The sequence below is a fragment of the Haliotis rufescens genome, unplaced genomic scaffold, assembly GCF_023055435.1.
Source record: "Haliotis rufescens isolate VD_foot unplaced genomic scaffold, xgHalRufe1.0.p SCAF_17, whole genome shotgun sequence".
In the NCBI taxonomy this organism is placed as follows: domain Eukaryota; kingdom Metazoa; phylum Mollusca; class Gastropoda; order Lepetellida; family Haliotidae; genus Haliotis; species Haliotis rufescens.
This window is the reverse complement of record NW_025963857.1, coordinates 8,670,826-8,732,653: the sequence shown is the minus strand read 5'-3', so window position 1 is coordinate 8,732,653 and position 61,828 is coordinate 8,670,826. Positions and strand designations below refer to the sequence as shown.

The following is a 61,828-nucleotide window of genomic DNA, read 5'->3' as shown; positions in this document are numbered from 1 at the left end:
ACAGTTGTACTTACACTCTGTAGTTGGTGGTACGTCTCAGGGACATAGCAACTGTTGTTTACCTGCACTACTGGGATTGCAATACAAGGACTCACCATTTAGCCAGTGTTGCAAAGTAGCCTAGGGCTTTATCACGATGTTTTTAATCAAAGCAGGTCAAGTGTGTTTTGATGAGAATTATTTCTTTGAATATCTTTAACAGCAATTTCCATATTATTCTTTCACCTCTTTCCAACAACACTTAGCAGGTTTAGTAAACACTGTCACACAAACAGGAAAAATGTATGGAGAAATGGAGTCTCGTCATTTCGGTACCTGAGGGGGTCAGGGATAATCTCAGAGATGCACCAGGGAGGAATTAAAATAAACTTTGAGATAAATTTGGGATGATTAATGATAACTTTGAGATAAACTTTGGAGGACTTGTGATAATTTTGAGATAACCTTGGGAAAAATTGAGCATATTACCACCTTTTCTTGTGTGTAAAACACTGGTTTGGTTGTTCATTTCGAGGGGGAAATGTTTCTTTTTATTCAAGTGAGCCCAATAGAACAGTCAAATTGTTATTGTAAATGTTGAGATAAAAGGTACAGGACAATTATTTCCTTCTTCATCGGCATCTTTCTCTTATTAGATGGTTAGAAAATATGATAGACTTGTCTAAGAAGCCTGACACAATATATCAGTAATTCACATGCTTTTCTGCTGATTCAACTGCGACATTAAGATAGGATACACGTTTATAGAGAAATGCATCATTAACACCAACTCACATGTTCGGTGTATCAAGATGTACTCAAGTTCAAGATATTTTTTGTGTAGATATATATATAGAAGTCAGTCTGGCTTGCCGATGCAATACAGTGAGATACATGTAGTCCCAGATAACATGGCTGATCTGTTCCTGGTTGTCTGTGCAAATGTCTTTGTATTTGCTTCACTGTATCATCTGAAACCTTTCATCATCACTGACCACAGATATACACATGGAAATAAGTTAAGCACCACTCTCCATATATTTTGATGTGAGTATAGGCCAGCTTAGAGGCTGATATTCGACCACAAGTCGGCAGCAAATCTCAAAAAACATTCTCGTGGAATTAGGATTTTCCCAATTAATGTTGATCATGTTCATACAGTTGAAAGTGATATTATGGCTTTGTAGAAGTAACTGGGGGCACAGGTGGCCCAGGTGGCCCAGTCATCTAAGGTGCAGCAATTCGCTGTGCAGAGTTGCGTCCCTTGGGCACGCCAGAAACCTGTGATTGTGGGTTCGAATCCCGGTTCGCCCCGATTATTTTTCTAGGTTTGTCAGCACCATACCCATGCTCGTGGGTTTCACCGAAGTGGTAAACGTCTGAAACCTGCATCACTTCGTGCTTACCTCCCACATTAAGCTGACACGCCGCGATATAGCTGGAATACTGTTAAAAGCGGCGTTAAACCCAACTCACTCACTTACTGTAGAGGTGACTTGTATTTCACTGATAACAGGACCAATAGAGCGAAAGAGTCATTGTTGCCCTGGATACAATGTTGTAATGCCTCTTAATTTTCGAAAAACAACTTTGAGATATTCACAATGTTGCACAATATTGACGTTGTTCCCGATTTGCCTTTCAAGGACACTTAGTTTGGAATTCAGTTAAATCCCTGGAGTACCGGTAATCGGTTTTGTGTATCATTGAGTTATCAGTGATAATCGGAATTTAAACAGAGTTGAATATTTGAAATAGAGTGAAGTCTTTGGGACCATTGACAGTATGTTGTAGTTTGAGATGAGTACACATTTCAGGCCATAGAGCTGATAAAACTGAGTGGATTAACAAGGTTCACTGACCTGCTTGGATTAGTGAGTTGTTGGTCTGGCCAGGTTATCACAGTGCTAATTTACCTGTATGTATACTGCGCAAAAGAAGTAAAGAACATGATTCTTTCATATCACTGTAGTCTGTTATGCCATGAGTTTTACTATAGGAATATGAAAGAATCCTGTCTTCTTTCACTTCTTTTGAGTAGTATGCTTGAAAGTTTTGTTACATGTCTTGTTCTATTTCTGTTTGTTTCACCTGTTCCTGTTTTGTTTTGTTGATGACAGTAAACATGAAAGTAACATGTTCGTGTTTGTGTATGATGCATTTTGTTGAAGTCGACTGGCCCTTCTGTCGGGAGCCTCAAGGGACGATATATGATATACTAGGATATATGTATAGTATATCCTGCATAGGGCTTGGTTATATGCAATAAAACCACCTTTATATTATGTTGTCATTTGTTTCCTTTCATTTTGTTTGTTTGTTTGTTTTATGCCACACTCAGCAATATTCTAGCTTTATGACGGCGGTCTGTAAATAATTGAGTCTGGTCCAGACAATCCAGTGATTGATATGAGCATCAATCTACGCAGTTGGGATGCAATGACATGATTCCTGTCTACATCATCATCTTACTGCCAGTGTGGGGTAGCCTAGTGGTTAGGCGTTGGCTCATTACGCTGAAGGCCCAGGTTCGATTCCGCACATGGGTACATTGTGTGAAGCCCATTTCTGGTGTTCTCCGCCGTGATATTTGCTTGAATATTGCTAAAAGCTGTGTAAAACCATACTCACTCACTCACTCCAGGTGGGATCAGTTGTCATGTGATGGAAGTTAATTGTGTCGACTCCGAGAGGACATTATGATGATTACCTGGAGTTTCAGGTGGTTGATAGTGTTACACCAACTATCATGGGGCTTGTGTGTTTGTTCTTTAAAGCCGAACACATCAATTTTCACGACTTCACCTGTAAATAAACAACTGGACCAGACAATCCAGCGATTGATTTGAGGAACAATCCACAGTTTGGTTATGAAGACACACAATCAACCAAATTCTTCACTTGTTCCTATATTTGTGAACTGACATCAGTTCAGATTCTTGTAATGTCTTCCTTCCCCATGTTAACTTCAGAAACACACAAGTCTCAATATGTTCAAGTATGTTTAATATGCTGATTCCAGAAATGTACACGATACATGGTCAGTGAGGATGACGAGGACAATGACCAGGACAATGACATATGACCTATATAAATACAGATGTAGCGCCACAATGAACATGGAATGAGACTGTACACATACATGGGCAAGTGGAGCGGACAATGATGGATGAACGTGAGTGAGTGAGTTGGGTTTAACGCCGCTTTTAACAGTATTCCAGTTGTATCGCGGCGTGTCAGCTTAATGTGGGAGGAAAGCCCGAAGTGATGCAGGTCTTAGACGTTTACCACTTCGGTGAAACCCCCGAGCATGGGTATGGTGCTGACAAACCTAGAAACATAATTTGGGAGAACTGGGATTTGAACCCACAATCATAGGTTTCTGGCGTGTCCAAGGGACGCAACTCTGCACAGCGAATCGCAGCACTTTAGACGACTGGGCCACCCGTGCCCCCGAATGAACATGAAGGGTAAATGCTGTTCCAGCTCCATGTTGGCAAAACGTACAGGCAAGGCTATGTTAATGTAAAGAAGTTCCACAGGCTCCTTACAGTTTGTCCTTGCAATGCCACTGTCACAAGTGCACAAGCTATGACTGTTGTAGCAACATGAATGCCTCGTGAAATGAGACCCAGATGTAATACCGACCAGTTGCAGCCTGAGAGGGGATCAGGATCCCCTGTTGTGAGAGGAAAGCCGAAGTGATGCAGGTCGTAGATATTTACCACTTTGGTGATCCCCATGGGAAAGTAGCTGACAAAGACCATAATCAGAGTGAAATGATACTTCTATCTCCCTAGCAGCATATCCTGGCACAACTAAGGGATGCAACTCTGCACAGCAAATTGCAGTGCCAAAGACCACTGGGCTCTCTTCTGCCCCAGACTCCTAACAGGGCGAGGAAGGCAGCTTCTTGGAGCATGGATGTTTGAATGGTGTGGATAAAAAAAACACCTCTCATCAGCCTTAAACATGAGATTACCGGTAGCCTGTGAATACCCTCTCATTCCACTGACAACCTCACAATTAGTCCTGAGTTTCAGAATGGTTCCTTTCTGTGACACTGACCAATGGTCATCCAAAATGTCCAAAGATGGGTTTTTTTCAATTTTGGTAATACATGTATGAAACAATCCCCTATCAAATGCTGAATGAAATTGACCCAACACCAAATTGACCCAATTTGTCTCAAGATAAATCGCTGTAGTCTTTGCCAAAACCTTTCGAGACAATGGGACAAAAATCAGTACAGTAAATCAAAACATCAGTTTATGGACTAGTATTCAGTGATCTTACTCGACCAAAAGAAATGATAGCAGACTTGGACTTTGGAATAGTGGCTAAAGTCACAGACAGACACTCTTCTTGTTTGTTTGTTTCATTGTTTGTTGTTTAGCGCCGCACTCAGCAATATTCCAGCTATATGACGGCGGTCTGTAAATAATCCAGTCTGGACCAGACAATCCAGTGATTGATATCATGAGCATCGATCTAAGCACATTGGGATACGATGACATGCATCAACCAAGTCAGCAAGCCTGACTCCCCGATCCCGTTAGTTGCCTCTTACGAGAAGCATGGTCACCTTTCACAGCAAGCATGGGTTGCTGAAGACCTATTCTACCCCGGATCTTCACGGGAAGACACTATTGTTATCCACACCACATATATTATGGTGTGTGCTGGACTGTCTGTGTAAATGTTTCCGCTTCAGGGAACTCATCTCTATCAGTGTATCAATAAGAAGTTCATTTTATTGTGAAAGTAACACTGCGACATTGCTGTGTAAACTTATCTCACTCTGATCAGATCACTACATAAACATCCCCAGAACACAAATGTATATATGTTTTCCACTTGCTCGGAAGATGAGCCTGTGTTTTGAGACTTGAGAAACAGAGGCAGATATCCAATAATTGTCAATACAAGAGCTTTGTCAAGTTATCATTGTTGTTTGTGTGTTGTTTAACACCACTCTCAGCAATATTTCAGCTACATGATGGCAGTCTGCATATAAGTCTGGACCAGACAATCCAGTGACTGATATCATGATTTTGTTTGTTGGTTTGTTGTTTAACGCCGCACTCAGCAATATTCCAGCTATATGAGTGAGTGAGTGAGTGAGTGAGTGAGGTTTTACGCCGCTTTTAGCAATATTCCAGCTATATGACGGCAGTCTGTAAATAACAGTCTCAACCAGACAATCCAGTGATTGGCATCATGAGCATCAATCCACAAAATTGGGATACGATGACATGCATCAACAAAGTCAGTGAGACTGACATCATGAGCATCAATCTACTCAATTGTCAGCGAGCTGATCCCACTCCAGTTACTTGCCTCCATGATAATCATTTAGGCATTAAGCTTATAATTCATCAGAAACATTTTCTGTACATTGAAGAAACACACGCAATGACAAAATGCCTCCTGTAACCTCCTGTAAGTGATGCTATTTCTTTATTGTCCACGTGCACACACAGTCTCCCTAAGATGATGTCTCAATGCCTGCTGGAGATACCGAGTTGACTGCGGAGCCTTGTTGCAGAAACTCATGTAAATCTGTGTCGATGGTATTGTTATCATTGCCCTCATTGGCTGCCTGTGGCTGAGCAGCTTCACTGTCCACAACTTCCATTGGCTGGCTGCTACTTCCCTGGTTCGGAGTTGGAATGGAGACAACTGGTTGCATGGTAATTCCCAGAGCTGAGCGCATGGCCTTCACACTGACGATGTCCTTCGGGGCAGCCTCACGGGCTAAGGCCTTCAGTTCCTTCGATACTTTCTCGGCTGAAAAAGCAAAGGAATATGAGTGAGGTGAGATGAGGTTTAACGTCGCGTCCAAGATTATTGCACTTATATAATGACATGCATGCACGTGTGTGTGTGTGTGTTTGTGGGTGGGTGTGTCTGCTTGTACTAGTCCAGACTGATGTTGATTTATAGCGCTAGCCCACTGAGATACCATGCCGCAGTTTAACATGAATACCCTACAGTATACTGACTCCGAGCCGACCAGTCCTTGTTTTAGTCCCTTAATGCTGAGCGCCAGGCAGCGTAACAATAAGTTTCATTTTTTGTGTCTTTTGGTATGATCAGGGATGTGAGCAGGTTTTCCCGAAAAAAGAGGAAAAGTCTAGGGGGGTCTGGGGGCATGTCCCCCCAGAAATGTTTTAAACATTTGATTGCATTTTAAACAATTTCGTGCAGTTTGGACAACATTCACACCAAGAAATGTAATAAGTCAATGGCAAAAGTCAAATAAACAAGATGGCAGATGCAGTAAAATTTTAATGTTAAATCAGTACTTTTAAAAAATCGGGCATAGCTTTCGCGCACCTGGCTACCCCCCAGGTCTGGGAGCAATACTGCCATAAACTTCAACCCCCATCCCCCAGACACAAGGGCAACTGTCACAAGTGTGCAATGTCTGACCCTTTCCCCATGTTGAAGCATATTGAAAAAAACTTACCTTGTACTTACCTTTTGATGAAAAAAACAAAACTCATTGCAAACATAAGACATTAATAAAACATATATCCCCATGTTATGGGGTTTTGGACGCTGAAGAAACATTCATAGTTTTCTCGCTAATCACATGAACAACTGTAAAACATCTCATTCACTTACAGGCTAAAATACAACTTTATCTTAAAAACAAGCCATCAGCTGACTCTGAGTATTTACAATTTCTGTGTGACGCCACACCCCACGTTATAGTGCAAATATTCGTGATAGAAATCGTATGATGTCCGAAAACCTATGCTGGTGAAAGCTCTGATCGAAAACAGGACAATCAGCGACGGTTGTCCGGTTTTCGATCATATTTTTCCGAGTGTTTTTTTTTAAATTTTTGATTAAATTTTTACGCGGAACATGATTTTTCCCGAGGACTACTGTTTTAAAAAACGCGATTTTCCGCGTTTCCGCGGAGATTTCACATCCCTGTATGATGCAGTTGGGGATCGAACCCCTGACCTTCCGCTCTCCGGGTGGACGCTCTACCACTAGACCATGGAGGCGGTCAATAAATACGAGTGAGCATTGTATATATACACATGTATATCATAAAATACTCGCAATAAAGCATTTTAAAAATATCGCAATAAAGCATTTAAAAAATATCTTCAAATTTTGAGGATTGTCTGCCCTGATTAAATGAATGGTGTGAGCCCCCAGCACTGGTGATGGTATCACACTATCCACCAGACACAAAGCCTGACTACCCTATCAATTAAGATGCCTTTAACGACCAGCAGTTCCTGGGTACCAATTCTAACTCCGATTCCCCTAGGGGTACAAGTTGTGGAAACATCCACGTCTAGCATTGCTCCGTGCTCACCCAGCTCAGCCTCTCTGTCAGACGGCCCGAGAATAAGTCCCAGATGTGCTGGCGGCTTCTGACTCAGCCTCTCCTTCTGCGTCTGTTGGAGGTCTGTGATGAGGCCGGCCGTCTGGTCCAAGCGCGCCTGCAGCTTCTCATTGCCAATCTCCTTCTCTGGAAGAAATATGGGAAGTGTGAATATTCAGCAACAATCAGTTCCTGTACCTTACACCATACTCACTGTGACGGTTTTCACAGTTCAGTCTTTTAGAAAACCTATGTGACCCGATAGATATCTCATGATTACTACAGTCTGTGCCAAAAACATTTAATTCTACTAGCTCTAACTTGGCAGTAAGCATCATTTTAGTACATTAGTGTAACCATATGGTATTTTATTAGCTGAACTTTCTCATGTTACTAGACCAAACAAATTCTGACTAGACTCTGGCATCGAACAAGTGGCTAAAGTCACGACTATTACTTGGGGAAAAAGGTTGTAAATGTTCTTATTATCCTAAGAAATCTGCCAGGTATTCGTCACTCTCAGTGGCTGAATGTTGTTTTACGCCAGTCAGCAATATTCCAGCTACATTGTGGTTGGCTGTCAATAATGAACCAGGCAAACAAGTGGTTGGCAGCATGAGCACGGATCCATCCAAACATGACACACAGTCATCCAGGTCACACATTATGCCCTCACTGGGGACCCAACTCTGTCCCTGTGTCAGTGCATGGGTGTGTAATAATGCTTCTTCATCAGACTTAATGTTGGATGATGTTATGCCCTTTTTCTACTACAACATATCAACATATCGGTTTAACAAGAAAAACAAAGCAGAAAATATCTACCACTGAAGCAGATACTGCCATCTTAGATATTTCCTAACAGGGTCACCAGATCAGTTCATTTTCTTGGAAATCCAACATGTCCTAAAGATTTGTTTTCAAATTTGTTGATATAGATGAATGTCCAATCAATCAGTGATAAAATCATGGCATGTATCTCCTACAGAATTATTGCCTAACAAAGGATCAAATGTCAACATGGGACCCCATCACATGGCTTTACTAATTATCTCCAGGTGAGAAATAAACCCAGGACATGTCCATGTTAAGCAGCACTGTGTCTACTGAGCTACCCCAAGGTCATACAGCTCACTCACCAAAGTAGTCCACAAAAGAGACATCAAGTCCAAGGTCACCCAGGCTCCTAAGGGAGTTGAAATCGATGTTCTTTTTAACTTTAGCCTGGAAGGAAAACAAGAAGCCATTCAGACGTTGGTTGTTGAACACTCTCATAGTTACCATAGCTAAATTCTTTTCGCAAAATGTCAACAGTTATGGTTTAAGTTATGACTAAACACACCAATATGGTTGACAAAACTTCTAAACATCACAACACAAGCCTTGTCAAGTTTAATAAAGGACACAAATTGAATCTTCATTTCTAATATTTACATTTTATAAAGTAAAATGTATTCACTTTGATTAAGAAAGTTGGTTGTTGGTTAGTTGTTTAACGCCGCACTCAGCAATATTCCAGCTATATGACGGCGGTCTGTAAATAATCGAGTCTGGACCAGACAATCTAGTGATTAATATCATGAGCATCGATCTAAGCGATTGGGATCAATGACATGCATCAAACGATTCAGCGAGCCTGACCACCTGATCCCGTTAGTCGCCTCTTAAATCAAGCATAGTCGCCTTTTTACGGCAAGAATGGGTTGCTGAAGACCTATTCTACCCAGGATCTTCACGGGTCTGTTTGTTCTCATTAGACACGATATGATATAATTGAAATACTGTTCAAAGCGGGGTAAAACCCAACTCACTCACTCACTCTTCAGATGGTGGCAGTGCCTGTATTTGACAAAGTATAAACCACAACTTGTGACAGTTGTTTATTGTTCACACCATTTCTGGCCAATTCCATGTACGTGTATGGCTGGCAGTCCCGTCTCTTAAAACGTGTTGACTTACCTCTTTCTCCTTCTGCTTCTCTTCCTCAGCCTTCTTGTCAGCTTCCACTTTCTTCTTCTGGAGAAAACAATAACTGAGTTAGTAATATACCACCCACCGGAATGAATACATCACCATTTCACATCATTTAAAAAACAAAATTTAAAATTCTGACACACGTAGAACAAAACAATACAAAAGTCTTTGACTGACTTGATTGAGGAGTTGGCAGAGCATGAAGACATGAAACCCTTTTAGGTGAGGTGAAATGGGGCTTAACGTTGCTTCCAAGATTATTGCTCTTATATAGTGACGTGCATGCACATGTGCGTGTGTGTGTGTGTGGCTGCTTGTACTAGTCCGGTTTGATGCTGATTTATAGTGCTAGCACACTGATATACCATGTTGCAGTTTAACATGAATACCCTACTCAGACACACTACACTGACTCCGAGCCGACCAGTCCCCGACTCCCTTAATGCCGAGCGCCAGACAGGGTAACAACAAGTACCATCTTTTAACATCTTTTGGTATGAAGCGGCTGGGGATCGAACCCCGGACCTTCCGCTCTCCGGGCGAAGGCTCCCTTTTCGGATAACAACCTCTTTATCTTTTGTAATAATTTCAGGACTACTTCTTGCCCCCTTCATCAGGAGCAGAAGTAGGGATGGAGAGCTACAAGCAGTCATGAGTGATACACAAGAATGAAGTTCTCCATAAAAAAAGTTTCATGTCACAATTTCATGCACATCATACTCATATTACGAATTGTAAATCCTAATTGTGTAATAAATTATATTTCCAAAAATATTAAAATACTTGACTAAATTACATAAAAAATAGCTCGTAGATGCATCATCCCCAGAGTGTCTCTGACTATGCTTTGTTTGTTTGTTTGTTTGTTTGTTTGTTGTTTAACGCCAAAGTCAGCAATATTCCAGCTATATGACGATGATCTGTAAATAATCAAGTCTGGACCTGACAATCCAGTGATTGAGCATCGACAATGCAATTGGAACAGGATTACATGCATCAACCAAGTCATCGAGCCTGACCACCCGATCCTGTTAGTCGCTGTAGTAGAGAGAGCCCACCTGCTCCAGGATCCTCCTCGTCTTGCTGTGTTCCCCCTTGGTGAGGACGTCTAGGAGGACATCCACCATCTTCACACCGTAGTCCTCCGCACTCTCCACAAAACTCATCACACTGAAAACAACAGGATTGTGAATGAAGTCAGCTAAGGCAGTCTACAACCTTATTCATTAAGTGTGTGTGGCTGCTTGTACTTGTCCAGACTAATGCCGATTTTATAGTGCTAGCCCACTGAGATACCATGCTGCAGATTAACATGGATACCCCACTCGGACACAGTATACAGATGCCGAGCTGACCAGTCCTTGTTTTATCCAATTATTGCTGAGTGAGTGAGTTGGGTTTAACACCACTTTGAACTGTATTTCAGCCCCCTAACAGGGATAGATTTAACAACAAATTTGTATGGAGCCAGCAGAGTTTGTTCCTGTTAAAAGTTACTGGCCCTTCTCCAAACTAACAGGCCTACAACTAAATGGTGGATGCCTAGAAGTGGCCAAACCTGAGATTGCATAGCCACCTAGCTTGGCATTGAAAATGTTAGAACTCTTTACCCCTAAAACGTTTTTTCCCCGAACTCTGAGATAAATCTTCTTCCATTTGCCTCATTTCGTGGTGATTTATGACCAAATAAATAAGTTGTACACAAGATTACAAAATGGCGGCCGGTCGTCATTTCACAGAGATGATCCAATCAAACAAATTAAACACACGGAGAAGGAGTGAAGTTTTGAGAACCAGATGGGCCATCTACTTTACGTGCCAGCAAGCCCTTCATAATTTTAACTGGCCGAGGGCCAATGAACCAGTACGTAAATCGACCCCTGCCCAACAGGCCAAGGATCACTAGTAAGGAGAATCATGTATCTTGACCTACCATCAGCGTATCCTGGCACAGATAAGGAACACAACTCTGACAACACAATAACTGATGCAGTTGTCTAATTACCTCTTGGCATACTGCGCGCCAGTATCATCTCCGTACGTAGACAGCAGCAGGTCGGACTCCTCCTTCGACACGCTGGAGAACGCTGAGTCGTACTGAGGGGCATAGCTACTGAAGGGTCCGTAGTTGAGGTAGGTAACTGAAGAGCAAGGTGGACATGATTTCCCCAAAGATTCCAAACTATCTAACAGTTACAACAAAAACATGAGCAGAGACGTAGCATTTAGAGGTATATCTTGGATGAGTTTTACCACAAGAGGGATGAATTATTCACTAGAACAAATAAATGAAACAGGTATCAAAACGAAAATACCATTTTTCCAAGCTGTAAAAGTTAACATAGAGAAACGAAAGTAACATCAAGGGAGATAACTTTACCAAATTATCTCCCTTATTGTGGTTTCATAGATCGACAGCCGGGCTCTTCCTATAATACATGTGTTATACCTGGTGATATTTTGTTTCTCTTATCTTCCTTAAAGCCGGCCAGATTGCCAGATCCTGTGGTCAGTTTCCCGGTCAGTTCCCCCAGGGCTACAATCTTCTCTGTTTCACTCACTGTAACATAGCATAAACATACACACTTTACAAATAATTACTCTTGACCATGTTGACGAGGTCAAAATGTGAAAACAATTACCAAAGGACCCGACCTTGAGGGGGTCTGACCGCCAAAGGGGTCGGGTCAGAGCGTCCTTGTTTTTGCATATTTACCTCGTTATATTTATGTTATACCGAAATTCACTTTAAAGATTATGAAGTCTTTAAACCATTACAGTAACTTAGCTGCGAATCATGAATTTTCATACCAGACGCCATCTTGTTTTCTAGCAGACGAGTCAATATTCATCATGTGACAAGTCAATACTGATCATGTGATGAATCAATATTCAAGGTCAGTGTTGAAAATGTCATTGAACTGTATTGTTTCGTCACATGGTACGGATTACCAACTGGAATTGCCAAATTCCTTATAGAGGTAAAACAATGTTAGTTATTCAATTCCACCCTTAACAATTTTCCAAGAAAATGATGACAGGCTGTATATAATTGCATCTGGACAAGTCAAACCAGTGATGGAGATTAAACACAATGATCTACGCCATCAGGGTGCACCATGCATGACCACCAGTTCCATGAAGTCACCTGGCACCAATTCTGACCCAGAACCCACACTGGGGTTTTCCTAACGTTTCTATGTTCTTCTGACGTACCTTTGCCATCATTGTCTGGGTTGACCACTGTGAGAGTTGTAGCTCCATCCTTCCTTCTCCTCAGGAATCCAAACTGTTCAACATGAAAATTGTCGACTTAGCATACTGGGGGTGATATAGACAATAAAACACTTCTTTCACTTCAGCTGTCAATCAAACCATGTGACTGACCAATCAGAAAGATTGGTGATACAAATTCCACCATTTTGTCTGATAACATCAAACCTGTCAGACCTTTATCACAATGACATTTATTATTCCTGTAACTTTGATGTTGAAGACCGGAGTCTCAACAGACGAGTTAGCTCACTCTCCACTTGGTACTCAGTCCAGGAACCTGAATAATGACAATAAACAAAGGGGCATTCAAATGATAATTCTGAATGCACAGGATACAGAGTACTGGGCTGCAGCAGCGGGTATGGTATCATCTGTCTGTGCTGGTGTGTACCTGTCAACTGGGACTGGTGTAGACACTGAACGTCCTCAGACTGAGACGTCATGTTGAAAGTGGGAAGCGAAGACAGTATCAGTAACAGTTCAACTGCGGAGACAGTTCAATTGCTTTGTATGGCCATGATATAGGGGACAGCTCTCCTCACAGGAGGAGGCAATCCAGCGAGGGTGTAGTACCAAAGGATAGTCGAGTGGTGCCCAGAGGAAGCTGTGGTAAGGGATACTGCCGTAGTGGCCGCCGTAGAAAGTGGGATGAAGAACCTCTTGCAGGCGCGGCGATGTGGTATTGCAGCCTCGAGGTAGATGTGGAGAACTCTAACCGGGCATAAGGAGATGTCTTCATGGTCATCTGGGTTCACGTGACATTTTATGTCCCTGGTTCCAGGAGTCGAGCAAATGGAGGAAGTCGAGAATCAGAACAAGAGGGACATCAACTTGGTGGAACCCATTTTGTTGATATACCAGACCACTGATAGATGGTCTGACTGGAGTATGAGGCATGATGCAAGAAGGTTCTCTTCCCCTGATACACTTTATCAGTCTTCTATGATTGATGTAGATCTGTAGAATGTCGATCCCTCTACTTGCGATCCCTCGAATGTCAATGTCGATCCTGATCAGAAGGGTGTGATCTATCTCAACTCATCCTTTCTGTAGGTGGAGGGTGAAGACAAGGCATCAAATTCTACGAGAGTCGACAACAGGAGGCTGTGGTCTGTGATAAGACGTCCTCTTCAGCAAGTACTAGATCAGGGGATGTACTAGGGAGCGGGGGATGACAGACGATGCTCAGCAGAGGGTCGAGGAACATAGGGAGGGTTGGTAGCAGTAGATGTCGCACCTGTAGTGGAGTCTTCCACCAAAACTGTACATATGTCTGTATCGTTGAGCAAATATTGGCATACTAACTGCTGTGCAGGTGACAGATGACAATTTAGTTTTGGCGGCAACATTTTTGTGTAGAAACCTGTCCGATACAATGTCATCTTCAACTCAGGTGGATTTGTTGTGAGTGTCGATCCTGAGAACGTCGACCCATAGACCTGGAAAGTCAATCCCTTGATTGTCAATCCATTCATGACCTATCCCAAGAATGTCGAAGCTCCCAGTAGATGAGATGGGGGAATTCTGATTACACCTAGACGAGGGAGTTAAAGTGTCACGAAAAGACAATATTGGCTGACTGGAACGAAGCTGTAGGGCAGAAGTCCGGCCTGCAGGAGCGACTCTAAGTCCGGAAATGAAATACTAGTCTGGTCAAGATGTTCCCAGGAGGTAGACAGAGAGACCTCCATAGTAGCACACATCAAGGAAGCATTTCCTTGGTAGAAGTAGAGTACCCGTACGATCAATCCGGGGTGAAGTCAGGAACTGTCACCGTCGACTTGAGAGGATTGTGTTCTGAGACGAAGTGGCCAGTTGGGTGACAAATTAAACAACATGTGGACGGGTTGGGGACCATAAGCGACCACGGCTGACGATCGGGAAGCACTAGGAGGGTCAACAGTAAGGGCTGTCAAAGCTAGCTTGGGCGAGCCGTCCTTAGAAATAACCATGCGGACGGCCCAGGCTATTGGTTGCTTCAATGAAGGCATGGACAAGGGCGCACTGCGGGCAATCGGCTGGTCCGAAGTGGTGGGAATGTTGTCAGTGAGAAAGGTGTCCATGATGCCATCATCTTCAACTGACAAGGAGAGTATGGTGGATGCTTGAGGTGGTTTCACAACTGGAACTGTGATAGAGATGAACTCCCTGACATGCTGAAGTGGTCCCTGACTTATCAGTAGTTCCACTGTGAGATCAATCAGTAGAGCAGCGATCCTGAGAGGGTCGATCCCTAATACCTTCGATCTCTTGAGTTTCGATTTCAGGAATGTCGATCCTTAGATCTAGAGAGTTAGAACTGTTTGGTTGATGTCGATAAAACGATAATACTTTGTTTGTTGTTTAACGCTGCACTCAGCAATGTTCCAGCTTTATGACGGCGGTCTGTAAATAATCCAGTCTGGACCAGACAATTCAGTGATTGACATTATGAGCATCAATCCACGGAACTGGGATATGATGACATGCATCAACCAAGTCAGCGAGCTTGACCACCCAATCCCGTTAGTCGACTCTTATGACAAGCATAGGTGCCTTAAAGCAAGCATGGGTTGCTGAAGACCTATTCTACCCCGGATCTTCACGGTCTATAAAACGATAATACAATTTTAATGGAAACTTAATCCTGGTAGAGACGGTAACCAGTCAGATAACAGTGCAAGCCTCAAAAGCCCTCAAGCAGACTATAACCAGGAGTCTCACAGATTTCGGGCACAAGAGAGTAAAACCCTAGGTTACCATACAGTGAAATCTTGGTAGTCCAGAACCTGTTAATCTGGAAACCCCACCTTTGGAACACATACATGTATACAAGGTGATATTACACTGTAACCATGATTTGTTAATCCAGAATTTGTGTAATCTGGACGAACAACACTGTCCAGATTATAAGGGTTTCACTAAACATGTGTTGCCTCCAACATACATTTTGCAAGTTGCTTGGATGGAAATAATTTATTGATCTACAGTCGAAAATAGGAAAAAGATAAAAAGAACAACCTATTGAGTACATCTGCTATCCCATGCCAGTGTTACTATGGTTACCTTGCTCTTGTCTTTCCGTAGCGTGAGTTCCTCCTTCACCTCCTTGGCTGCAGCCTGGGCCTGGGCGAGGATCTGCTCCGGCGACATGTTGTCAGGGATGGCTTCAAACCGAGTCAAGCTGCAATTTCAAGCAAAATAATCATACCAACTTCCGCTTGAACATTCAGCAGCGTTAGAAATTGGCACTAGTCCTGTAGTCCTTGCCAAACTGCCCAATAGTTAAGATATCGCAAGGACGGAACAGTAGACTTTGCAAGTTGGATGGGTTTGGGTATATGTTATCGTTATAAGGACTAGTGGACTAAACATGTTAGTTTCTACCACTGTTCAGGTGAGGTGAAATGGGGTTTAACGTCGCGTCCAAGATTATTGCACTTATATAGCATACGTGCATGTACGTGTGTGTGTGTGTGTGGCTGCTTGTACTAGTCCAGACTGATGCCGATTTATAGTGCTAGCTCACTCAGATACCATGCGGCAAGTTTAACATGAATACCCCACTCAGACACAGTATACTGACTCCGAGCCGACCAGTCCTTGTTTTAGCCCCTTAATGCCGAGCGCCAGACAGGGTAACAACGAGTACCATCTTTTAACGTCTTTTGGTATGATGCAGTCGGGGATCGAATCCCGGACCTTCCGCTCTCGGGGCCACTAGACCACAGAGGCAGTCCACCACTGTTCAGTGTAAACACAGCCACAGAGTGGATTCATTTCACCTTTCCATTCAAAATTCCACTAGCCTCTTCAGCAAGACTAGAGAGACTCATGCTCCCAGTGCTTTTCAGCGGTTTCTAACTAGATAATGGCACTATACAAATGCATATTTTGATTGCTATTCTGTTGTTTGTTTGTTTGTTGTTTAATGTAGCACTCAGCATATTCCAGCTCTATGATGGCAGTCTGTAAATAAGCGAGTCTGGCCTTTTACGGCAAGCATGGGTTGCTGAAGACCTATTCTAGCCCGAAACTTCACAGGTCTGCTCTTCTGTATCTTAATCACATTGTAGTGTCACCCTTCAGTGGACAGTGTTCTGTCAGAACTTAACACGCTGTCATCCCTACACCGACATTCTCTATCTCAATTACATCGTCGTCTCATCTTCAAGTGGGCATATGCTGTGATAAAATGCAAATACTCTGATGCAAATACTCTGTCATCCCTACACAGACATTCTAGGCTCACCTCTTTGACTTCTGTATTTTCTTCAGCTCCTTCCTCCTCTGTTCTTCCTCATCGATGACCGTCACCATCTCGGCGACAGCGCCGTTCTCGTGAAAGCCAATCTCCTCCAAGGTGATGTTTGCCATGAAGCTCTGGGTCTTCTTCATGTTGAGAATCTTCTCCTGGAACACAAAGACACGTCCAACTGACTCAACACTCTAGCAGCAAATAACTTTGAATTTGTTGTTGTTTTGTTGTTGTTTACTGAGCAATATTCCAGCTATATGATGGCCGTGTGTAAATTTAGTAAAATCTAAATATTTTTTACATTTGTATACTTATCCTGCATTACTCCGTATTGCATTTACTGCTGTCTTTGACAGAGAGACGAACTGTGTGAGATCCAGCTGCTGAAGAAAGTTGTTTCCATCTGTCCAGGAAGCAGCGCCCCCTCCCACACAGTCGGCACGTGACCCGGAAGACATGACGTCATGTCAAAACTCATAACTGCTTTAACATAACATCGGAAACTAAATTTTTTAACTTATCCTGCATTACTCCGTATTGCATCTTTATCAGACGGCACGGCCGGTGGGCATACCTTCAGATGTGAGCCAGAAGAAAAACCCTCGACAAAGGTCCGATGAAATCGCACCGCATGGACAAGAGATGACCGGAACACCAGCGACCATTCCTGTCAAAGGAAACGAGAGTCGATGCAAAAGAGGGAACCCGAAATAGGTGACAGAAATAGTATGAGGCGGGAATGCCAAAACTAGCACTGACCTAAGAGCGAATGCGGAACGCAGTAGAGCCCTCTAATCTGTGGTGACAAACACCAGAGAGTTCGACGGGCCCCGCTCAGGGTAACGGAGAATCAGTGGCATCGGGGGTTGGTGACCTGTTGAGCTACCACCAGGGGACCAAAGCTATGAATGCCAGCGACATCTTCCAAGGCTACATCACGGAGGTAGTGGTTGGCGAAAACGGTGTCGGAACGCCAAAAACAGCCTTCCATGATAGATTTGAGGGAACAGTTACTGTGCAGAGCCATGGTAGACGCGACCGCCTGAATCTCGTGGGGGTTGTTAGCCTTGGGGGGGTCCAATCCGGCGACTTTATAAGCTTGTAGGATGACCGCCCGGAGCCACAGGGAGATAGTATTCCTGCTGACCTCCGACAGCGACGAAGGGGAGACCGGTAGGAAAAGGCGTTTCCTAGACTTATGGCAGGCTTTAGATCATCGCAGGAAAACCTTCAGGGCCCTAACTGGGCATAATAAAAGCTCCTCCACGTCGTCGGCACCCACAATCGACGAAAGTGGAGGGATGGTGAAGGATCTATCAGGCTGTCCGGGGAGTTGATTCTTTGCGATGAAGTCCCAGCACAGCCAAAGATGAACTGCTTCATGAGTCCCGCGTTCGAACCTGACCCGAGAGACGTCGAGGGCGTGGAGCTCACTAACCCGGGCGGCCGTAGCCAAGGCCAGTAGAAACACCGTCTTCTTCGTTAAGTCGTAAAAGGAAGACGTGTGGAGTGGTTCGAAGGGAGCCTCCCGAAGAGCCTTTAAGACCACATTCAGATCCCACGCAGGTGGTCTGAACTTGGCTTTCTGGTCGTCGAGACGAAACGAGCGCAGCATAGCCTGGAGTTCGGGAATTTTCGTCATTCTCCCAGGGAACACTGAAGGCGTTGACTGCTACAGCGGCCGGATCCGGGACCGGCGAGATGTAAGTCGGCAGCTGGCAGTTCTGAGACGTGGCGAACAGATCGATGTTTGGAGTGGCGATCGTTTGACAAAGGACTGTGAAGATCTCTGGGTGGAGTCGCCATTCGGTGGGAGCCACCTTGTCCGGCCTGGACAGAGCGTCTGCCAGAACATTCTTGCAACCTGGAATGTGCTGAACAAGGAATTGCAAGTCTAAGCGGTCCACCAGGTCGAAGAATCGGAAGGTCTGGTTGAGCAGGGACTGAGAGTGGAGAATACCCTGATTCCTCAGACACCACACCACGGTGATGTTGTCCGTGGAGATGGTCAACTGGGCGTGAAGGAGAATGCTCTGCCAGTGGAAGACGGCCAGTATGAGAGCTTCGAGTTCGAGGTTGTTGCTGTGCCAGTGGAGTCGATCTCCGGACCACAGCCCTGCAACTGTTTGAGTCCCCAGATGAGCCCCCCAACCCTGTTTGGATGCGTCGACGAACAGGTGGAGGGAGGGCTGTAGCGCGGTCAAGGAGACGCCGCCGCAGACGTTCGATTCCACCGTCCATCATCAGAGAAAGGGGTGGAGGTGGACCGGGAGGACGATGAGGGACTCCGGATCCTGCTGCCGGATAAAGGGTGCGAGAAACCGTTGAATTGGACGGAGTTGGAGGCGACCTCTGGCAGTCAGGTCTTGAGCCGACGTGAGGAGACCCAATAGAACCTGCCATTGGTGGAGAGTTCGAGCCTGTTGAAGGGCAGGGAAGAGATGAGCGAGGATTTTCAACCACCTGTCTCTGAGGACTTGAAGGAGGTCCTGATCCGTGAGAAACAGGCCCCCGATAAACTGCAGACGGAACGATGGGGTCAGCTCCGACTTGGTCTGATTGACGATCCAACCCAACTGATTGAAGAGCCGCAGGGTAAAATCCCTGTGACGCAGTAGCAACGCCGAGTCCGATTGTTGAGGAGACAATCGTCGATGTATGGATCGAAGTTGATGTTCCTCAGGTGTAGGTAGGCGGCGACCGGTCGGGTGATCCGTGTGAAAAGCCACGGGGCCGTTGAAATTCCAAATGGTAGGACCGCCCACTGGTAATGGGTACCATTGAAAAAGAACCTGAGGAAGCGCCGGTCGTTGGGGTGGATGGGTACATGAAGATAGGCGTCCTGGATGTCGAGGCTGATCAGGGAATCGCCAGCTGAGATTCTCGTCCTGAGCAGTCGCAACGTCGTCATGCGGAAGTAGGGAGGACGTTCCAGGTAGTGCCGGTTGAAAGTGGAGAGATTGTGTATCATGCGCCAGCTGGTGGTCCCCTTCTTGGGCACCAGAAACACCGGAGAGTAAAATCCTGGGTGTCGAGCCGGGTCGTGTACGATCTCTATGGCCTCCTTCTGCAGTAGGGAAACGATGCTGTCGTGAAGGGGCCAAAGCTGGTGGGGTGAATAAGCGCCTGTTGACGGAGTAGACGTCAGAGGAGGCAGCGCAGACAATGGGAGCCGGTACCCCTGACGGAGGACGTCGGTGACGAACGGGTCCTCCAGTATGGACCAGTTTCTCCAAAACTGGCCTAGTCTCCCACCCACAGGTGTGTCGGTGACCTGAACGGCTGGGGGTGGGAGGTCCCAGTCGTTGAGGTGCCGCCGGTCAACGCTTTGAGGTGGAATCGGCACCCTTGCCGGGGCGACGATCCCTTCGGGGTTGGTAAGTGCCACGGGCTCTACCACGACCACGCCCTGTCCCACGAAAGGGCGAGGTATGTTTGGAGACGACCTTGAGGGAGGAACGGCGTGGTTTATAGTTGCCTTTGGAGGACTTGGCCGCTGATTGGTGTGTTACATGCTCCAAGGCTCTGAGAGCAGTTTCATCCCTGGCGAATCTGGAGACTCGGGTGTGGGTAGCGGAGATAGCACCATTAAAAAGGGTAGGACCCGACCAAGGTTGTCGTAGTAAGGAACGCTTGAATTCGGAACCCCAGTCCGTGGAAGTCAAGTAACCCAACCGTCGAGTAGTGGTGATCTCCGCAAGCGCAGCTCTCAGGTGATTGCGCATGTGATCGATCTGGCGAAGTTGGAATGTCATAACCGTGCGCAAGTGGTCGATCCTGTTAGGATTGGATTCAGCGAGATCCTGGTCAATGGCTCTGGCAGATGAGGCAAGTGTAGATAGTGGCTTCAAAGTACGGCGCAGTTCTGTTTCCACGAAAGCGAGTCGGGAGTCCGGCATACGTATGGTGACGGACTGGGAAGACCCGGTCATTCGATGTAAGTCCTCGTCAAGGATATGTGCACCGTCGGCCACGTCGAAGGAGTGGACGGGGAAATCTTCCCGCCGGAAACGCGGAGCCTTGAACGACGGCGTGAGGGACAACTTAGCGAAGTCCTCGTCCAACGCCGTAACCAGGTCAGTGAGCATTGGGTCGGTAGGTAGAGAAGTCGGATTAGACCAGATCGTCAACTTTTTATCCACATCAGAGCCCGGGGAGGGAGCGACGGAGGCCAGACGGTCCGCCAACCAATCAGCAACCTGTGAAAGGCCCAAGTGTGTATCAATCTCGGGAGATGGAGGGTCATAATTGGGGCGAAATGATCCTTCCGAGGAGGAGGAACGACGTCGTCTATGTACAGGTGAGCGACTACGAGAGCGACTACGAGAGCGACGACGGGAACGAGCAGACTTGGACGAGTGCCGAGAAACAGTCGGAGGCGACGAGGTGTACAATGTTCGAGACCGAGAAGCACCCGATGTGGAGGGGGCCGCAGGAATCGAAGTAACAGTAGTCGGGGCCGTCAGCGTCGCCGGCGTCGCAGGAGGCACCGTCGGCGCCGCTGAGGTGGGTTGAGCTTGCGCAAACAATGACTGCATCCAAGCTTGCATCCAAGATGGATCCATGAACGATGACGGAAGGGCATGTCCATAAGTAGGAGGCGCAGCACAAGTCAAAGGCGCCGAAGTAGTCAGAGGCGCCGTATACATCGAAGACATCAGAGGCGCCGGACCAAGAGGCGCCGGATACATCGGAGGCGCCGGACCAAGAGGCGCCGGATACATCAGAGGCGCCGGACCAAGAGGCGCCGGAGGCGCCGGATACATCGGAGGCGCCGGACCAAGAGGCGCCGGAGGCGCCGGATACATCAGAGGCGCCAGACCAAGAGGCGCCGGATACATCGGAGGCGCCGGGTACATCGGAGGTGCCGGACCAAGAGGCGCCGGAGTTGTCATCGTAGATGGTAGAGGTGACAGGAAACCCGAAACGGGCGATGCTGCAGACGATGTCGAAGCAGACGACGGTAAGGGTGGTGTAGGAGACCGTGTACGGTCGGATGTCGTGCCATGGGAGGCAGACTCTACGTTGGATGACATGTTGGAGAGTCGACGCACACGCTGGGTGAATCGTTTCCGAGACACTCTTAGGTAGGCGGTGAAGGAGACTGGCGACAGGGGACTCCAATAACTGCAACGCTCTGTGAGGGTACACGGGGTTGTACAGTCCAGGCAGCAGGGGTGGGGGTCCCATCCAGATTTATTCCCGCGGCAGCTAGAGCAGTGAGACATACTGGAATTGAAGCAAAAAACATAACGATGTGTAAACACACAACGTGAAACATAATGTAACTCAACATAACTTATTCTTGTTACAAAGTTAATAAGAGCAAACAATTACGCTTCAAACACGCCAAAAACAATCATTAAACTTAATGTAAAACTCCAACCATAGAGCGAATTCAAGACACAAAACACGAAAGTACGTGGACACGTAGTGAATCGCAACAGGGCGGGAAAAAATGGCGGTAAACCAAAATGGCGGGAAACAACAATACGCTCGGAAAAACCGTGACGAGAGTCACAACCCGAGCGAGAAACGTTACCAATTAACAATATAATGAAGGCAAAGGTAATACAGCAGACTTTTGTGGTAGAAAAACGAAAGAAAGTCAGGACCAAGAAAGCTTTAATAATTCCACTGAGGGATACAGTTCACGTCCGATCCATGTGGTTGACAAAGCAGTTATGAGTTTTGACATGACGTCATGTCTTCCGGGTCACGTGCCGACTGTGTGGGAGGGGGCGCTGCTTCCTGGACAGATGGAAACAACTTTCTTCAGCAGCTGGATCTCACACAGTTCGTCTCTCTGTCAAAGACAGCAGTAAATGCAATACGGAGTAATGCAGGATAAGTTAAAAAATAAACGAGTCTGGACCAGACAATCCTGTGATTGACATCATGAGCATCAAACTACTGGGATACGATGACATGCATCAACCAAGTCAGCGAGCCTGAGCAACCAATCCCGTTAGTCCCCTCTTACGACAATCATGGGTTGCTGAAGATCGATTTTAACCCAGATATTCACAGTAAATTTTAAACATAACAAAGCCATCTACTGCCATGTTCATTCAAGGCTGGGACTTTGAACCCATGACCAAGCTTATCGCAATAATTCCGTCATGCGTCATGTGTGGGACTTAAGTCTGACCCAGTGTTTAAGCACACATGGCAGTTGAAGCATCTTCCTGCAGCAAGGGAGTTAACTGACTGTAGAAAAAATATTTTTCTTTGAGCATCCATTGTAGGCCCTCAATCAGAACGTCAATGAGATAACACTGTGGAGGCTACAAGACTAAATCACTGTTGTTACCTTGCTGTAGTAGTGGGGACCTACTCTACATGAATGTCAATGAGGTAACACTGTGGAGGCTACAAGACTAGATCACTGTTGTTACCTTGCTGAGAAGCTTCAAGCCAGACTGCATCAGCCTCTTGGCTTCCTTGTAGTAGATTGTTTCCGGACGGTTGTATGTCATAGCATTGTTGCACATCGTTATGAAATCTTTCTGAAATTCCAAACATATTAAACATAATCATAGACCTCAGCGTTTCAAAGGTGGATATTCTGAACCATTTCTGCAGGAAACAACAAAACCTTTTAAATTCCAATGAATATTTGCAATTTATAAGTGACTTTAATCTACTAATAAGCAACGAAGGAACAATAAATAGGAAACTGCTTGAATGATTAGTTTGACATTATTGCGTTAAATACAATGTCACAATATCTCTAGATAAATGAAAATATTCAAAGCGACCTTTTCATAAATTGTTTCAATTATGGAATAAATAATTATCCCCCCTCCCCCACCCCCAATTTGCCTGCCAAAATTGTTGGATGACCTGCGTTACCTTGTACTCCATGACGTTGCGGTACTCGTCATCTTCAATCTTGGTGAGTATGGTGCTGAAGTCCATGGGGTAGGAGATGATGCTGGAGTAGCCGGGGGCAATTGCATCTGTGACTGGGTAGGCGAAGAAACCATTCAAGTCCTTCCTGAAACACCAATCACTGTCTGGTTCAATCTGTCTCCTTAATCCATACATTGTTTGACACCATGATACATGCACCAATCACTGTCTGCTTCAATCTGTCTCCTTAATCCATACATTGTTTGACACCATGATGCATGCACCAATCACTGTCTGGTTCAATCTGTCTCCTTAATCCATACATTGTTTGACACCATGATACATGCACCAATCACTGTCTGGTTCAATCTGTCTCCTTAATCCATACATTGTTTGACACCATGATACATGCACCAATCTGTCTGGTTCAATCTGTCTCCTTAATCCATACATTGTTTGACACCATGATACATGCACCAATCTGTCTGGTTCAATGTGTCTCCTTAATCCATACATTGTTTGACACCATGATACATGCACCAATCTGTCTGGTTCAATCTGTCTCCTTAATCCATACATTGTTTGACACCATGATACATGCACCAATCTGTCTGCTTCAATCTGTCTCCTTAATCCATACATTGTTTGACACCATGATACATGCACCAATCTGTCTGGTTCAATCTGTCTCCTTAATCCAAACATTGTTTGACACCATGATACATGCACCAATCTGTCTGGTTCAATCTGTCTCCTTAATCCATACATTGTTTGACACCATGATACATGCACCAATCTGTCTGGTTCAATGTGTCTCCTTAATCCATACATTGTTTGACACCATGATACATGCACCAATCTGTCTGGTTCAATCTGTCTCCTTAATCCATACATTGTTTGACACCATGATGCATGCACCAATCTGTCTGGTTCAATCTGTCTCCTTAATCCATACATTGTTTGACACCATGATACATGCACCAATCTGTCTGCTTCAATCTGTCTCCTTAATCCATACATTGTTTGACACCATGATACATGCACCAATCTGTCTGGTTCAATCTGTCTCCTTAATCCATACATTGTTTGACACCATGATGCAAGTCCAGGTCCCAGCAACCAACTTGGCGGCACTATTGGCTCCATGCTCATTGGACATGGATAAGTTGATACAGTCAAGTCGGCGGTATAAACTAACAGTTTCAGTCCACTAGTCCTTATAATGATAACATGTAGCAAAACCCTTAAGAATGGCACATTTCTACTAGTCCTTACGATACCTTAACTATTGGGCAGTTTGGCCAGGACTACAGGACTAGTGTCAATTTCTAACACTGTAAGTCACGTTAATCCGACACTGGTTAATCCGACAATTGGCTTTATCCGACACAAATGATAGGAACCGATTAAATCAGGGCTATTTAGACCCGTTAATCCAACAGTCTCGCACTCTGACTCTGACACACTTAATTTGCAACAAATTGCTGAGATCATTTATTAATCAGTCTCATTAACCGACACGGTGATCAGCGTCCTCCATGGTCATCTGCCCACAAGTACACAGCCCCGTGTTGTGATGCGAGACGAGTCGGAGAGTAGCTGAATATTTCAACGGCAGCTGAGATAAACTTGTTTAACAAAAAACAATTACTGCTTTAAATATACAAAACAGGATGATTCACATGCCTAGATAACCTCAATCTCTTAAACATTGGATACAAGTTCTCACAACTGCTGAGGACATCCCATTACAGGTCACGTCAGAACGACCTTTCTCCAACTTTGACCGACAATGAAATTACTAACAGGAAGTCGACATAAGCCACTAAGAAAGCAGCTTTCTTAAACATTGGGGCACCAGTTTGAAATTGGGGACTTTTCTTCCAGACTATGCTTTATAATGTATTTCGAATCAGTCATACAGTTCGTAACAGTAGTTTTGTGTTAAACTTTAGAGGTTGTGATTAGAAAACATATTCCGCTAACAATATAACATAACAATATAAATATTTCTTTTTGTCCTTTAGTTTCATTACAAAATGTTTGAATCATTATCTATCATGTAGTTGTCCGGTTTTAGATCACAAACTTTGCTACTACCTAATTTCGTATTTCCAACAAACTCGTTAATCCGACATAATCATATGCAACCAACAATGTCGGATTAACGCTACATGACAATAAATGTTTCATAGACCACTGAGCTTAGAGTTTAGGCGTTTTTTTGTGTATGGTTTATAAATGCATAGTTTTCTCAACTTGGGGTTCATTAGCCCCTGGTGTAGTGGTTCTAACTGTGGTTCATGAAAAGAACATAGCATGCTTAGAGAAGTATCACATATATTATTATATCAACTCCTTCCATCATCCCAACTTGTTATCAGATTTCTGTTCTAACTGTTGGGGAACCCTGACACCCATGTTATTCTCTTACCCCTGCAATTTCTTCTGTATGTAGTGCAGACACTGTCTAAGTATAGCATTGCTGTCCTCGCCCTGTACTGTACACTGCCGAGGTTCACGGGATACATCTTGCTCCTCCACCTCCATCTTGACTGGCTCCACCACCTGGGGCGGAGGTACGACAATGTGAGGCTGTTTCTCAGGGGGTTCCTCCTGTGGCAAGACTGTGGTGCCCTCATCTCCTCCTACGTACGTCTCTGCCTTCCTCTTGCTGCTGCTGCTGCTGCCTTCCTACGTACATACCAGGGAGTGTATTGGCTTCAGCCATAATGAATACATATATCAGTCAGTGATCATAGGATCATGTTATTGTTGTTTGGATTAATTGGAGCAACGGTTGTAAGACTGAGGGAGAGCGAGAGAGAGAGAGGGAGGAGAGAGGGGTAGGGTAGGGTAGGGTAGGGTAGGGTAGGGTAGGGTAGGGTAGTGTAGTGTAGTGTAGTGTAGTGTAGTGTAGTGTAGTGTAGTGTAGTGTAGTGTAGTGTAGTGTAGTGTAGTGTAGTGTAGTGTAGTGTAGTGTAGTGTAGGGTAGGGTAGGGTAGGGTGGGATGGGGGCTTTTAGGGGTAGCGCTGACATCCTTTTTCAGACACCTGATATGTCCAGATATCAGCCCCTTCATCATATATACATCATCATTTTATTATAACTGTATTATCATATCAAAACATTTTATTGATGTGTACATCTATAATAACATTGGATAGGGTATCAGTTGAGAAAGCTATCATGAGTGATCATACCCCATCATGCTTGTGTCTGTCCTTGTCCTTATCCTTATCTCTATCCTTATCCTTCTTCTTTTTCTTCTTCTTATGCTTGTGTTTCTTCTCCTCGTGGTGGGGTGAGTGTGTATACACATCCTGTATTGTCTCTGTGGGCTGCGAACCTCCAACTTTCAACACAAGCTTCAAAGGCTTCTCTACAACCTCCTGAGTGTAACCCTCTGAAACAGACACAGAATAATAATAGCTATATCTACTTTTTCCAGTGTAAAACAAAATGTCTCTTAGACAACATTTTAAATAGTTTTTGATACAATGCTAATTATTAATTCATTGTGGCCATATCATGCTTATAGGCAGAAGGGAAGCCTTAACTGTTGTCATGTTGAAGGGCTTGATTGCCTACATTCTATCATGGATAAACATATGATAAAAGTGTGTGAGTTTACTTTAAAAAATATTACCGGTACTTCTATGCCTGCATTTCTCAGTAGTTGCATCCAAATATTAAATTACAGAAAGGCATGCATGATAAGGCAAACTGAAGCCACCTACGGAAGTAATGTACATAACGTGCTTACTGGGCACACTTTTTCAGATTTCAATAAACGCTAGACGGAGGATCGAACTTGCCAGCTTGAAGCTAAGCTAGTATAATGGGTTAATCTAACTAGCCAAGATTTCACCATGGGACCAGTATCATAAATAATTAGTATTTGTTTAGCCAAATCATCAGCACCTGATTGTTTACCTTTGTGTGTATGTGCAGTAGCTACTGTCTCTGTTTAACTACAAAATTGTTCAGATTTTCCTCAAATTAGATTGAATTAATTCCCATCTATAATCATACGGATCGTAAACGGTGCCTAACCCCAAGCCAGCCAAGGATAGTAACGGCGCGTGTGATTAGCAAGTGGAGTCTCCAACTCTAAGGATCATGAAGGGGTACCTAACCATAATGATCGTAAAGGTGATCCAACTGCTATGGATAGAGTTGGCCCTAACTAACCTGACCCTTAGGCCAAGAGTCGAAGAGGCTGGCGAGATCTATGAAACGAGAGGTGCAACCGGCAGCCTAAGGTCACTTAGCACTGCAAAAGCTGCACCCGGTAAACTGCATTGTTGCCCCAAAAAGAATGTAATGATTCATGAATGTGAGTACTAAAGTAAAAGTACCAGAAAACTTGACAATATGCAAACTATACTGCGAGAAATGAGGTGACGCTACTGATATTTCACCAGTTCAAGTTGCTACAAACACCAAAAGGACGAAAGAAAATATGTTAAAAGTGCAGAACTAATTCATAATACACGTATTCTCACCTTCTGCGTCGAGAGATTTCTTTTCTGATTTATGTTTCTTGTGTTTTTTACCCATATTTGTTGTTTAGATCTAGATCACAAATAAAGCTTTGTCAAGAAACCGGAAGTACCCGGCATCTGACTAAAAGACGGACAGTACGGCATGCACAATAGCTTTGTAGACTTTGTTCAGTCTCTTTGATATTTCTTTCATCAAGCGAGCCAGTCGTACTGTTTGAAAGTCTCAGCTTAGAACCTGTTGATGTTAAATATTTTCCTGAATATCGGTGATTAAAATCAGGACCTTGTGGCCACCTAATCCATGCCGTTAGGGTTGGATTAGCTACAAACTGTATAAGATTTCTAAACAATATATGAACTTTAGTGAAACCCCAGAGCGACCACAGAATATAGGATGAGAAATGTTGCTGTAGGTGAATAGTGTAGTCAACACAATATTTTTTTACAGGTTTTCCATTAATGAGTATGTAAACAGACTCTTGAATTTTGAGATTGTTTCAGTAATGTGGTCTTGGCAGAAACACACAGTATCGCCAAACCCCTGTCTGGTCACTGAATACAGGCAATTACAGGAACTATTCTAACCATATCGGAGTAAAAGAGTTGATTTTAATGCGATTGAAGAACTGTTGCACTTGACCACTTTTTCAATGGAGCATATTTTCGTATTAAAATAATAAACATCAGCATGGCGAAAAACAAAAATCCTAAGATAGTAAAGGGAGCCAAGTGCACTGAGTGTGGATGGAGAACTAGGATAAAATGCTAAAAAGTTTTAATAAGTAGTTTATTCAAGCATGATGCCAAGCTTCTATAGATGTGCCTGCTACACTGCAGTTACTGCACCCCGCATCTGGATCCGCCAATGAATAGGTGTCAATTAGTTTCCTATTTAAAAAATTAAGTCATACATGGCATCAACAGGGTGATTTAGGACAGACAAATGTAATAGGTCTTCAGCAACCCATGCTTGCCGTAATAGGTGACTATGCTTGTCGTGAGAGGCGACTAACGGGATCGGGTGATCAGGCGACCAGGTGGTTGAGGCATGTCATCGTATCCCAATTGCGTGGATCGATGCTCATGGTGTCAATCACTGGATTGTCTGGTCCAGACTCGATTATTTACAGACCGCCGTCATATAGCTGGAATATTGATGAGTGGGGAGTTAAACAACAAACAAACAAAAATGGTTAACGACGTATGGGACATGCAGTTTTTGTGAAGCAAACCGAACTAAACAGACAATGATGAGTAAGATCAGTACTGCCTGTCTTGGCTTACCTTATCACAATTTACAAATACCGTATTCGCTCTCCTACAATATGCGTCGCGCCCCGATCAACGTCAAACCCAATCTGGAAGTAATCTTTGTAAGTTAACATCAAAAAGACTGAAAATTTAAGTGACAATCCCTTTGTTGTTGTCTGTATTACGTATTTCCTTTACTTTTTGCCTAGAATATTATCAAAACTAGACTTGCTATGTCAGCATTACGGTAAGGAGAGGGCGTAAGAGGAACAAATATGGTTCAGGCCTATAAAACATGTCAGACAGACCAGCTTGGAATGTGTGCGTGAGGTGAGATATTACGTGTGCCTCAACCATCTGTAATAGGGTAAGATATGTATATTAAAACTACATTTTCAACCCCTGATTAAACAAATGTTATTTTACATGTTGATGAATGACTGGCCCTTTGACGCGAAGCTGTGATGTGTAACATCCGCGTTTTGCCGAAGGACCAACAATCACGGAAGTATACTGTACTTCCGTGATTGTTCGTCCCGGACCTACCTGTACTGTACAGGTAGATCCTGGTCGCCCCTTTATTGATTTTACCCCGCATTCGTAATGGGGTTGCGACAATGCGCCGCAGGGAGGTTCAAGATGAATTGTTACTTGCACCGACTAGGTGGTTATGTTATATATCACCACATGTTTGAGTATAACAGACGATGACGAAATACACCGAGTGATGAAATATATAAAGACCATGCAACCCAGATCTATCTTTATAATCTTGGCATTATCCTGGCTAACAAAGTGAGGGCAAATTATTGATCCAAAAGTTGTCAGTCACGTGGATAGAAATAAAACTAGGTCAAGGTTAGTGTTAAGGCTCTTTAGAAGTGTTGAATGGGAATTCTCCATAAAAGAACCCAAACGACACACACAGGCACTGATCCGGGTGCAAGTTCCGGTTTATTTGCAAAGCTCATCACTTGGTCGAACTGAATCAGCCCCTGTGAGGAGTATACGCTGACATACCATTCGGATTCTTTCGGATGATTCCGATATTTAACGTTAACGCTATGTGCTGTCAACTAGATCTAGACCAGAAATAGCCAGTTGGTAGTTCAGATTGCTTACACGTTTTGCGTTGGCATCGTCTAACTACCTCGCACAACGTGAGCGGCTTATGAAACAGGCTGAGGTTTTCTTGAGGATATTTAAGGTCAAATCTTACCCCGGAAATGCACTGGACGTTCTAATAGTATAGATCTACCATGACCAGAGTCATTTACAGTGCTGACCACTGACGGAAGGTAATTATAATTCATTTTTATTTGATTTCGAATGAGTATCTTGAAATCCAGACTATCGCATAGTACATGATTGTAAACAAGCCGTCATAAACAACATGTCATCGAACAGATTTTAGAATATAATTGTTATTTTGTTTTTAAATAAATGGACTGACTCATCATTTCATGACAAGACTTAATATGCGTGACGAACAAGTCCTTCAAACACTTGACTGCTATACAGTAACCTACGGTTATAACGATCTCAAAGGGACTACTAATTTTAGTTCGTTATAACCGTAGTTCGTTATAAGCATATATACAGCATAACTACAGCAAATAGTCGGGACCAAAAAGGTAAGTTCGTTATATCCGTCAGTTTGTTATAAGCGTGTTCGTTATTATGTTATTAGCGTCGTTTACTGTATCTGTAACCAAAGAAAAACTAACCCACTGACGTTTCATATTCTAGATCGAAGTAGCAATAAACGATCGCCCTAATTACATAGAGACAGTGTTTCAATTCCACCCACTAACTGAAATTTTAGATTCACGTTCAGATCACTAACCACACAGTGCTGTCGGTGGAGCCTAGACAAGTGACACCTGCCGCTGTCATCACATGGCACACTGTAGCAGGGCAGTGCGTTACTATTTCTGCTCTAAGATAGGGTTGTTTATCATCATGTACAAACCCATATATATGCATGTATGTGTCAATTTCTGGTTCAACTGGAATTTAGGATCATGCTTTTAATTATCACAAAATATGGAGCACCTTTAGAATGCTTCATATCCATAACTTGTGAGGACGATCTTTGCTGTAGATCACATGTCACATCACGGAGACATTAATATTAAATATGAATGAACTTGTCATTGTTGGATCAGCAGTGTTCCCCACAACATTTGGAAGGTGAAATACGGATCAGAGTTGATTTTGTAACTAAGTACACAAACTCATGTTGTAAAGATATCTCAGGCATTTAATCCTTCTCTGAACACTCACTAGCTATGTAGGACAGTGAGTGGGTTGGGTTTAGCCCTGGCCTAAACAGTATATCAGCATTCTCAGTATAATTACATATCACAGCATGTCTAGTAAGTTTGATTGTAGTTTAACGCAGCACTAAGCAATATTCCAGCTATATGACGGTGGTCTGTAAATGATTGAGACTGCAGGACCTGACAATCCAGTGATTGACATCATGAGCATTGATCTATATGATGACATGCATCAACCAAGTCAGCGAGTCTGACCATTACAGGGTTAGAAACTAACAGTTTTTGTCCACTAGTCCTCATAATGATAACATATAGCAAAACCCTTAAAATTGGCCAATTTCTACTAGTCCTTAGGATACCTTTACCATTGGGCAGTTTGGAAGGACTACAGGACTAGTGCCAATTTCTAACGCTGCCATTAGTCGCCTCTTACGACAAGCTGTGGTGAAGCCCAGGTTGTTGAAGACCAATTCTAACCCGCATCTTCACCTTGTTCACGGGTCTGATCTAGTTAGTAGTAAGATAAGCATTAAGGCTAATGAACCTAATTAATAATCCTTATGTTCGTATCAAATTCTATTGAAAAGATTCTCCAGCACAATTTCTGGCAAGTTGCTGCTAGTTGACACAAAGGTTTTGACTGTTGATTCTATTCTAATCATGGTTGAAAGATACTATGCTAACATGGCTAATGCCATGCACACACATCATGCACATCAAACAAACAGCTTGTTTGTCATAGCTGTATCACTTTTTTAATTACATTTTGTCCTTTAAGCAGGGGGCACGGGTGGCCCAGTCGTCTAAGGCGCTGCGATTCACTGTGAAGAGTTGCGTCCCTTGGACACGCCAGAAACCTATGATTGTGGGTTCGAATCCCAGTTCGCCCCAATTATGTTTCTAGGTTTGTCAGCACCATACCCGTGCTCGTTGGTTTCACCGAAGTGGTAAACGTCTGTGACCTGCATCACTTCAGGCTTTTCTTCCACATTCAGCTGACACGACATGATATAACTGGAATACTGTTAAAAGCGGCGTTAAACCCAACTCACTCACTCACTATCCTTTCAGCCGTAATCATATTAATCATGTTCAAAGGGCATTTAGAGGTGGTTGAGTTGCCTAGTGGTTAATGTGATAAGATAAGGTATTTATTTATTACCCCGAAGGAAATCAGCACAAGGTCACAGCTAATTGATAAACACAAATACAAACAAATAACAACATTACAAACATTATTAACATTAAATGTGGCACTAGCGAATAGATACTCAACAATTGCTTATCACAAAACTTGTTATATAACGTGGTGCTAGTTGGTCATGTTGGTATGCATTTGCCCATCATCCTGAAACTTGAGCTTGATTGCCTACATGGATACAATGTGTGAAGCCCATTTCTGGTGTCCCCCGTCATGATGTTTTGATGGAATATTTCTAGCTCTAAGCATGCTAAGACGGTCATAACCTCCATCAGGATATTATTCTGGAATATTGCTAAGCGCATTCTAAAACTATTGTCACTCACTGCCTAAAGGCATTCAAGATTAGGAACTTATCTGTGTCCTGTTCCACAAAGTGATCTTAGTACTAAGATGTCCATAACACCCATTATGATGATTATTCCGGAATATTGTTTAAAGAAGTCTGAAACTATATAGTCACTCACTGCCCCAAATCATTCGATAAGGAACTTATCTGGGTCCTGTTCCACGAAGTGATCTTAGTACTAAGACGATGCTAACACCTATGCTTTAACAAGGGATTTTGATAGTTGTAGCACTCAAATCGCTATGTGAAACAGGGACTTGAATATTATGTTGTCATCACCGTTATCATCATTTATATGCTATGTTTTTTATTCATTTCAGCAAAACTCTGACAAACCATCACCATGGCACAGATCTGCTGCATACACAACAATGTGAATGTGTGTGTCTATATCTTAGTAATTCTGTTTGGAATAGCATCATGGATCGACATAAATGGCCTTTGGGTGGAGCTGCCGATTCTTGTCCAGAAATTGCCAGAAGGATGGGATCTTCCTTCATATATGGTCATCATAATTCAGCTGGCTAATATAGGACCGCTCTTCTACACCTTGTCTAAGTTAAGATGGCCACGCAGACTGAACGAAGTCCCAATAATTTATTTAATAATCGGTATAGGAGGGACTTCATGCTTACTGTTGGCTTTCTTCTGGAACACGACATCATACATCGCAGGGGCCAACCACAGTACTGCTCTCCTCATCCTCAACTTCTTCCTAGCTTTTGTGGACTGTACATCATCTGTTGTCTTCCTCCCATACATGGCTCACTTCAAGCCAGAATACATCACTGCTTTCTTCATCGGAGAAGGATTCAGCGGCCTCCTGCCTGGCCTCGTAGCACTAGGACAAGGAGCCGGCCAAACAACCTGCGTGAATCAAACAGTGCACAATAATGTCACCGTCAATGGAACATCCATTAACGAAACTTCGTATGTCATCTTTCCTCAATATCAAACTCCAAAATTCTCGATTGAAGTATTTTTCTTCCTTCTCTTTGGAATGTTGGTGACTTGCGGCGCTGCCTTTACCATATTGCATTACTGTGAGTTTGCAAGGCTGGAGCAGCTCAAGACGAGGGATGAAGTTGATGAATCGACTGACGTCACAGCTCAGACAGACCTCATGTCCAGCTATGAACTCAGTGGGCCTACAGCTAATCCTGCAAGTGACAACTTCCTTGACGCAGCTGATAACATTCATTCCAGGACCCACTTAATAACTGGGAAGAAACGGCCAGAAATCTCAATCCAGAAAGACATCTCTTTGGAGACGACTCGGCGCCAAACATGCATGACAAGGACCAACTTTTTCTTCTTCCTATTTCTCACAGCGTGGATCAACGGACTTGGTAATGGGGTGTTGCCGTCTATACAGTCGTACTCAGCCTTACCATTTGGCAACACTATATACCACCTGACAGTGACACTAGGGAGCATTGCTAACCCTCTGTCCTGCCTCGTGGCCTTCTTCCTGCCCGTGTCATCCACCATTGCCATCACGATACTGACACTCCTTGGGACCGGCTTTGCTGCGTACTGCATTGGTCTTGCTGCAATGAGCCCCGACCCGCTGCTTGTTGGAGAGCTGTTTGGAAATATTCTTGTAGTGAGTACATTTTGGTTTTTCATATATCTTTTTGTCACATAAACCAAATTACCTATGGCCCAGTTTGATTAACTCCCCTTGCCATTTTCATTATTAGTGTCTTAAATGAATGATTTTTGAAAGTGGCCCGTTTTAGAAGGGGTGTCACAATTAATCAAAATATTGATATATTACTATTGGTAAGCACTTAAAATCAATAAATCGATTGTTAAATCAGTTTCCGTTCAATAGTATCGATTTCAGTTAGGAATATCGATAGTTTAGATTGTATTTACCATATCATGCGATTTGCTGTGCAGAGTTGCGACCCTTGGGCATGCCAGAAACGTATGATTGTGGGTTCAAATCCTGGTTCGCCCCGATTATGTTTCTAGGTTTGTCAGCACCATACCAGCGGTCGTGGGTTTCACCAAAGTGGTAAACATCTAAGACCTGCATCACTTCGGGCTTTCCTCCCACATTAAGCTGACACGCTGTGATATAACTGGAATACTGTTAAAAGCAGCGTTAAATCCAACTCACTCACTCGATGCTGTGTGGGCAAGTAAGGGTTAGTCCGACTCAGATTTAAGTTTATGACATGCACTTGGTGCATGTGGACGTAGTATTAGGTTGCATTTCTCAATCAAAGGTTGGACTTGTGCATGTTTTATATAGTTAAATTGAGCCCTTGTATTCCGCTACTAGCAGTGTTCGAAATACCTGCCTGCCCAACCGTCCGAGACGGGTTGATTTCAACTCGGGCTGCCAGATTTTCAAATCCCCCTGCCCGACGGTCGGGTTATATTTCATATGTGAAAATATTCAAAATATTTCCCGATGATCAGCATTAATTCACATGTAAAGATGAATGATAAAATGTAACCAAAAAGAAACCCCGTTAGCTTATCCTGAGAAACGTATGATTATAGTGGGCAGGCAGGTTTTGGTCAGGGCTGGCAAGTATTTCAGCTAGCCAGTCCTGTGGTCTGGATGAAATTTTTTGGAGTTTCATACCCTGCTACTAGCACAACCAAAGGCATTAATCATGTCAACAAATGGTTAATAAGTTCACTAGCCATGCCAACCGGAACTTGTCTATTGGCATAATTTTCAGTAGATTGTCGTGGTAACCATGGTAACTGAGTTAGTTAAGCATAATTAATAGTTGCTGTAATCAGGCTTTGGACAAATGGCTACCGTCACAGATGGTTACTTTAATATGTTGTGGCGAGTTGAGCATGCTAATTGCACTCATGAGAGCTGACAGTTCACATGTGGTGATTGAATGTTCACAAGCTATGAGGAGGCTGTGTAATTGTTTCATATCCCAACCTTAACGTCATCAAATCATGTGTCAGTCCATAAATGTCATCACTTGATAATTAATCGTCTATGACTCTCTTAAGGTAGCGAAATGTCCCGTTATCTCATTATTGACTAGCATGAATGGTTAAACAAGATGGCTGTCCCTGTCACCACAAAATAATGTCCACCTATGCCAAAGTGACTACAACTAAGACACACCTAGCGTTTTCAAGACAAATTCCCAAACACCTGTGTGATCTGACCATGCTAAATACAGCATACAGCACATGATGTAGAACAACAGTGTAACTGTTCTTTGACATCTTTGCAATTATTAATGTCTGTTTTGGAGTACATGGTGTCTCATTAACATAATATGTTAGATGCTGAGTTTCAGATGACCAAAGGTCACGAGTCATAGACTGTTAAAATTCAATTTGGCCGATGGTTTGTTTAAGTAGTCTGACTTTTGACCAATAGAAATGCTAAGCAAGGCGTCAAACGTTTCATAATTTCATAATTAAGAATAAGTAATAAAAATTAGTCCTGCTTACTGTATCAATTACAGTATTTTACATCAAACAAATGCACAGCCATCAAAATTTCAATCTTTTTAAAATCAGACCTTAGTTCTCGCTACCGCTAAACAAAGATCTGAAGACATCCCATTAGGGGTCACGTCAGAACGACCTTTCATCAACCAATGAGAGCGTCGCTTACAAGATCATTAAAGTGACAGTCGAAATGTGAATTCTAATCATACAACCTCGAAAACTTTAACACGGGGTATTCCAAACGATAGTTACAGGTTTAACGACTGAATCAATACAATCTAGACCATCTATTAGCCATTCCAGAGTGTTCTTTTGTTTAGGTTTCAAATTTGTAATCGAGAATTTTTCAAAATATGTTTCAAAGCGCAGTCGCCAATTTTAATTTAGTGCGTAAAGCACGAGGAAGCTGCCTTCTGATTGGTCATTCTAATGGTCGGTCAAAGTTCGCGCAAGGTCAGTCTGACGTGACCCATAATGGGATGTCCTCAGATCTTTGTGTAGCGGTAGCGAGAACTAAGGTCTGATTTTAATGAGATTGTCAAAATTTGTAATTGAAATTCTTGGCAGCACAAGTCTTTACATCATACTTTCTGTATCAAAGGGCAACACTGACTTGACTAAGTCAAGTGCTTTTCTTATCGCATAGCCAGATGGTATATATTTATCCAATCACAAATGGTATCGCATTGATTTGTTGTTAATGTTATGGTTCAACTACCATTTTTTTTATTTGTCTTACTGACTTTTGCCCCTGACCCTGTTATGGTTGATATAACATTTCTCTATCATTTTACATAATGACCTGATGACCTCTAGTTGCATCAGTTTTACTTTACAAAATGCACGTTCAGAACAGCCAGTGAATTCCTGGCTCAGAATCAACTACATCAACAATAGCTTGGGACATCATTGTGTTCAAATGACAGTGATTCACGAATTGATAACATGAGCTCCATGACTTCCTGTCCAGTTCTTTTTCTGTTTCTTTGTCTGCAATGATGTGTTTTTTGTTTCTAGGTTGCAGCCTGGTTTTTTGTGACTTTCTTGTTGACCTTCACCAAGGTGAGCATTGCGTCACTGCTGCGTGTTGAGGGGAAGCGTGCGCTGTTGTGGTGTGGGGCCATGACACAGGTCGGGTCAGCAGTTGGAGCACTAGCTATGTTCCTTCTTGTCAACGTGTTCAAAATGTTCAAACAAGGCTCGCCGTGTCGCTAGCCATGGACGTGTCATTGTGACATATCACTGTAGCACCAAATTCATCATATCGTCTAGAGGCTGTTTTCTCAGGGACCATCCATTTTATTTTTTGAGGAATGGGACTGAATTTTCTTTGATTTTATTTTGTAGGTGTGGCATACAATTTTTTATGCATATATTAAAATCAATTCCATCAATTAGAATGTTTTATTTTTCTTTCAATTTGTTTTGTATTTGTTACACATTCCGCAGAGTTCACTTATTTTTTTCAGAACAATGCCAGTAGCAACCACCATGACAATGATTTCTATTTTGTCAGAACTAACAATTAGCATTACAAGTAATTATTTACAACAAAAATAACACATTTCCACTCGTTCAAAGGCCTGCAAAGGTTGGGCATATTGTTTCAAGATCGTGTGTGACATTCTCCATGTCTCAGCCTCATTCATCAAGATAAAATGGTTGGTCCCTGGGACTATGTTAAAATGAAAATTGTCATATGTTGTCAATTTTTCAACATGTTTAGCATTAGTGTATTTTGTTTTGTTGAGTGCTTGTTATACTGGATGTAGCGGTGAAGACGCTGAGCTTTGTTTACCATGTTTACTGTGTTTTCAAGCTTTTCCAAGCTGATGTCTCTATTGCAGTAGACACTACGGTCTAATATTTTTTGGTTTGTATACAAAGCCGACCGACATAATAATGAAAAACTTTTTAACAATGGCATTTGACAATTTGTTTGGAAGCCACAATTAGGTCCCAGGAATCTGTAGATATCATTATTATCTGTTTGGAGGGTGAAGCCATTGCCATTTATAAATTGATGGCTCCTGACACTATTTCAGAGTTGGCAATTGAAATCAAGATTGACAGACTGGTTCTTGTCAACATTTGCTGCCAATATTTGTCGGTGTATACAATGTTGACAGAATCTCCTGAAATTTGTCTCAATCATCTTCAACCAACACTACCAACATTAAACTCAATGTTCTTCCAAGTACAAACGACTGCCTTTGTGGTCTAGTGGATAGAGCGTTTGCCTGGAGAGCGGTAGTCCGTGGTTCGATTCCCTGCCCATATTTCATACCAAACCACGTTAAAAGATAGTACTTGTTGTTACCCTTCCTGGCGCTCAGCATTAAGGGAATAAAACAAGGAATGAGTCAGTATACTGTGTCTGAGTGGGGTATTCATGTTAAACTGTGGCATGGTATCTCAGTGGGCTAGCACTATAAAACCAGCATTGGTCCGGAGTACAAGCAGCCACACACACGGACACATGTGCATGCAAATTGATTTATAAGTGCAATAATCTTGAGATTAAACCCAATTTTTCCTCACTTCCAAGTAAACACCTTGTTTATTCTTATTCAATAATAGTACCGTATTTGACATAATAAGCGCCCCGCTCTAATATGCTCCAACGACGGTATTTGCTAAAATATTGGCTAGTGAACAATCCAATTAGCACCACTTCCAATTGATAAATGTTCACAAGACTTTTTTATTTGCGTACAATACGCACTTGGGTGTTATATGCACCCTTAATTATGGGCAATCAAATTCTCGAAAAATATATCTGTCGTACATAAGCATTTCAGGCTGTCAGCATAAACCATGAAATTTTATCTTTCAACTCTGTTTTTTTTACCAAAATAATATTCTTATAAGAGCTTCCTATTTCTAATTTTGAGAGCGCCCTGGGCGCTTATTACGTCAAATATGGTAGGTGTATTTCTACCAAGAAGTAGAGATTTCGGGCAGAAGATGTGTAAGCCTTGTATAACAGGGTCTAAGCGAAGGGTCTAATTGGCTTGTGTTATTAGTCACCCATTGGGTGTGATATAGCCATGACACTGTATTCCATGTTGTGCTAACATTTACCATGTCAACACATGTACTGGTGAGTCACCTCTAGTCTCAGGGTCTACAGGGTACAGAGCAGCGACATGGACTTTGTTATTTGAGATTATTAAGCTTATTAACTAAAAGTGGATCCAGCATTTTTAGAAGGGAGGGGTCCAAAATATCAAAATCCTCTCTCTAATAATTTTACTGGCGACAACATACTACATTAGTTTTCAAGCGTGTGTGCGTGCGTGCGTGCGTGCAGGCGGGCGGGCGGGCGGGCGGGCGCTTGGTCTGGGAGCGCAGGTGGGCGGGCGGGGGTGGGGGTTAGAAGGGTCGGATTCCCAGGACCCCCCCTCTGAGTAGTTCCACCTATGTCAACTAAGAAATTAAGAAATGTGCCCAATGAGATTTCTCTTCAATCTGAAGAATATTAGACATCTTTTACCCCTCTGACTTACAAAATGGAGTAGTAGAGTAGTTTCTCAAGGGAATAGCAAAGTGATGTATGTCATAAATGTAACCATCATTTTACTTCCAATATTTTATTATTTTCTTTGAAAAATTAGACATTCTGAAATCATTTTACCAGGGCCCTGTTCCACAAATCAATCTTAGTGCTACGATTGTCATAAGTCTTAGTTAATGGGAATTAGCATTGTCTTAGCCCTAAGACTGCTTTGTGGAGTGGAGCCCTGGTTTAGCCCACATGGTGTCCATGCTATTTTTCTCTAAGAAAACAAAGGGAGGCTGTCAGACCACTTTTCAGTAGTTAGTGACTCAGACTTAGAACATGACTCTATTTTGTCAGCCTTTTATGTATTATATAATTATGATCACCAAAAAACAAATGCTATATTTAGGATATCTCTTTCTTAGTAAAGTACAGATTCTAGTACTTTTGATGGTTTAGTCCCATCCAGGATTCAAACCCACACTTCCAGAATGAGGTACCTAATCACCAGTACACAAAGTCAGCGATTAGGTGCCTCACTCTGGCAGTGTGGGTTCGAATCCCAGATGGGACTCAACCGCCCACCCCAAAACTACTAGAATCTGTACTTTACTAAGAAAGTGTTATCAGATATAACATTTGTTACATTTGACCACTTTCTAAATGGCATTGTGTGCTCATCACCAAAAGGCATAGTGTGTTTAAGATTGCAAGTAAAGTGCACTGTGTGAACGTTTACAGGTGAAGCTGTTTCAGGTCTGATTGGGTAGTAATGTAAAGAGGAGTGTATGTCAATACACAGTTTTCCAAGTCATGCAGTGTCATCATGATCAGACAGAAGGAGATTCGTGGATGCATTTCTGATCAAATGCACAATATCATTGCTGTTTTACAAGTTGACATACATTGCTGTACCTAATCATGCTAGCTATTGCTATTATTTGCTTCAAGTTTAACAATCAATAATCATGCATGCATAGTGGTCTTCAGTACAAGCTTTGTGGGTTATTATTCAAACGATATTCACAGGATATACTGTGGCAAACAGGGCAGACTTTACATGTTTAAGTTATTTATTTTTGGGAATTTTCTTTATTGGTATTCCACCAAAAGGCAAGGGAGTTAACTGAATGTAGAAGTCCTGTTTCCACTCTTGTCAAACTAGGATGGAATTTCTGGCCTCGATTGAAGCGCCACCAGTGGCTATTGCAAGTTATGACCCTTCTGTGTCTTACCTTTTGACCTATTAGATTCTAAATCTGATAACACTTGCAATGGCTTCAAACAAAATGGCGGCTCCCTGTCAAGACAATCTGATCGATAATCAAGATCTACCATGTAATAAAATCTTTATAAAGAACATAAAAAGATTTGAAAAATATCTGTTGACATCCAATTGGCGATACACATACTCTGGCATTCGTGACCAAATCGTGTTATTCCGGGACAAGCCGAATAGCGACTCGTGCCCCTCTCGTGGGCATTTTTGCGACCGGGTTCCGTCTTAGCGCAAACAGGCATACCTAAAACAATTGTCAACTCGTTGCGCAATGGTTCACACATTTCCCCCATATATTATATGTATTTCATATGCAATTTAAAGCACATCGGGACGTGCGGAATTATACAGTATGATTGAACACATTTAACTATGTCTTTGGTATATTTTTAGATGCAAGACATATGTAAAATCAAAAATTATTTCTGAGGGATTCTTTGACGAAGAACTTGAAATCATACGCGCATTCTGATTGGTTTGTCGTATTTTCGCACATACCATTCATCGATAGGGGGACGAGTCTTCTTGCAGTTTACGGAAAGGGGCGAGTGGTGACGAATGATACTCTGCAAATCCTTCAGTCGACCGAAATCTGCACAACAGTTGCCATGTTGCATATAAACCGGATGTCGATTTTGTTACATGTTTTTTATAGGACTATGCACTCACTCGTCTAGCCAAAATAAAGCTCCATTATTCCAGCCTAGTTCTGCAAGGGTGGAAATTGGACTTTTATAGTCAGTTAACTCCCTTGCCATGCCAAAAGGCCAAAGGCAATAAAATAAGTCTCATGTTTTGTTTAAGTCTAATTTCCTGAGAATAAGTGTAGAAACAAGTTTCATCATGAACACAAAGTTATTTTCATATACATTTGACAAATCATATAAATTTAAAAAACAAAACCAAAAAAACACTTTAGTTATGGTGTTTAGAGTTGAAAATCAACTGAAATCATGCATCCTCCATTTATCAACAACCATGACGGATGGGTGATGGTGCAAGGATGGCAAACTATTAAATGATATCACAGTCATGGAACAATTGTAGTGATTCATCTGTGTCATGACAATCTTATATACAAGTAGACCTTGACCTTGCTGATATTGTGATAGTATTGCCACTTACTGTGACAACTGGTCATTGGTTCAGCGCCCCCTACATCAAGAAATGACAGTCAGTCCAGTGTGTCTGGTGTCAGATCGATCCTCCTAATGTCAGTATGAAATTTCATAATTTCAAAATTCAAAATTTGTATTGACTGTGCAGTCACTTGTCCTCATTATATGATAATTAAGTGTATGGTTGAGTCTTGTTCACCCTTTACTCACAATCGACAAAATGGCTAAAATATATGAATGTTGATGGAGCTGTCTCCCTTTGGTCATGTTATTTAGATCCACAAGTTTAATTACTTGAATAAGAATGAGGGCCCAGATGTTATATATTTATGGTTCATTTAATTAATGACAGAACAGGTGAAGCCTTCACAATCGCCTCTCTATAATAACATTTGGTCAGTGATGTTAATATTTGGACCCTTAGTATGGATTACTTATATTCCCAGCTGTCACCGACACTCATGCACCAGTGCCTTGATGAACACGTGTGCATGTGTCAGTATGGAATATACCGTATTTAGCGTAATAAGCGCCCGGCTCTAATAAACGCCCACGGCGATATTTGCTAATATATTGGCAAGTGAACAATCCCTATTAGCACTCCTTCCGATTGATTAATGTACACAAGATTTATTTATTTGCGTATAATACTCACTCGTGTGTTATGTGCACACTTAATTATGGGAAATTAAATTCTGGAAAAATATATCTGTCGTACATAAACATTTCAGGCTGTCAGCATAAACCACGAAATTGATCTTTCAACTCTGTTTTTTTTTCACCAAAATAATATTCTAATTTTAAGAGCACCTTTGGCGCTTATTACGTCGAATACGGTACTTTAGTACTCCTAGGGTTAGAAATAACCGAGTTCATAAAAATTGTATGTGCACTAGTGATGACATCACTTCAGGCCCACCAGTGTATTTTCTACATCATCCGGACAGCATTCTTGCCATCGTTTGAATCTTATTGTGTCGGAATGATGTCACACTAGAAACGACGTCATAGCTGAAGATTGATGACGTCATTCGACAATTGTGTTTTTTCTAAGACGGGGGTCATGATCTATGTATTTTTCTAAAGGGGAGCTCAAAAGGATTAAGAAATAATGGGCAATAAAGAAATTATTACGCTTGTGTATCATACTGATTTTTACGAAACTAGTGTAAGAATTCATGTATTACTCTCGCTTGTGAAATATAATGAATCTGACACTCGCTTCGTAAAATCATTATAACACACATGCTCGTTTAGTAATCTCTTTGTATCATATATATGTCACAGATGGGAAGCTTTGTAATATAGATATGATCAATGATGAATAGAGATACCGGTACACAAGCTTGAAGGGTCTGGTCATTTAGGAAGGGAGGATGGCCATGACAATATGTAACATGAAATAGGCAGGGTGGCAAAATATAATACAATCCTAAGACTAATCCATAATGTACTATTAAGGAAACATCTGTTTTTTGTTCTGATGGAAATTTTCAAAACATGAACGGAGGTGTTGTAGAATTTAGGGGTCCAAAAATAACAACAGTTTACAAAAGTTAGAATGTATTAAAGTAAAATCATTTTTGAAAGCGTCTTTATGATATGTGAACATGTTTAGGTATTGTAAAAGCTTCGAAATATTTTTGTGAAGTTTAGAAGGGGACTTTTATGATTGAGAAATATTGAAGGTAGGTGGCAAAACATTGATGGATGTATGAGGTATGTGATCGATGTATAGAGGATGCATATCAGTTTTTACTTTTATGTACTACTGCTGAATTATTAGACAATCCGGGGTAGAATAGGTCTTCAACAATCCATGCTTGCCGTAACAGGCGACTGTACTTGTCGTAGGAGGCGACTAACGGGATTGGGTGGTCAGGCTCGCTGACTTTTTTGATGCATGTCATCGATCCCAATTTCGTGGATTGATGCTCATGATATCAATCACTGGATTGTCTGGTCCAGACTTGATTATTTGCAGCCTGCCGTCATATAGCTGGAATATTGCTGAGTGCGGCGTAAAACAACAAATCAACCAACCAACCATTAGAAAAAATATTTACCAAAGACATGTATCTAATGTAAATATGCATTTATTTAAAAATATAATTGCACATACAATCCGGAACATGTCATGTCTATTTACCACGCTTGGGAAAGAAGAAAGTATTTGTTAAACACTGTTTAGAATTATGTACATTGCCATGACCATATTTGTAAATTGTTTTTTGTGTATGGACATACGACCTTCATACTGCATAAAGTATTGATTGATATTATTAAGGGCAAGGTTAATTATTTTTATCCTTTTTTTGGTGACAGTTTGGTGTAAACAAATTCCGTGGTAATTGTAGTTTTCTGTTTAAGGAGATCAGGATGTGGTTTTCTTTCATTTCTATGGTTACTGACCATTTAAAAAAGATTTCCGAGGTATTGATCACTGTTGAGGTCTGCAAGCAAGGAAATGCAACAGACGATATAGATACTTTGTAAGTTTCTTTGTTACCATGGTTACTGGAAAATATGCATGATGTGAGCATTATATCCAACCTGTTTTGCATTGTAAGTGATGTGTAAGTGTGTGACATGGGTTTTCTAAATGGTTCTGAGTTAAAACGTGTAGGGATGGGGGAGTGGTTAACTGACTATAAAAGTCAAATTGCCACCCTTGCCGAACTGGGCTGGAATTTCTGGGCTTGATCATAGTGCCACCAGTGACTATTAAACTGGACTTTTGTAGTCAGTTAACTCACTTGCTTCGGGAAGATGCATGTTAGACAACAACAAATGTATTATTTGTCAATGTTTGAAAAAAAGACTCATATCTTTGTGTGGATACTCTGAGCATTGTTAATGGAATTATTCTACCCAACATTTGAGAGGGGTACAAGACTACATCATACTGTTACGTAACAGGAGGACAACAACTTATCGATTTGAAAATTGGAGGACAACAACTTATCGATTTGAAAATTGTGTCATCGATAAAATCTTACACAAATTTTTGTGGTGAAATAAAGTTTTAATTTACCCAAGCAGGCTTGTTTTTGACCATTGCTGAAGACGGCAAGCAACTGATTTTGTTACATCTTAAATATCCGCAAAGTAATCCATGCATAAATGTGCCACCACTCACCAGTGATGTGAAATATGTTGTTTTGTCTCTGAGCTTTTTGTATATTTGCTCAAAGTTACTTCACCGATATTTATCGATAACTGATCATTATTTAGTCAACGATTGTCGATCTCTAAGATTTATATAGATAGCCAGCACTTATCAATCATATATAAGTGTATAAGTGCTGGCTATCTATATAAATTAACATATTTTTGTGTAAGATTTTATCGATGACACAATTTTCATATCAATAATGGTTCATGTTTCTTCCCATCAATGATAATTCCGAATTATCTGTTTATCCAGCCCTATCATTTATGACGTGTCAATTCCCTCGACTGTAATATTGGGATTCCCTGACATTCCGAAGTAATAAAAGTAGTGCGCCTCGGTGGGCGCGGCTTAATTTTTTACATTACTTAGGAAATGAATGCAATAACAAGTGACCAATTGTCAGTTTATGGAAAGTTAGCATCCGCCATGTTAAGGGAAAGTGTATGTAGCTTATTTGTACATGCAATGTCAACAGTTTCAAGACAACATAACATTGCATTTTCAAATGAAACATCAATTTGACTTCAGAGGGTGTGCTTTGTTATACCGTATTCGACGTAATAAGCGCCCAGGGCGCTCTCAAAATTAGGAATAGGGGGCTCTTATTAGAATATTATTTTGGTGAAAAACAGAGTTGAAAGATAAATTTTGTGGTTTAGCTGACAACCTGAAATGTTTATGTACGACAGATATATTTTTCCAGAATTAAATTGCCCATAATTAAGGGTGCATATAACACGAGTGTGTATCATACGCGAGTAAATAAGTCTTGTGTTCATTGATCAGTTGGAAGGGGTGCTAATTGGGATTGTTCACTTGCCAATATATTAACAAATATCGCCCTGGGCGCTTATTACGTCGATTACGGTAACTAAATTGTATTTATTATTTTTATTTTGTGAAATGTTTGAAACTATATAATTATAGTCATTCATTTCATGTCCATGCCTGGTATGCCTGGTATATATATATACTTGCTTTCTTGTTTCTTGAGTTTTGAGTGAACAGATCTGCTATCTGATTGGTTGATTTGCTTGTGGAGATATCAGTTCTCAGTGTGACTGTATACATGGCCTAACTACAAGAACACGGAGATCCAGAGTAGAATAGGTCTTCAGCAACCCATGCCTGCCATAAAAGGCGACTATACTTGTCGACTATCGGGACCTGGTGGTCAGGCTCGTTGACTTGGTTGATGCATGTCATTGTATCCCAAATGCGTAGATCAATGCTCATGATGTCAATCATTGGATTGTCCAGACCAGTTTATTTACAGACCACTGTCATATAGGTGGAATATTGCTGAGTGCAGCGTTAAACAACAAACAAATAAAACAAGAACATGGGTTACCATATCCAATGATAGTGTTCTTTGTCAGTCATTAAAATCAGATCTTAGGGCTCACTACCACAACACATATTAATGAGATTGGATTGTCCTACAATGAGAAGAAAGTTATTCTTGTACTTGAACCATATATTTCATCTCTTACATCTTAATGCAATTGACAAGCACCATTCTTTGACCATGTTTACAAGATAAATAGCAAAATAGTAATCAAGAGTTATTTCCCTTGGTCATGTTACTGATTGTATTGATTGTCTGTCGCACACAGATATTGTCATATTATACACGTTTGAAAAGGTATATATTTTTTATATATTCACTCAAACTGTTTCATGAAAAGTCATAATCTTTTTAACTGAATATTAACCTCATGATAGGAGGTCTGGGTGAATATGTCTCCTGTGAAGAAATGAGTAGTGAGCATCACTTATACATGAGGGATAGTTAATAGATAGTGTATAATTTTAAATGTTTCTACATGTCAAAACGGGGGCACAGGTGGCCCAGCCGTCCAGGGGCGCCGCGATTTGCAGTGCAGAGTTGGGTCCCTTGGGCGTGTCAAAAATCTATGATAGTGGGTTCGAATCCCGATTATGTTTCCAGGTTTGTCAGCACCATACCCGTGCTCGTGGGTTTCCCCGAAGTGGAAAACGTCTGAGACTTGCATCACTTCGGGCTTTCCTCCCACATTTATTTTTACTTATTTGCCAACTTCTAGAACAGGTAGAATGCCAATCAAACAGTTGGTAAACAAGTAATTCCTTGTTTTCATGTAGGTGTCACATTTAACTGAATTGTATTCATCCCAACTGTTGTATTTACTACAATGAAACTGATTTTTTAGGAAGTGAGTGAGTGAGTGAGTTTGCTTTTATGCTGCTTTTAGCAATATTCCAGCAATATAACGTCGGGGGACACCAGAAATGGTCTTCACACATTGTAGGGAATCGAACCTGGGTCTTCGGCGTGATGATGGAACGCTTTAACCACTAGGCTACCAGACCACCCCTATTTTATGAAGAGATATTTGTGAATTATATTTCTGAAGACACCCATATCGGTACTGTGGTAAATACATGTTGACATTCTTGATGTACATCTGTTCTCGACAGGATCTTTTTATCCTGATCATCTTGAGTCTTGTATTTTGTGAGTATTGTTTTGTTGTTTTCGAGAGCTATCAAGTTAGGTCATGATGAATCTCTGTGTATGCTTGCTTGTTGAGATGTGACATATGGTATGTGGGGTGTATTGTTGATCTGAATTGTTATTTTCAGTGCTGTTGTAATAAATATTATATTTTCACATACAGCTGATTCTGTGTTTGTTCACTTCAAGAGGGGGCATGGATGGCCAGTTGTCTGTGGGACGCAGTTTGCCGTGCAAGAGTTGCGTACCTTTGGGGTGCCAGAACACTATGATCATTGGTTCAAATCATGGTTTCTAGGTTTTTCAAAACCATCTAAATGCATGGATGTTTCACGAAAATGGTAAATGTAAAAGATCTGCATCACTTTGGTCTTTGGGTTGCTACAATATGGAACAAGGCTGACCTGGCATCATGGTTCTTGGGTGGCTATTGATTAGTGGATTGGGTGGCAACACTGTAATAAAGCTGACTCGGTATCATGGTTATTGGGCGACTATTGATTAGTGGATTGGGTGGCAACACTGTAACAAGGCTGACTTGATACCATGGTACTCTGGTGACCTGATTAGTGGATTGGGTGGCGGAATGTGTAACAAGACTGACTTGTTATCATGGTACCCCGGTGACCTGATTAGTGGATTTGGTGGCAAGACTGTAACAAGGCCGACTCTGTATCATGGTACCCTGGTGACCTGATTAGTGGATTTGGTGGCAAGACTGTAACAAGGCTGACTTGTTATCATGGTACCCTGGTGACCTGATTAGTGGATTTGGTGGCAAGACTGTAACAAGGCAGACTTTGTATCATGGTTCCCCGGTGACCTGATTAGTGGATTTGGTGGCAAGACTGTAACAAGGCTGACTCTGTATCATGGTACCCTGGTGACCTGATTAGTGGATTTGGTGGCAAGACTGTAACAAGGCTGACTTGTTATCATGGTACCCCGGTGACCTGATTAGTGGATTTGGTGGCAAGACTGTAACAAGGCTGACTTGGTATCATGGTACCCTGGTGACCTGATTAGTGGATTTGGTGGCAAGACTGTAACAAGGCAGACTCTGTATCATGGTACCCTGGTGACCTGATTAGTGGATTTGGTGGCAAGACTGTAACAAGGCTGACTTGTTATCATGGTACCCTGGTGACCTGATTAGTGGATTTGGTGGCAAGACTGTAACAAGGCTGACTCTGTATCATGGTACCCTGGTGACCTGATTAGTGGATTTGGTGGCAAGACTGTAACAAGGCAGACTCTGTATCATGGTACCCCGGTGACCTGATTAGTGGATTTGGTGGCAAGACTGTAACAAGGCTGACTTGTTATCATAGTACCCTGGTGACCTGATTAGTGGATTTGGTGGCAAGACTGTAACAAGGCTGACTCTGTATCATGGTACCCTGGTGACCTGATTAGTGGATTGGGTGGCAGGACTGTAACAAAGCTGACTCTGTATCATGGTTCCCCGGTGACCTGATTAGTGGATTGGGTGGCAGGACTGTAACAAGGCTGACTCTGTATCATGGTACCCCGGTGACCTGATTAGTGGATTGGGTGGCAAGACTGTAACACGGCTTACTCTGTATCATGGTACCCCGGTGACCTGATTAGTGGATTGGGTGGCAAGACTGTAACAAGGCTGACTCTGTATCATGTTTCCCCGGTGACCTGATTAATGGATTTTGTGGCAAGACTGTAACAAGGCTGACTCTGTATCATGGTTCCCCGGTGACCTGATTAGTGGATTGGGTGGCAGGACTGTAACAAGGCTGACTCTGTATCATGGTTCCCCGGTGACCTGATTAGTGGATTTTGTGGCAAGACTGTAACAAGGCAGACTCTGTATCATGGTACTCCAATGACCTGATTAGTGGATTGGGTGGCAAGACTGTAACAAGGCAGACTCTGTATCATGGTACTCCAATGACCTGATTAGTTTATCGCTATTATGAAACAACAACACCACCACAACCATGTCTGATTATACAGAAGGCGCCCTGTCCCGACTGTTTACAGGTCAGTGTTAGCTGTCGGTACTTTTGTTGACATATCCTTCACTCACAATCTAAAGGTCACGGGGCTTCTAAAGTAGAACCGATCCCCTGCTGTCCGTGCTTGCTCTAAAGGTGGGTTCACATTGGCAACAGAAGTTTGAAAACACAAGTTTGCTAAGTCCAAAACGTTTGCCAACTTATGTTTTCATTAACAAATATGTGTTGTTTCAGACGTGTTTATTCAGTATATCGACCTTGATGCCCAGAGTACAATTCAGTGAACAGAATAAAGTTGGTAGCCACGTGACTGACATTTGCTAATTAACGACTTACTTGTTACTTAATTAGTTCCTCTTCACGTCTCAGATGCCAAAGCCATTTTGCAGATGTTTACAGGTGATAGCTATGCAGTTGAAGATCTTCCTGATCTTGGAGAATCCCCCAGGTTCTCTCTTTACCACTTAAACTCTGCTGCCCACTTCTTAACAGTGGTAAGTGATTGATTGATTGATTGATTGATTGATTGACGCCGCACTCAGCAATATTCCAGCCACATGACGGTGGTTTGTGAATAATCGAGTCTGGACCAGACAATCAAGTAATTGGCATTATGAACATGGATCCACGCACTTGGGACACGATGACATGCGTCAACAGCGAGCCTGACCCCCGATCCCGTTAGTCGCCTCTCACGACAAGCGTAGTCGCCATTTACGGCAAGCATGGGTTGCTGAAAATGGTTTAATACATTCAAACTGATTAGGTGGTACAGTACATCCTTCTTAGTTAGCCTCAAAACCTTTCAGCCACCACTCATACTTTGGGTGAAATTGGTCCATGTGTCCAGTTGGGCTGGGACGAGTCCAAATTTACAACCCGGGTACCCGACCCCCTATTAAGTCACAAGAGTAGGGAACAAAATGTCTGATTGGTAATTATTTTACCGCAGCCCCGGCTAAAACTATGTAGATACATGTATCAAACAATCAGATCATACGTTCACTGAAGTTAACTGAAGCTTTATCTTTACTCAAACATTTACAAGTCAAAAGGAATGTGTGCATCGTCAGAAAGAAATGTGGACATTAGCGACTTATAGTGTAACCACTGAGCTACAAACGTTTTTGTCATTAAACAATATATCACGTGACTAACCACGGGTCCGGGTAGTCCAGTGGGTACCGGGTCCTATTCAGGACCCACCCGACCCGAGTACCCGAGTTACCCGTCCCAGCCCTAATGTCCAGGTTATACCCAATTTTGAAATAATTGATGGTTACCCTGGACGATGGTGTATCCGAGTTGACGAAGTGTTTGCTGGTCAAACCGAAAGCCTGGGTTCGTTTCCCAACATGAGTATAATGTGTGAACACCTTTTTTATATTGTACGTATGCCCGAGGTGAGACATGAATAAACTGTCTGTCTGTCTGTCTGTCTGTCTGGCCTTGGCGGAATTCCCTTCTCTACCTTGATGACAAAACAGTTTCGCGAAAAACGTATGTCGCCAGCGGGATTCGACCCCGTGAAAATTTATGAACTAACAACTTCAACGATTAGGCACCAGGTGCTCCAACCTAGATACCCACTCATGCGTTGATATCTATGGAATACTGTAAGGGACATTCTCGCGATCTTGGCCTTTGGAAACGAGCTAAATACTGTAAATCTTGAAATTAACGCGAGCGCGAATTAAATGCGAAAATGCGCATTAATTTCCAGATTTACAGTATGCCAAAAACACGAGAATGCGAGATTGTGGCCAAATCTCGCATTCTCGTGTTTTGGCCACATCTCGAGATCTCGCATTCTCGTGTGTTTTGGCATATTGTGGCACGTTTTCCAAAGGTCGTGTTCGCTAGAATGCCCCTTACAGTATTCCATAGATACAATTGCTGTTTGTTATGACCACGACATTCACAGACACGGCCTTGGTGGTGTAGATGACCTCAGAAGTGTTGTTCCACAATGGTGTAATTAGTACTCACAGCTGACATACAACAAATTAACAAAATTCCATGAAGTATATTTAGTTGTTAAACAGCAAATAGTTTTTTTAAAGAACCTTGTTAATTAGTTTAATTTCGAACGCTGGTGAAGGGTAATCATATCTAGTGCTCATTCCAAGAGCTGCAATAAAAGTCACTCAGTCTCCATAACATCAAGATAGACACAATTTTATGGATAACAACTTCTTTAATACTGTGAAAAGCGATGTTTCGGTATAGATCCTTATACCGTTGTCAAGCAAGACTGATGCCCATAACATCATTTCTTCAGTGCTGGCAACCGCTACACTAGACGAACGCTTAGTCTTTGAAAGTATATTATTGGAAAGAAACAAAAAACTCCATTTAAACTGAAAAGGGCCCCCAGTGAGATGGGACATTCAGAACCTGAACCTGAGGAATATCTAGAATTGCATCATTTAGGGTTTTGGCATTACATTTAGGGTTGGGCGGAAGGGGAGACAATTCAGGGACTGTGAGTCAGACTCGAGCGACACAGTGGCAGTAGTAAGCATTTGGATCTGATTTTGTTTGTTTAGTTGTTGTTTAACGCTGCACTCAGCAATATTCCACCTCTATGACGGCGGTCTGTAAGTAATCGAGTCTGGACCAGACAATCCAGTGATTGACATCATGAGCATCGATCCACGCAATTGGGATACGATGACATGCATCAACAAAGTCAGCGAGCCTGACCACCCGATCCCGTTAGTCGCCTCTTACGACAAGCACAGTCGCCTTTTACGGCAAGGTTGCTGAAGACCTATTCTTCCCCGGATCTTCACGGGTCGGATCTGATTTTAATTAGATTCTGCGTCACAGGTTGTTTATTCCACATACCTCCTGACTAGTAATTATAACACTGGTGGCGTCTGCAGAAAGGAATTACCGTGTCTTTGTTGGGATCACGTGTTACATGTCTTCCAATCCATGGGCATCGTTCGATGACGTCGATGTGAATAATATGAATAATTTCCTGGACTAATTCGCCACCATAGCTTCGTCATGTACCGGATCCGAATGACACCAGGCGGAATATACCCTGATAACATGTCGCTCATTAAGAGACATTCTGTTCCTGAAAATAGGGTATGAGATGGTGACTTCATTTCACAATAAAGCAATGGTGCGAATGAGTCCCGACAGTTAAAAATATATGATTTTATTATACAATTGATAAACGAGTTTGACCCATCAGAGGATTGCATTCTTATGAGTACCCATGATGTTGTGTCTAGCTCATCGCTAAGATAACCATCATCATATAAGCTGCGAATAGCTGAAGATATTGCGGCGCAAAACAATATTCACTCGCTTAAGTTTCCATTGACCGAGAATGTGAGTGAGTGAGCGAGTGAGTGTGTATGGTTTTACGCCGCTTTTCGCAATATTCCAGCAATATCACGGCGGGGGACACCAGAAATGGGCTTCACACATCGTACCCATGTCGGGAATCGAACCCGGGTCTTTGGCGTGCCGAGCGAACGCTTTAACCACTAGGCTGCCCGACCGCCCCTGACCGAGGATGTAGTGGTCGACGCAGGTTCGATGACATCAACCCATTATGTGAATTTTGTTGCACATTTGTCTTAGTTTGTCAACCACTTGGGGATTCTGGGAGTCACTGGTCCCCAAGGTTATCGCAAGCGTCGACTATAACGGGGTTCGGATCGTTGCCATCGTTGTCGCACTCCAAGAGGGACGGTGCGGTGGTTGAGGGGTTAAAGCATCCGTTCGTCACGCCGAAGACCCGGGTTTGGTTAAACCAGTCTGTTGGGGACACTATAGCTTTCATTGGTGTATTTAAAACGTGTCTTTTAGATGAATTTCGTCAAAACTGGATGTCAACACTCAACAATAGTACCCGATATGTGATGTATAAAGAATATAAACACTGTTTGAACCTAAAAGATATTTGAGTATTTACAATAGTAAACATGTACGCAGTGTTTTTTATTAAATTAAGATTTAATGTTTTACCTTCACGAAATAACGAGGGGAGATGGCAATCGATTGAATCATGTTTACGTATATGTCCTGTTTGCAATATGTCTGTTGAAGATTAATATCATTTCGAATTGATCTGTAAACATTATATTGAACAACGTTAAGTTTATTTGCCATATATATATAAATTCAAAAGTTTGTTGTGTACAACTCAATATGATGTATTAAAACGTCTGCAATATTATGTATATTATGCATACAAAGAAAGACATGACGTCGTAAAAGCCATGTAATGTGTTTCATATTTACTATTGGCGTTGCATTTCTTGTATATGGGCCAAAGGCCTACATACAAATAAACTAATTTTGACTTTTTTGATTCCCCACATGGATGTAATATGTGGTAATATTGCTAAAAACGGCGTAACACTAAACTCACTCTCTCCGATGACGTCATGACGTAGTCATGGTTAATAAACCACAGAAGAACACACAGTAGTGATGAGGGAGATGAGGACTCGGACCTGGGGCAGCCATTGTCTTCAATCGTCCTCCTCCTCAGCCACTAAGATGTCTCACAAGGATAAATTAACGTTCAGGTGAAAGTACTGAGGTGTGGAATTTGATGGTCACTGCCATGTCCGTGTTTCCTGCTCGCCAAAATAAGTGAGTGAGTTGAGTTTTATACTGCTTTCAACAGAATCTCAGTTTTATCAAAACGTGTGAGCTTGATGTGGGAGGAAAACTCGAAGTGATGCAGGTCTTAGACATATACCATATTTGCGAATCCCTCGAGCACGGGTGTGGTGGTACTCACTTGCAAACACAATTAGGGCCATATGTTTCTGGCACACCCAAGGGACGCAACTCTGACCAGCGCCCAAGACGCCTCATTAAAATCAGATCTTAGTTCTCGCTATCGCTTTGTTTTGCGGAAGCGAGAACTTAGATTCTGATTTTAATGAGCTTGAGACACCTTGAACGACTGGGCCAACCTTGACCTCTGATGGCACAAGCCGCCAGGGATTTCACCTTGTGCAAGAGGCGACTACATGGGTGGTCAGGCTCGGTGTTTTGGTTGATTGCCTTGACCATGTCGGGCGTTGCTCTTGATATGATCCACTGGTTTGGTCCGACTCGGTGGTTTGGTTTATTGCCTCCACTATGTGGGACGTTGCTCATGATATCATCCACTGGTTTGGTCCGACTCGGTGGTTTGGTTTATTGCCTCTACTATGTGGGACGTTGCTCATGATATCATCCACTGGATTGGCCCGACTCGGTGGTTTGGTTTATTGCCTCCACTATGTGGGACGTTGCTCATGATATCATCCACTGGATTGGTCCGACTCGGTGGTTTGGTTTATTGCCGCCACTATGTGGGACGTTGCTTATGATATCATCCACTGGTGGGTTTTACCGGTATGTACATGTGGGTATAACTAATATACGTAGAATAATGCTGACTGCGGCTTTAAACATCATTCGCTTATTCTAGAACATACTGAAACTTGAAAATCTGGCCTTGCAGTGTTAGTCCCGTTGGGTTTATGTATGCATTTTGATAAGTCACAAGCTGGTGTTTATACTACTCAAAAGAAGTTAAACAACACCGGGTTTTTTCAAATTACAATAGTTAATCATGCCATGACAGATTAACTATAATAATATAATTAATCGGGTTTTCTTTAACTTCTTTAATAATATCATAGTCAATTTGTCATGGCTAATTAACTATTGTAATATGAAAGAAGGGGTGTTGTTTAACTTCTTTCGAGTGGTATATAACTTCACCTGTCTCATGACCAGTAAGCATCAAATTTTGATATCATCTAAAGTTATATTTTTCGATAGATTAGTTTTGGTAAATGGGCCGTTCATGACTATCATGATTATGAACGTCATAAAAAACAAAAACACAAGAGAGTGGCTTCACAGTATTTAATCAAGTCGAATCTTTCAAAATATTATACATAAAATAGAGCTGTAGCAGTCCTGGCGTAGTCTGGTGAAATATATAACAAACCAAGCCTTTTTGTGAACGATCTAAGAACAGGGATCGACAGTCTTGAAGAGATTAAGTATGTTAACGAAGACGAACATAGAAACACCTCCAATGGCGGAGCCGACTTGTGTTGCTACGCCACAGTGAAGCAGACCTTTCTTGCCTTCCGCCCTGAAGAGCGACGCCAGTGACACCTTCGCGTAGGTGAGGATGAATACACAGACCACCCACACTGACACCTGGAACAGAACGAGTGAGTGAGTAAATTAGGTTCAACGCCGCTTTGAACACTTATTCAACTATATCACGCCGTGTCAGCTTAATGTCGGAGGATGCAGGGGCCCGTTTTACAAAGCAGCCTTTGCGCTGAGGCGATCATAACTCCATACTTTACCATAGACTTACGACGGTCGTAGAGCTGAGTTCGGTATGTGGAACAGGGCCCAGGGTTCCGTTGTACAAAACAACCTCAGCGCTACTACGGTCGTAAGTCTATGTCAAGATATGGGAGCTACGATCACCTTAGTGCTAAGATCACTTTGTACAACGGCACCCTTGTACCGATATGATGTTATCAAAATTCAGGACTAAACAGAGATTTGAACAAACGTTTCTGGGACATTCAAGACTACCCTGCATATGGAACTGGCGCCCTAGATGACTGGGCCACCCCTTACCCCTGAAACACGTTGACCATGACATACATCTGTTTCAATAGTGTTTAACAGTGTGTAGCTTTAGCGTTCATTCCTTAGTCTAGAAACATATGTTGGGATTACTGTCGTGTGAATGTCAGACATAACCTCCATAGTAAATGAGGCTAATTGTTAACCATTGCATAAGTTAGAGTGATCATTAAATTTGCCTGATCATAAACGAGAAATGTATTTTGAATAATATGAATGAAAATCGTTTTGGCTGCAAATTGGCTCGGGCCTTGTGTCCAATTAGAGTCCCATTAGTGCCCCGTGTATTCCCAAATTAAAGGTAGGAATATTTCGACTTTAACTAACGATTTACGAAAGGGGACATCGGTGAAAGCTTCATGCTATATATGGACTTGCTCCTGACGCGTGTTGCGATAGGTCTTCAGCAAACCCAGGCCCTTAAAGGCGACTATTCTTGCCGTAAGAGGCGACTAACGGGAACGGGTGGTCACGCTCGCTGACTTGGTTGATGCATGTCATCGATCTAAATAGCGTGGATCGATGCTCATGATGTCAATCACTGGATTGTCTGGTTCAGACTCGATTATTTACAGACCGCCGTCATATCGCCGGAATATTGCTTAGTGCGGCGTTAAACAACAAACAAACATGAATTGGACGTGATTCAGATGTAAGAGAGGTACGTTATGAAACAATAAAACAGAAATATATACCACAGGTAAGCTTGAAGAAACTACTTTACTGTGTCATAGCTTACGCCTTGGTGGACATAAAAACCTAATATCTTACAATCAAGATGGATCCAGCCAGTGTTCCCACAAGAACTGGCACAGGGCTCATCACCGCCGCCGCCATGATGTAAACCCCGAGTAGGGAGCCCAGCAGGGTCAGGGAGGACAGCGCAGGAACGGAAGTGACGTGGATGAAAAGGTCAAAGAAACACGCCAGTGGATTGGCTAGATTTGCTAGCGTTACAGCCAGATGGTACTGGGTGACACCGTAAGGTAGACAAGAGTAGGACTGAACGGCCAACAGCGCCGAGTTCCTCAAACAGTTCACCCATCCTGAAAGTAAAGACATCTTTATTTATTTGCATTAGTGTTCGAAATAAGTGCTGGCCCGTAGGCCCGTGACAGGTAGAATTCTTATCGGGTCCGGAGTTTCACATTTGTATCGGTTTTATGGCCTGCAGTAAATTTAGGTCTTGATTTATCTGTCACAATAAGCTGCAGTGTTTTTTTTAAAAACGAGGGCCTGAAGAGTTTAGTCAGGGCCTGAAGAGTTTGTCCAGGGCCTGCAGCTCCTGAAGTTTGTGGGTCCTGATTGCAGCCTGGCATTATATTTTTATTTCGAACACTGATTTGCATAGACATCTGCCTTGTTAAATCACTGACTGTCTATGTGAGAGAGGACACAGCACGATTTAAGGATGTGCTGGGATCGAATTAGTTTCCTCCTCAAATAGTTCAACCAACATGAATCATGAAAAGTTGCATTTTTCTCATGTAAAACAGAGGTGTGCGCACCATTTTTCAAGCATACGATACATGATTACAACGTCAGTTGGAGGACTTGCTTTAAAAAATATTGCAATCATCTTTTCCGAATTATGTAAATACCTAAAGCACGATGTATGCTAAGAGCACCGCCCTTTCGAAAGCTTGCATTCGCGCTTGTAGTCCCATGAATCGCTTGAGCCCTATTCCTCACGTGTAGCCCCATGCCTCGCTCGTAGCACTATGACCCACCTGTAGCCCTATTCCTCGCTTGTAGCACTATGCCTCGCCTGTAGCCCTATTCCTCGCTTGTAACACTATTCCTCGCCTGTAGCCCTATTCCTCGCTTGTAGAACTATGCCTCGCCTGTAGCCCTATTCCTCGCTTGTAGCACTATTCCTAGCTTGTAGCCCTATTCCTAGCTTGTAGCCCTATTCCTCGCTTGTAGCACTATTCCTCGCCTGTAGCCCTGTTCCTCGCTTGTAGAACTATGCCTCGCCTGTAGTCCTATTCCTCGCTTGTAGCACTATTCCTAGCTTGTAGCCCTATTCCTCGCTTGTAGCCCTATTCCTCGCTTGTAGCCCTATTCCTCGCCTGTAGCCCTATTCCTCGCCTGTAGCCCTATTCCTCGCCTGTAGCACTATTCCTCGCTTGTAGCACTATTCCTAGCTTGTAGGCCTGTTCCTAGCTTGTAGCCCTATTCCTCGCCTGTAGCCCTATTCCTCGCCTGTAGCCCTATTCCTCGCTTGTAGCCCTATTCCTCGCTTGTAGCACTATTCCTAGCTTGTAGGGGGCGGTCGGGTAGCCTAGTGGTTAAAGCGTTCGCTCGTCACGCCGAAGACCCGGGTTCGATTCCCGACATGGGTACAATGTGTGAAGCCCATTTCTGGTGTCCCCCGCCGTGATATTGCTGGAATATTGCTAAAAGCGGCGTAAAACCATACTCACTCACTCACTCACTAGCTTGTAGCCCTATTCATCGCTTGTAGCACTATTCCTAGCTTGTAGCCCTATTCCTAGCTTGTAGCCCTATTCCTCGCCTGTAGCCCTATTCCTCGCCTGTAGCCCTATTCCTCGCCTGTAGCCCTATTCCTCGCTTGTAGCCCTATTCCTCGCTTGTAGCACTATTCCTAGCTTGTAGCCCTATTCCTCGCTTGTATCCCTATTCCTCGCTTGTAGCACTATTCCTCGCCTGTAGCCCTATTCCTCGCTTGTAGAACTATGCCTCGCCTGTAGCCCTATTCCTCGCTTGTAGCACTATTCCTAGCTTGTAGCCCTATTCCTCGCTTGTAGCCCTGTTCCTCGCTTGTAGCCCTATTCCTCGCCTGTAGCCCTATTCCTCGCCTGTAGCCCTATTCCTCGCTTGTAGCCCTATTCCTTGCTTGTAGCACTATTCCTAGCTTGTAGCCCTATTCCTAGCTTGTATCCCGATTCTTCGCTTGTAGCCCTGTTCCTCGCTTGTAGCCCTATTCCTCGCCTGTAGCCCTATTCCTCGCCTGTAGTCCTATTCCTCGCTTGTAGCACTATTCCTCGCCTGTAGCCCTATTCCTCGCCTGTAGCCCTATTCCTCGCCTGTAGCCCCATGCCTCGTTTGTAGCCTTATGCCTCGCTTGTTGGCCTATGTCTCGCCTGTAACCCTATGACTCGCTTTTAGCCCCATGCCTCGCCTGTAGCCCTGTCTAGCTTGTAGCCCTCTGCCTGGCCCGTAGAACTATGTCTCGCCTGTAGTCATAATGCCTCGCCTGTAGCCCCATGCCTCGCTTTTAGCCCTATGTCTCGCCTGTAGTCATAATGCCTCGCTTGTAGCCCTAATGCCTCGCTTGTAGCCCCATGCCTTGTCGCACACAGCTATGTTCCAGCTATATGACGGCGGTCTGTCAATAATCGAGTCTGGACCAGACAGTCCAGTGATTGACATCACTAGCATCGATCCATGCATCAACCAAGCCCGACAACAGGATGCCGTAAGCGGCCTTTTACGACAAGCATGGGTTGCTGGAGACCGATTCTAACCCGGATCTTCACGGGTATCGAGCGAAAGTAATTACGTTTCAAACACCCATTATTTTAAGAATGACATACCTTTAATGATAAAGAGATTTTTATCCTCGCGTGTTTCTATATCGTAAATATCATCGATTAGGAATAAAATGTATGTATTATACGAGTCAATTTACATTCCTTCAATATTATATTTACGATAAGAAACACACAGCTAATAATCTCTATATATGCACATACCTGTTAATAGAAGTGAAATGATGTACTCTGTTCCAGTCGTTGCCTTTACGTCACAAGTTTTGTCCTTCATATTTGTGCTACCTTCTTCACTGAAAACTGCCGTCTTAATACCGTCAGTATCGTTCTTGACGTCAATTCCAACCGGTTCGTCAAGGTGTTTTCTTTCATAACTGATCAGTTCTATTTGGCGGTTTTTCTCATCCGCTTGAAGCTCCATAGATGCTTGAGAATCACGTTTCTGCGAAGTCTTCTTTGTCTGTTTGTGTGTTTGTTGGACATGCTCCTCTTTACACAGTGGATGGAACGCGAGGAAGGTGAAGGCCACCCCGGACATGACAATGATGCCGGTGATGATGGCAAAATAAACCTCGAATGAGAAATTGTTATCTTCGTATATCGCTGTCATGGTTGTCACGGCTTCTAGTGACGCCGTCGTGTTGATGGTTGCATTGACGTATTCTGTAACATTGAGGCAGACAATACGGCCTGCCCCTTGGGCGAGTCCTAATAACCCTGCAAGGAGGCCACCAAGACCTTCTCCGCTGAAGTAGGCACTCATATACACAGGTTTAAACGTAGCCATGAAGGGGAAGAAGACGACAGTGGATGTACAGTCCACTAGCGCCAGGATAAAATTCAAAATAAACATAGCGGTGCTGTGGGGAGCTCCAGCAACGATGGTTGTCGTCTGCCAGAAGAACACCAACAAGAGACACGTTAAGGCCCCGATGCCAATGATGAAGTAAATGACCAATTTCTCCGACACACGGTTCGAACACAGTAAACTGTAAATAACTGGTCCAATGTTTGCAAGCTGGGTCAGAACGACAATGTACGAGGGTAGATTCCACCCTTCTGGAAGCTCCTGGACCATGATGGGTAGCTCCACCCACAAACCATTGATGTCCACCCAGGACGACACCCCAAACATTATCATCAAAATGTAGACGAGCACAGCCGCGCCTTGTCTGGTCGCCATCCTGGATTTGCCCTGGCTGTTGGATCGATTTAACCTGGCTGTTGGATCTAAACATTATATAAACATGATTCAAATGAACACTGCGTGTTATTCCTGGATATATATGGTAACATCTGTTTTGTTTGATTATTCGGATCTACGTAAGCATAATGTTTTTCCACGATGGAATCATTGATACAAATCTTCACGCCAGGATTAACCCAAACAGC

General features: G+C 42.8%; 3 protein-coding genes across 5 annotated transcripts in view; 1 reads left to right on the top strand and 2 right to left on the bottom strand.

The window, feature by feature from the left end:
- Nucleotides 1–5,157: 5,157 nt before the first annotated feature.
- Nucleotides 5,158–28,316, bottom strand: LOC124133042 (bromodomain-containing protein 7-like). Its single transcript, XM_048397511.1, has 15 exons — nucleotides 28,182–28,316; nucleotides 26,877–27,079; nucleotides 26,107–26,366; nucleotides 23,673–23,817; nucleotides 23,216–23,326; nucleotides 16,812–16,972; nucleotides 15,626–15,743; nucleotides 12,521–12,593; nucleotides 11,754–11,864; nucleotides 11,310–11,445; nucleotides 10,363–10,474; nucleotides 9,290–9,346; nucleotides 8,470–8,554; nucleotides 7,322–7,477; nucleotides 5,158–5,769 (listed from the first exon to the last, which is right to left on the bottom strand). Exons 1-15 carry the CDS (start codon nucleotides 28,234–28,236, stop codon nucleotides 5,468–5,470), a joined length of 2,085 nt encoding a protein of 694 aa, XP_048253468.1. The 5' UTR covers nucleotides 28,237–28,316; the 3' UTR covers nucleotides 5,158–5,467.
- A 1,396-nt stretch (nucleotides 28,317–29,712) lies between these two features.
- LOC124133105 (solute carrier family 52, riboflavin transporter, member 3-B-like) lies at nucleotides 29,713–39,072 on the top strand. Of its 2 annotated transcripts, none has more exons than XM_046497472.2 (3): nucleotides 29,713–29,799; nucleotides 33,585–34,870; nucleotides 37,729–39,072. In XM_046497472.2, the coding sequence occupies exons 2-3, from the start codon at nucleotides 33,608–33,610 to the stop codon at nucleotides 37,924–37,926; spliced, it is 1,461 nt and encodes a 486-aa protein (XP_046353428.1). In that variant the 5' UTR covers nucleotides 29,713–29,799; nucleotides 33,585–33,607; the 3' UTR covers nucleotides 37,927–39,072. The 2 variants fall into 2 exon arrangements, with proteins under 2 accessions (XP_046353428.1, XP_046353349.1); XM_046497393.2 differs by lacking the exon at nucleotides 29,713–29,799 and adding an exon at nucleotides 30,535–30,730.
- A 17,084-nt stretch (nucleotides 39,073–56,156) lies between these two features.
- The window catches only part of LOC124133241 (riboflavin transporter 2-like), a 10,907-nt gene continuing 5,235 nt past the window's right edge, over nucleotides 56,157–61,828 (bottom strand). For both annotated transcript variants that reach the window (XM_046497605.2, XM_046497681.2), the window contains 3 exons: nucleotides 60,641–61,666; nucleotides 57,693–57,967; nucleotides 56,157–56,474 (listed from right to left, as the gene is read on the bottom strand). In XM_046497605.2, the coding sequence (XP_046353561.2) occupies nucleotides 56,277–56,474; nucleotides 57,693–57,967; nucleotides 60,641–61,619 (1,452 nt within the window). In that variant the 5' untranslated portion in view covers nucleotides 61,620–61,666 and the 3' untranslated portion in view covers nucleotides 56,157–56,276. The remainder of the gene's footprint in view (nucleotides 56,475–57,692; nucleotides 57,968–60,640; nucleotides 61,667–61,828) is intronic.

Coding starts and splice junctions, on each gene's coding strand:
- LOC124133042 (XM_048397511.1), bottom strand. CDS start 28,236: ATGGGTAAAAAACACAAGAAACATAAATCAGAAAAGAAATCTCTCGAC. Junction 26,367..26,876: donor ACAGACACAAGCATGATGGG/GTATGATCACTC, acceptor GTATGTACGTAG/GAAGGCAGCAGCAGCAGCAG. Junction 16,973..23,215: donor GCTTGAAGCTTCTCAGCAAG/GTAACAACAGTG, acceptor TTTGTGTTCCAG/GAGAAGATTCTCAACATGAA.
- LOC124133105 (XM_046497472.2), top strand. CDS start 33,608: ATGGCACAGATCTGCTGCATACACAACAATGTGAATGTGTGTGTCTAT. Junction 34,871..37,728: donor TGTTTGGAAATATTCTTGTA/GTGAGTACATTT, acceptor TTTTGTTTCTAG/GTTGCAGCCTGGTTTTTTGT.